Source organism: Ruditapes philippinarum, unplaced genomic scaffold (genome assembly GCF_026571515.1).
Source record: "Ruditapes philippinarum isolate M1 unplaced genomic scaffold, ASM2657151v2 ctg13015_1_1_1_1, whole genome shotgun sequence".
Taxonomy (NCBI): Eukaryota; Metazoa; Mollusca; class Bivalvia; order Venerida; family Veneridae; genus Ruditapes; species Ruditapes philippinarum.
In genome coordinates, this window is record NW_026856676.1 from 1 (window position 1) to 60,629 (window position 60,629).

The 60,629-nt window shown below is 33.0% G+C and overlaps 2 protein-coding genes and 1 long non-coding RNA gene across 3 annotated transcripts; 2 read left to right on the forward strand and 1 right to left on the reverse strand.

Moving 5' to 3' along the window:
• Positions 1-16: 16 nt before the first annotated feature.
• LOC132747299 (circadian locomoter output cycles protein kaput-like) lies at positions 17-36,020 on the reverse strand (the record flags this gene model as incomplete). Its single annotated transcript, XM_060736633.1, has 15 exons — positions 35,817-36,020; positions 31,164-31,235; positions 25,229-25,377; positions 24,433-24,524; positions 20,482-20,571; positions 9,730-9,850; positions 9,350-9,466; positions 8,582-8,756; positions 7,456-7,562; positions 6,009-6,156; positions 5,148-5,302; positions 4,043-4,395; positions 3,087-3,173; positions 1,092-1,272; positions 17-231 (listed from the first exon to the last, which is right to left on the reverse strand). Coding segments are annotated over exons 1-15 (2,115 nt in total), but the record flags the coding sequence as incomplete, so codon positions are not given.
• Positions 27,484-30,924, forward strand: LOC132747296 (uncharacterized). Its single transcript, XR_009628111.1, has 2 exons — positions 27,484-27,550; positions 30,460-30,924. It is a non-coding gene; the product is annotated as an uncharacterized LOC132747296 (long non-coding RNA).
• Positions 36,021-38,792: 2,772 nt separating the features above from the next.
• Positions 38,793-46,201, forward strand: LOC132747297 (uncharacterized). Its single transcript, XM_060736632.1, has 2 exons — positions 38,793-38,882; positions 44,805-46,201. The coding sequence occupies exon 2, from the start codon at positions 44,814-44,816 to the stop codon at positions 45,678-45,680; it is 867 nt and encodes a 288-aa protein (XP_060592615.1). The 5' UTR covers positions 38,793-38,882; positions 44,805-44,813; the 3' UTR covers positions 45,681-46,201.
• The last annotated feature ends 14,428 nt before the right edge of the window (positions 46,202-60,629 follow it).

A 60,629-nucleotide genomic window follows, 5' to 3' on the forward strand; every position in this document is an offset into this window, starting at 1 on the left:
AAAGATAAATTTCCGCATCTTGTGGAAGCATTGGAAATGGTAAAACGGGTGTTTGATTCACCATAACACTATGCATCCCCACCATGGGCACACCTTGAGAATGTTGCTCCACCTGCTGAGGGGGCTGGACTAATGATTGTTGTTGTTGATGTTGATGCTGCGCTGCAGGTAAGGAAGATGTCGCCTGAATCACTCTTGAGTGTTCCCCACCCATTATTCCTACCATGTTGTCTGCAAAAATAAACACAAAAATCAATATTGTACAAAAACAGAAATATGGGAATTTACAATTTTAAAAGGAACAGTTTTGAAAAATGAACATAAAAAATAAGATACATGTACATTGTTATCTTGGAGCAATGTTATTTCAGTTCACGGTCTCAAGAGATAAAGAAATTTTTGTGTCCGGAGGTATTTGTGTATGTGTTGCATGCATTAAATGTAGAAAAATATGTATGGTTTTGCTGAAAGAGAGGGCTTTTACTGTTTTGTTATTTTCGAGAGCAAACAACTCAAAAACTGTGATATGCAACACCTCATTTGATTTCAAATTTGTGTTTGTTATCTAATTCCCCATTATGACGCAAAATTTGCAGACATTATATGCAACAGTTGCTTTTTGTTCCATATCAATGCTTATGCGAAATTATTCAAAAATTAAATTTTAGAGTAATGCCCCCATTTTTCGAAGGAAAGTATATGTATTAATGAATTAATGCAGAATATCATTTAGAAAGAATTGTTTTGAACTTCTGCATAATGACTGAGAATGAAATAACAAATAATTTAAAATAAAATACAGTATTAGTATGCTTTATTTTAATTTATCTGCTCCTGACAAAGACCTAAAAGAGCAAAAATCTAACTTTACAGGGGCATATAACTCAAAAAGTAGGATGGTGAAAATTCGAGAAAACCCCTTTACATTATGTGTTTCAATTATCATTCTTTTCTTCCATGAAAAACTAAAGAAATTTCACTGCACTACTTGAATTTTTCTTTCTTTTCCTTTGTAAAATTTTGTAGTTCTACCTATTAACTATGTTTTTAAATGAAAAAGTAAGGCAATCAAACATGTTCATACACCTTACCTGTATTAGAATTGAGCACTGGGATATTCCCTTGAGCAAAAAGAAGTTGTTGATGAATTTTCCGCAGCTCTTCTTGTTGCCTAAGTATAGCATCCTGCACCTGACCAGCCTTTCTCTGTAACTGCTCGTGTAATTGTCTTTGCACAGGTGTCATGTAGATATTTGTTGGCGCTGGCATAGCCTAGGAAATATCATACACATAATGTTAAATAGTATTTCATTGGTCAGTTTCAAAACTGAGCCCAACAATAAACCAATCGGAAGTATTCTAGCATATACAATATACACCAGTTACTCATTGTCCCATTTCAAATATGACTAAAAAGTCTTACAGTCAGTATTGTATGATTAGTACGAACTACGAAGCATTACCTAAGAGTTAAAATTGATCATTTTCAATTCTGTCTCAGAGACAAACTCACTGTTACAATCCTAGATGTACCAAGCCCTGTGTCAAGTTACACAGCAGAATATGCAAAATGAAAACACGTTTTATTAATGATTTTGACAACTTTCTTCCTTAAATTAAGAAGTAAGTAGTATTCACATATTAACCCTAAGTGGACCAGTATTTACCATTGACATGCATTTGAAATAATTTTATTATATTCTATCTGAGGCAAATGACTTTAACCTTAAGCCTGCTATTACTAATATAGCCCATGCAGCCAGTGCAGACGAAGGTCAGCTGGCACATCCATGCCATCTGATCATGGTCTGCACTATTTGCTATTCAATAAGAAAGTATTTCAAAATTTTCCCTAAAAATGATGAATAGTCTTGTCCAAATGAATGATGGACAAGTCCATTTAAGATATTTAGCGTGGTACCGACAGAGGATTGACAAAGGCTGACCACAATACCTCACCCTGAAAACAAAGGATTAATTCATTCTTTCTTATCAGACAGGATTTTCTAGTGTAATTTCACCAGCGCTAGAAAATCTCATAACACACTCCCCACGAAAAATTGCTAGCTTTAAAATGACATCATTCCTGCACATTTTACGAATAAATTCCGTGCTCAGGATGACATCATTTGGCCACCATTAATTCGATATGGTAAATTCATATCTTCTTTCTGAAAAATAAGTGCTAAACAAAATGTTATTTTTCCATAATTTCTTTAAAACAAATATCATGATATATATATAATTATTATATAATCTATAAAAAGCTTTGAAATCCCTTTCCCTGATTGGCTAACAAGCAATTTTTTGTAAAAAATAACAGGTCAATATCAGAGTATATTCACTATTTTTTCTCCTAAAAATAGATTTTCTGGAAATCCCCCGAAAGACACATGCTATGACGTGACGTCAAACCAAGTTTGTTGTTATCATATAGAAAAAAAAACGTTGAGTGACACCTAAATAAGAGTCAAATTCGTCTATTTTAGTTACCGTCTTTACATTTTAAAGAACAATACAAATTAGCGTGCCAATGAGCTCATTTAAAAGAAAGGGCCAAATTATGGAAAAAGTAGACAAGCTGAAAAATAACAATTTCCGTCGTATGCAATTGCAGATTTGATAAGCTGTATAAAAGCTTTTTATAAATCATAAAATAAAACATATGTACTTTTTAGCTGTTGAATATGATATGATATTTAATGAAAAATTAATATTGACCTCGGCTATCGCCTCTGTCAATATTAATTTTTTCAGTACATATCACATCATATTCAACAGCTAATAAGTCCATATTTGTATAATATTATACAAGACAAGAATTTCGACACTGGCTGTCATTACAGACAGGAATATCTGACTCATGGGGAATTACTTACCAAAAACTATGCATAGCCCTGTAACGGCCATATATATTTTCCCTTGACAAAGATATTAGGTTCTGTACAAAATTATCGCAAGATGTTATCAATCGTAAGTTACATTTTATTATCAAGTATTAATTTTTGTCATAATAATGAACATATGGTTTGGAAAACAAGCAAAATACTTATGTAAATCCCATTCTATAAATTAAATGTACTTACCATGTTTATCGGAGATATGTTGAGTATAGATGGGCTTGATACCATTGTTGTTATGGAATGAGAATCAGGCGCCATGATAGAAGGTGTCTGTAAAAATGATATTAAGAAATAAAAGTTATCAATATAAAATCCAATGCAAGAGAAAAATTTCCTTATAATTCCCTGTTTCAATAATGAAAAAATTTCTATCGATAGTAATTAATATTACTTTTATATCATAATTTAACTCTTAAGCATCTAAATTTGTGCCATAGATTTACCCTGCCTTGACATTGGAACAGTCAATTCATTTTTTTAAAGGATTTCAATTTCAGAACGCAAAAACTGAGCTACCAGCAGTATATTTCCAGGTCAGACTACATGGCTGTGCAAGCTGGCCTGGCTTCATACTGGTGACAAAGGCCAATCACTGTAAGTTCCAGCTGGTAAAGGGATAATGTCAAAATAAGGATCATAAGTTGTCTAAAAGTATTTACAACATTTACATGAGGGCAAATTAACTACAACAGGAGCTGTCGGTGGGATAGCATGCTAGATTTTTCTCAGTGTTTGATAAGAAAAACAATAACCTGGATAATGTAGAACTTTCTTAGTTCAAGAAGGGCCATTATTCATTCAACAGTTATGGGCCTTGGACAGTTACCTCCTATTATGCTCTCCAAGAAATAAAAGTTATCAATATAAAATCCAATGCAAGAAAAAAATTTCCTTATAATTCCCTGTTTCAATAATGAAAAAATGTCTATCGGTATTAAGTTACCCACATATGTGTGAAGTTTCAACCCATTCTCTTCATTAGTTTTGAAGAAACAAACTTGCACACAAAACACCAACACTGACACCGCTGCCTGGGTGTGTACAATAGATCTCCCTATTATTGGCTAAAGACACTGAGATGGCTATGTTTTTAGTTTTAGTCATCAAACGCCCGAAATAAGAAATAATGAACATCTTACCTGTATTCTAGTTTGTTGGGCAGATACACTGGAGGTTGACGGACGTGGTAAAATTCTCATGTGCTGGGAGTCTGACTTCGGAGTTAGCTGGGACCGACCGTATAGGAGATGCTGTAAAGGAAGGGTTGAAAAAGATGTGGTGGATGATGTTGAGTGTGTGGCTGTCGACTGTATAGTTCGGGGACCGGGACTTGTCTGGGACTGTTGTTGTTGTTGTTGCTGCTGTTGCTGCTGCTGTTGTAGGTGACGGTGTAAGAATTGTTGTAACTGTTGTGATACAGTTCGAGATCGAACTTGCGATGTGGATGTTGGCTGGAAGTTTTCGCTGCCTTCTTTTTCTGTCACAGGACATACTGCAAAAAAAAATACACAATACTTTAACCTGCAGGAACCTAACAATTAGCCTTTGCCATAGCTATAGAGCTACTCAGTCTGCATATTCATACAGTTTGACCAGGTTCCACACTGTTGGTAGCTTATGTAATATTTTTGTTTTGTTATATGGCACACAAACATATTTTACTTCATATGACACCAGAACAGGAAAGATGACTTTGGCTAACAGGCTAACATTGGGTGTTACAAAAATCAATACAACACTAGCTTAGAGATGCATAAACACCAGGAATTCAAACCCATTTAGGCAACTCTTACGATCTTGTGGCTACAATTCTGACGTGTCAACCTGTAAAGGCAACCCCTCAGCCACAAGGGGTATGTATTATGATATTAAAATACCTAGCACATTAACTGGACTATACTGAATTCATAGTAGGGCAAATTCATTACACAAATTCAGTAAGCTCAGGGTTAATACACATTTACAATTATACATCAAAGCTTATGAAACTCGACATGCAGATGATTTATACCTAGACATTGGGAATGAAAAAGACACAGCATATTTCGTGAAATTCCAGACCATTTTATTTTAAATGCACCATTTTGAAGTCACCCACCATAAATATGAACTTAACATCTGACGATCTATGCACCAAGCTTTATATAAATCTGAAAATCAAACCTTGAACATAAACCATAGGTTTAAGTGTTCAGTAAAAATATTCATCTTACAATGTAGTAATCACTTCAAAGACAGACTTACTATTTGAGTCGGACCGACTAGCAGATGTAACAGAACCAACAGATGGACTTCGAGACATGCTAAATATAGATTGCATCGGCTCAATTTCAACGTTAGATATTTCTTCCTCAGCAATGCCTAGATCTTTTCTCTTTTGTCCTCTTACGTCTGAATAACTACAAAAAGAATAAATACATTTATGACAGTTGTACCATTCCATAGTTTTATTTATGCAAAAATGAAAAAAAATATATTAAACGTAATGTTTCAAATTTGGTTATACAAAATAAGTGTTCATATCTGAATAGAAAAACAATGGGGAAAACAAGAAAATTTGTTTATGAGCTTAATGTGGTTCAGTCACAGTTAAAACCATGGTTAAAATGTGTTCTGGCATGGCTAAGAATTGAACTCGTTTGAATAGGAATCTGGCCACATGGGTTCCAGCCCTTTCAGAACAAAGCAATTGTTTCATTAAACATGAAACTTAAACTTCAAACACATTCCTTAGTACATTGTACTGGTTGGTTCCAGGAATAGTTTCATATGTGTCTATATGCTAATAGTTTCCTACACAATCGAACTGTAATATATTCTGTATAAAGTGAATGATCCCTTACGTAATGTGTAAAGTTTAAAGTGAATACCTTAATTAATGGAAGAAACTGAACTTGCTACACATCTAGAACCAGTAAATTTTTCAAGTACACTAAAAGCTATCATTCAGATTTCTGTCAAAATTCTTATCTAGATATGGGAATATTTTTCATCTTGATATCCCTTAACTTGAAAATGGAAGCTCCCAAAATGTGACCATGTTAGCCAGACAATGCCATTTAAGAAATTTAACAGGTCTAACATTTACAATAACAAATAATCTACCTAACAACTGTATTGGTGCAGTTAATGAACTCTGGTTTCGAATTCCATTGATGATATGTAATATAAAATCGAGTCTTTAACCAGATCCACTGCTGGCCTTTGGTCAAGAATCTGTAGTAACATGAAGTTCCCTCCCCTGTCTTCATCACTGTAAAATGAAAATAAAAATATGAGGTTATCAAAAACTAGAACTATCACTTAAGGTGATTCATACCCCAAACTGCCGCTGTATATGAAAGACAAGTTGTCTAAAGCCAAATTAAAACTCCACCTGTATTGCATGATGTTTCATCTGTGTACAAATAATAATTACAATTAATTGCCTTGCCAAGAATATAATTATCAGCTAACCATTATTTCTTTATTTTTTTAAAAAAGAACCGGTTGAACCGGGTGATGCTCCCCGAGAAGGATTTAGACACAGGAAAGTTTAAAGAAATGAACAAAGGGCAAAAACTCCAAAATAAGGCAAGGCAGAGTTATGTTTTTTGCACTGCACTTATATTCAATAAGATCTATAAAGTTTCCTGATGATATCTCTTATAGCTTCAGAGTTATGTCCCGGGTAAACAAAGCGTAAAAATGAACAAAGGGCAATAATTCAAAAATTAGGAAAGGCAGAGTTACAGTTCTTGTGCACTGCACACCTACTCAATGAGATCTATCTATCTACAAAGTTTCATGTTGATACCTCTTATAGTTTTAGAGTTATGTCCCGGACAAAGTTCAAAGTGTAAAAATAAACAAAGGGGAATATATCAAAAATTAGGCAAGGCAGAGTTACGGTTCTTGTGCACTGCACACCTACTCAATTAGATCTATCTACCTACAAAGTTTCATGTTGATATCTCTTGTTATTTCAAAGTTATGTCCCAGACAAGTAAAGCTGACGGACGGACGTTCTCACAGGACAGTAATTATGTGACTAGTCTATTGTTCTCTCTATTGTTCTTTTTAGCCACACAAAAAAAAATAGCCACATTAAAGCATTAAGGACATCAAAGAGAAAGAACAGTTACCTATTGTCCCTCTAGACACATAATTACTGTCCTGTGATCGGGACGGACTTTGGATGTGATTAGACTTTGCCACTACATTGATGTCCACATTATTGGTAGCTCAATTTTTGTACATTTTATAATGAAAATCCCTTATACTTTAAATAGACAGGGCAAATTAATAACATAAATTAAGCAGGATAAAGGTTAAAACTATAACAACATTTGAGATCTTTGACAGATATGAATCCTAATTTTGTCCTAATTTTGTCTTAATTTTAAATTTTTAAAAGTGAAAAATAAAAACTCATAAACAAACTACTTAAGTTCACAAGAGACCTACAAAACCCATACTAACAATCAAATAAACACAAATCTGCAAGAATATATAGGTTAAAAACCCACAGCACAATACTCTCCTATTTCATCAGCAATTTTCAATTACTTACACTGCTCATGTGACACCGTCACTCCATCCAGATCATCGGGATGGTAATAATCGTAACCTGATGTTCCGAGAACTTCAAACGGCAGGTAGCCAATTATAGGGGGCGCTCTGTAAATGCACAGATCAATTTTAAGTTGGTATGAAAGAATCGTGAAAACATTTTTTTTTTTCAATGAAACGGTAAGAGTTGATGCATTAAGAATATTCAGTAAAGGAAAAAGTTTTAACGTCATTTTAAATACCGGTATTTAATAATAATTGTTATGTTCTGTTCTAAGAGGTATTGTCACAATGTGACAGAATTCTCTTAGCATAAATAAAACAAACTGTAATAATCAATATCTAGTCTTCATGCCTTCAGGATTTTCTTTTCTTGGAAAATTTCCCCTTTTCCTTTGTTTTCTTTTTTCTTTCTTTCTTTGCTCATTGCTCATCTTTTTTTTTTTTTTTTTTTTTTTTTTGTAGTGGAGGTTTCAGATATTGTGAAGTTAGCTTAAGTTACACTGACACTATTATTGATATAAACCTGATGTACTGACTCTCTAATTTGTGCAGGGAGACCTCAGTGGTCACTCAGTTCATTAAGACCTTTAGTCACAACTAGGGAACCCAGTTAAACCACCTTCCTTCCTTCTGTTTTGCTCAGGGAGACCTTAGGGATCACTAACTTCATTAAGACCTTCAGTCACGACTATGGACTCCAGTAAAACCACCTTCCTTCTGTAATCTGGACAGATAGCGTATACATCTCATAGTACACTGGGCGAGTCATCCAGATTTCCAGCACAAGCCACAATGTTCACACTTCTTACAGTCTACTTTCAACCTAAACCACTTTGATGATCATTTAGTAATATACAACTTTCGACACACTTTTTTTCTTTCTTTTCACTCACCACATACATGAACAAGAATTCAAACTTAAATCAAACTAAATGAAGGTCTTACTCTTTACCTGGCAAAATCATACATAGATCTCAACAGACCTAAAATAAATTCATAAAATAGAAAATTGGGACCCCAACAGGAAATTTACCATTTAGGTATTCAAAGTTTCTGGATGAAAACTGATGGGAAAAAGTCCATACACAGTTTACCAAACGTCTAGAGATAATTTAGATACCAACCTGTGGTCAAGAAATAAAAATTTCCACTCAAGGCTGTGTCTTGATGTAAATTCTTTATTGTCATCAACTATGGACATTTCCCGCACAAGCTGCGATGTTTTTAGTCGTACTGTACACAGGAAATACACCTGTTCCTTGTTCGGGCTCGGTAGTTGTAACATATCCTCATCTCCTACTGTGAAATATAAATGATATAAACATTTACAAAATGTCTGATTTTGCATGTATTACATCTAACTCCAATATCATTTTTTTCTCAAGATTTTTCTATAAACTCAAGTTAAATACTATAATTACACTCAAGTTAGCTTTTTTTTCCCCATGACTTTTCTATACACTCAAGTTACTCACTATAATTTGACTTAAGTTATCATGTTTTCATGGTTTTTCTATAAACTCAAGTTACATACATTTGTACTACCAGATTGCCAGCTTATTTTGTCCCAAATTTTCACATATTATTATCTTCGTTAACCAAAGCTGGTGTGCTCTTTCATGATTTTTAAGCAAAAATTATTACTGTTTTCATGATTTTTATAATCAAAGTAACTTGTATGCACTAATTTTCAAGATGAACCAATACCACCACTTAACTTAATGACCCGTAACCAAATTATTATTTAATGATATTTATAATACAAGGCAGGTATGCCAAATTAAGCCAAAGAGACACTATCTGAGCATGTAAAAATTAAGCTGATATATTCTAAATTTATTACAAGAATTTTATATCAAAACATTACAAAACTTATTTGGTCCAAAACTTACCCAAAGAGTTGGTGTACCGTGAACTTCCCCGAACAATCACCGGTTCATACCTAGGTGGGTCCCGAGGATCTATCGAGCCCCGCAGGAAATTACACTCAAAACACAACTGATTCTCTTCTGCAATTAATAAGAAATCTATAAAATACCTTCATCACAAAATTTCCATATTAATCACTAAGGGTCTCTGAATTTTCTGCATCTGTTTTCAGAATATGTGCATAAGAAAGTTTGCTACATGTTGTCTATATAATTATACCTTGTCAACAGAATGGTAACTGTTAGTAAGATTTATTAACAGGTTTTCAAATACGTTTGTATGATAAGAGAAACATCTGAATTGAGGTTTGCTAATTGAATCATATGGAAGCACATTTCTTTACCTTTTTCATAGTCTGGTATTCCATTCCCTGAAGCTACCCTGTAGTTGTAGAGTATATTGTGCAGGTTGGCTGATTCGTGTTTCCCAACAAAGTCAAAAATCGATTTATTCACCATGTCTGACTGTTAAACAGAAAATACAAACATTAATTAACCGTTTACTTCATGAGCATATTGTGAAAAATGGCTGTTTTCATTGAAAAGCCTCCTGTTACAAGTTCAAACTGCTATTTTAAACCATCAAAAATGCTTCAATACTGATGGAACTTGGCACAAATGTTGACTGGACCAGAGCCTCTGTAACAGCATGCTCAATCTTAAATTTCCAGTTACCATGGCAATGGGGAGACATCTCAAAATTGCCAAAAATCACAATTTTGCATTGTTTTTTTCCATCAAAACTGATTTCAAAGTGCTGCAACTTCTCAATGGATTGAGATAGAGTCAAAGGCTTTTCAGCGTTGGTTACTAGTTACCCTAAGATCGACCTGAGGCCATTTGCTCAAATCTTATTAGAGATGCTTAACTTTCAAGCTATCCAGAAAAAAAATATATTCTTGGTTTTATCTAGGAACCTCAAATTGGGACTGACCAAAAGCCGATAATGGTCACCTTTAGTTTTCCAGTGCAAGCAAACCAAAAATTTGCCACATGGATAAGCTAGACAATGTAAACATTAAACCATTTTCTAAACTAATGCCCAAAGTAATAAACCTCTCCCACCAGTTATAAAGGCTGTGCAGTCTGACTACGATGTTACTGTTGTCTGATCAACTTAAAATTTTTATCTTGATATACCCAAAAGTGATAAAGGCCAGCTCCAAAAAATGAAGCATGACAAGTCATTTTTGAGAAATTCAGCTGGGCAAGAGTTAATTCTATAAAGCATCATAATCATTTTTTGTCATATCAGAGCCAGATAATAAAATTCAAACTTTCTAAATCTTAGAGGGGGATCATTAAGATAGTATAATTGATAGGGTGCTTTCCCATGTAACAATACATTAGCAATCAAAGTAACCCCAAAAAAATGATGTTCCCACAAGTAATTGTTAAATAGGGAAATTAATGTATATATACATTCTATCAATATTTGATGAACATAAGCAAATAATTAAGAAATAACGCCAAATATACCCCTCTTTACAATAAATAGAATGTCTAGCTCCTATGATTAATGCACGTTGTTTCACAAGAAGATAGTGGGAAAAGAAGGGGGGGGGGTGTAGGGAGACAATTCACTAAATTTGATTTATGTTTTATGTGTTTTTTTTCTAGTTTTCTTTTAGTTGCTTCTTTGGTTTGTTATGGGAATTTTAAAGAAAAACAAGCAATTATCATAGTATTGCAAGCAATCCATAAGTCCCCTACCGGATGGAACCCCATCAACATTCTGAAGGGCCATTGGCCATTCACTAATGTTTTTATAGTAAATTTGTTGGAAAATTTCTTTAAAAGTGATCACAGGAAACAGTTTTGTTAAAAAGACAGACGGACTGAAGGACACTCTAAATTTAATATTTAAAACATCCGTTACCAAAATATAACAATTTAAAAAGCAAAATTCTTAAAGAGGAGATAACTCTGGAATTAAAGATGCAATTTCATAAAAATTTTCAGCTCTTTTTGACTCATCACAAATATTGTTATATTTGCCATGTTTTAAGCCTATTTGTTGCCAAGGCAACCAATATTTTTTCAAAATAAGAAGAACAAATAAGACATGCATAATCACAAGACTTCCATCTACCCATATGTCAAGTTTCATAAAAATATTTCCAGTACTTTTTAAGTTATCACTGGATTCAGTTTATGTGTAAAATTTGCCATATTTTCAGTCTATGTGTTGCCATAGCAACCAGAATTTACAAAGAAAAAGATGTGCATAATCTCCAGACTGCCATCTACACATATTACAAGTTTCATAAAAATACTTCTATTACTTTTTGCATTAACACTGGATCCAGTTTATGTGTAAAAATTGCCATATTTTCAGTCTATTTGTTGCCATAGCAACCAGAATTTTCAATATAGGAAGAAAAGAAAAAGACGTGCATAATCTCCAGACTACCATCTACCCATATTTTAAGTTTCATAATAATATTTCCAGTACTTTTTGCGTTATCACTGGATCCAGTTTATGTGTAAAATTTGCCATATTTTCAGCCTATTTGTTGCCATAGCAACCAGAATTTTCAACATAGGAAGAAAAGAAAAAGACGTGCATAATCTCCATACTGCCATCTATCCATATATCAAGTTTCATAAAAATATTATCAGTACTTTTCAAGTTATCGCGGGATCCAGTTTTGTGGATAGACGGACGGACGGACTGACAGACAGACGGACAGACGGACGGAGGGTAAACCTAAAGTCCCCTCCGGTAAACCGGTAGGGGACTAACAAGAGCTCAAAAGTATATGAGAAACAGTTGCTAATTATAATGTACACTTTCAGACGGAAAACCTTATCAAATTTTATTACAAATATTGCCAAACTGTGAAAGTATAAATATTTTCATAGTTATCATTCGCATATCCCATAATTTTGTTTCTAATGCTATGCTTTAAGCAATCCATACTGTGAGCTTACTCAATAATAACATATATTTTGTGTAGAAAATGTAACTTTTTCTGACTATGTTTTAGTATGACTTGCACTGTTATGATCATTTTATTATTGTATGATCACAGAGAAAAGAATAAATTATATACCAAAAAAACATTTTTTTAATATTTTAAAGGGAGACACAGGAAAAATTTTCAATCTTGGTTTTGATTATTTCATTCATTATAGTGTAAATGTCCTCAAAACAAATACACTGATACTGAGGCAGTCACAGGAATAAAACTTTTCTCTTTATAATGAATAAAATGTTGGTTTCCTAACTTCACCCACACGGGTCTGTGAGGTTAGAGGGTTCAGATTTCATAATAGTTGTCAAAGTGAACTCTGAAAACGTTAAAGAACATGTCAAATGAATGACTTAGATACAATATCCAAAACATCTGTTACTGTAACTTCCAGGTTTTATTCAAGTCACATGACTTGTTTTATACTACTCTGTGATTCAGTCGGCATCTAAATTTTGTGCAATATATATAGATATATTTACACTTTAAAACCCAAAATATATAGAATTTATACAAAAATTCATGCTGGGATTTTTGTCATTTTAGCTTGATTTGAGTACATAAGATTAATATTAATTTGCCTGAGTATCCCTTTCAAAAAATTATAGTCATTTACTATACTTTGCAGAACAAACACAAATATCAAGTAATTTTTTACAAAATTTACATTAACTCATTATGCTCAACAAAACTTTTTTTTTCATACTTTCAGATAATAAAATTTATACATGATGGTCATCGACAGACATAACAAAACACTGTAAGGAAAGTTGTTAATATACGTCAGCTGAAACCTTACATAATTTCTCACATATACGATCTTTATCATAATTGTTTCAAATGATTTTGTAGAACTTGAACTTGAACATGGGAATCAATATCAATTAACACTTTTTATGCAAAATTTATGTAATACACTTCTTCCTGCACTGCAGTAGAAACTGTGAATGGGGAATTTAAGATATTTCAGTTTGAAAACATTTAAACACTGTCTGAAATTAAGTCATAAATATTGTCTAAAATTGTCTAAGAAAGTCTAAAATTAGGCTGCCAGCAGTATTAAGTCTAGACTACACAGGTGTAAAGGTTGGCCTGGCTCTATACAGGTTGGTCTGGCTCTATTATCTATACAGGTTGACCTGGCTAAATACAGTATCCTGACTGAATACAGGTTGGCCTGGCTCTAAATAAATAAGTCTGCCTGTATACAGGTTGGTCTGCCTGTATACAGGATGGCCTGGCTCTATACAGGTTGGCATGGCTCTATACAGGTTGACCTGGTTCTTTACAGGATGGCCTCACTTTATACAAGTTGGCCTGGCTCTATACATGTTGACCTGGCTTTATACAGGTTGGCCTGGCTCTATGCAAGTTGACCTGGCTCTATACAGGTTGGTCTGGCTGTATACAGGATGACCTGGCTCTTAATACAAGTAGGCCTGGCTTTATACAGGTTGGCCTGGGGCTTTACAGGTTAGGCTCACTTTATACAAGTTGGCCTGGCTCTTTACAGGTTGGCCTGGCTCTTTACATGCTGGCCTAGCTATATACAAGTTGGCCTTGCTGTTGGTGTGGAATTATACAGGTTGGCCTGGCTCTTTACAAGTTGGCCTGGCTTTATACAAGCTGGCCTTGCTCTTTACAGGTTGGCCTGGCTCTTTACAAGCTGGCCTGGCTTTACACAAGTTGGCCTTGCTGTTGGTGTGGAATTATAAATGTTGGCCTGACTCTTTACATGTTGACCTGGCTCTATACAAGCTGGCCTTGCTCTTTACAGGTTGGCCTGGCTATTTACCAGCTAGCCTGGCTTTATACAAGTTGGCCTGGCTGTTGGCGTGGAATTATACAGGTTGAGCTCTGTCCTTTCTACAACAAGTTGCATGACTTCTAATACAGTGGATCTTCGAGGGCAAAGGGTCTAGTGTATGTCTCACTTAACCTCCATTCAAAAAGGGTTAAAAATAAGAATATATAATCAAGGCAGAAATGATGAGGACAGCTCTTAGCGTTTATTCAACACTAATCAATTGGTAAAGCAATACACGAAAATACTCTAAATAAACTTTAAATATCACAACTATTCCCTGTCCTTTATATGGCTAGTAATTTGGTATACTAGAATCTACGGGATTACTAACCTATTATATAAGATCAAAGCCTCACTACATCTTTGCTGTGCTTCAAAGTCATGACACTTGTTTATCTATTAGATTTAAGATCAGTACATTTTTTGAAAGTTACTCCTAAAAATAGTATCATAATGGATTTTTATTCAGGTCTCATAGAAAAATTGACAAGGTAATCAGCATGGTAAGGATTAAAAAAAACAAAACAACAGGATACTTTTTATATAATCTATTTAGTGGCCCTTAAACAGAGGCAATATTCTTAGAAATATACTTTTCTACAACCTAGCTCAATTCATAGTACTCATATCAAAAATAAATGAGGATTTTTTTCCATATCATCAAACATATAATATTTCCATTGCCAATTTGACATTTCAATACTTATTCACATGTTGACAATATGATGACACAAGATTACAGAAATCCCTCTGAGAACTTGACACAACTGTTTGTCGTACATTACGGTTACTTTTCAATCTGTAAATTACCTTCTGTTCATGACAGATTTATCACTTTTATACAAAACTTTCATCATGATAACTTCACTCCAGTATTTCCAAATTTCCAAAGGGTACATTTTATCTGTGAAGGTTTGTTTCCCTGTCTATTTTTTTATGCAGATTTTAACACATTTTTTGGGTCATGATCTTGGTCAGTTTACCTCACCAACTTTCTTTGATAACTAACCAGTAATAACCAATTAATCTTCTTCCGACTGACTGCTAATCCCACATGATTTCTGAATCAGCTGTGAGAGACAAATGACCATTAGACTAAATGTTGTTGCGGTTTTTAATGCTATTTTTTGTGAACCAACACAATTTTGGTCATATGGTGCCGAAACAGGAAAAATGATTTCGGCTAACCTTGGGTGTTACAGACTTAAAAGCTAAGAACCTCTCGGGTGTTATACAGACTTAGAGCAACACGAGGGGGTCAACAACCATCCTCAACACAATGTCTATAAGGTCAACTCTGTCAACCAGAGAATCTTTGCTTTCACAGCGCATGGCCAGCAGGATCCAATTCCCACGCCCTATATTGACCAAATCTCTATGTGCTGCTCTCCCTATAAGACGGCAGGCTGTGATAGACATCCAACTTGACCATTGCTGACATTTAAGGGCGGTCTTTCTATTTCTTAATTAATTAATCTATAAGCTTCCCTTGGTTCAAAAGATAAAGAGGGTACACAGAATTTTAAAATTCATACATAGCTACTTAGTGTACCTTTGACCTGAGGAAGCCTTAATCCGCACAGTGCATGTTTACATTCCTGCAAAAGTGGTTTCAATATTTGTTCGGTTAAAAAAATGGTTAGCAACAAAGTGAAAACAATGGACATGCCAAAGAAAGAAACAAAGCCCAAACAAATATATAAGCAGACAGACAGATGGACATGCCTATGAATGAATGACATGGCCAATCCTTTTATTTTTTGTTGTTGTTTGTTGTTATAAAGAGTTCCAGGGCCCTAATGATACTCTTTCCCATTACGAAATAAACTTCATTGTGTTTGTTTTGTTCCTTTGTTACGATAACAGTCAATATCTTGCACTCTTATTACTTTTGCAACACAGTCCCTCACAATCATTCTTCCCACTTTAATATTACAGGCCTTCCCTTAAATAAATGTAACTGAAAACCTATTTCAAAAACCGACTTTCACAGAAGCTTAGTTTTTTTTTCAATATTCACATACATTTGTCTCACTGATATAATTGTCTCTATAAATGTCATGGCGGAACAATTACGCCTGTGGATTTCACGATTCTGTAACTCATAACTGCATTGTACATCACCTCTGCTCATGTGACATGAACATAATGCAACATTTTTCGTAAAAAATTTGTTTCTGGAAACTTTCTATAATTAGCCTTTTTAGGGCCTTGACATTTACATATTTCCAGAGGGAAAGAAAACTGCCATTAATTAGGTTTCTGTTCTATGTAATTAATCGAGCCTTTAAATCTTTTCATAGTAAAATGTGTGTTCTAAAACTGACCTTTACTGAAGTATTGCATAATTACTATGTATTTATTAGCTATACAGAAAGTATTTAAGAATTGTAGGCATTTATTAATGAAATAAGATCAAAAAGAATTCATAGAGGGTTTTTTTTTCACATTGCGTTTCGCATTGTAAAAAAAGAACAACCACTATGAATTAAGCAAGAATTTAAGGAAGAAATGAGGAAAAAATGCTTGAATGAAATTATTAATTCATTTACTGCTTTGAAAAAACAGTATGGAAAAATTAATACTTAGTTTATAATCAGACAAAATAGTTGTAAATTGTAACTTTTGTTCAAATTGCAGACTATTTGAAAACATCTGAAATACACTTTATTGTTAACCAGTAACTTTCTGAATGTTTGTGTAACAGGCTAGCCAAGCTTTGAATTCAGAACAGTCTATTCAAAATTTAAAGGAACATTATGCCTAAAAAAAATTTTTTTTTTACTTCTTTAGAAAGGGCAAACATGAATTTCATAATGTTTAAATAATGGTTTAAGAGTAATGTTGGATGCTTAATACCTGAAAAAAGTAGTGATAACTAAATTTGAAATAATTCGTCACAAAAGTAGCAAAAGACATGGGTGGCAAAAAAGACTTGATTTGTGGCAAAAAAGACATTGTTGGGCAATGAAGATTTGATGGCAAAAAAGACATTGTGGGACAATGAAGATTTGATGGCAAAATGATGGCAAAAAGGACATTTTCGGTTCCAGCATTGAGTAATTACATTACGATATTTCATAATTTCTCAAATGATTGAACAATTAAAAACTCCTCAACTATTCACAATTTAAAGTCTATTCTGTTGTTATTGATGAACCAAATTATTCGATCCCCAGCTGATAACCATACATTTAATTATGATAAATAATATCTGTGAGAAGTGAGTTATTGACTTTATACTAAAATGTCGTGGAATTGCAGACAAGTAATCACCTTCAAATGTCAAACAGGAATAAAATTGCCTACTCATTTTTCTTTGCCTAATAGCCCTGAATGTATGAATTATTGTGGAAACAAGTACGCTATATTTCCAACTATACGTAATTTTACCATCTGTAAATGTGAAATACAGCATTTAATGATTATCCGAAGGAGTTAGTTATTATACAAAAAAAATAATATTAAAAAATGTATCAAATTTTTTTTTAAATTAATTTTTTTTTTTTAAATTGCAACATTTATAGTACAGATAATATTTAAAGTCAAGTGAGGTATGTTCCTAAAAAATTTTTTTTTAAAAAGTGAGGAATGTTCTTTAAAAAAAATAAAGAAAGAAAAGTGAGGTTAGTAAAGAAAAATGAGGTTAGTTAAGAACGTGACATTATGCCCATCTAAAGGTATATAGTGAGTGAACAGGTGAGAGTCAAAATAAATTTTCATTTTGCCATATTTCCTTTTGATTTAATGATCAATAAATAATCACCGGATTCAAACGAAATTTCAGTAAATATCATTTTGAATTTATCTGTAAGGTTCAATTCATTAAAAGTGTGAGGCAGTCTTTTTATATTGTAGGCATATTTTAAATTTTATCCTAAACATTTTCCAATATAATCTGTTTGTCAAACATCATTTAAACAGTGAATCTTTTGAAATATAAAGTCAATTCAGCTCAACTTGACAATGAAATATGAGCATAATGTCACTTTAAGTAATTTAAGACCTTTAAGTTACAGCACTAAGGTGACGGTAATTATGTTCCATATAACTGGTCATATCCATAACACAGGCTAATTTGTATAACAGGCCCGCTTCAAATTTCAAACATTCGATTCCATTGCCATAATTACACTTATTATTGTCTCCATCAGCCTTATAAAATAATATTCAATACAATTGAATATCGCCTATGTTTTGTCTGTGTGCTTGTTTGTTTGTGTATTTGTATTGGTTTGTTTGTTTGTAGGCTTGTTTGTTTTTTGGTCATACTGGTAAACAACACATTAAATAGAATTTGATCGCATTGTCATAAAGTAATGAATGTCAATTACATTTTACGATTTGTCAAACATGAAATATGCCAATTGAGTGCAAAATTATTACCATGATCAAATTGCAACCTAATGTCATGCTACGAAAAACAAATTGCCTGCAAACAAATAAGCAGTTGTTTTACCCTTATCCTCCTTAATTAGCGTAATGAATTTGTCCAGCTTAGAATTTGGAACAGTCCATTTGGTGATTAAGGGTTTTTGATATCAAAATACAAAAATTGAGCTACCAACAGTATAGAGCTGCTCACGTCAGGCCGCATGCATGTGCAGGCACCACCTGGTCTGACAAGCTAGCCTAGCTCCATACTGCAATGGCTTATCACTGAGTTCCTGAAGGCTATGCAATGCTAGAATATTTACTATTAATCCTATGCAAATAGTCAAATATCCTATTTGAATCATTGTTAAGAATTTTTAAACCTGTGAATTATTGTTAATGTCCATAAATGTTTTTATGATTGGTTAACTCTTACCATGCTAAATGGACTTGTCCATCTTTCAATCTGGGCAAAACCATTCATCATTTAAAGGGGAAATTTTAAAATGGATATTGAATAGGGAACAGTGCAGACCATGATCAAGTAGCACAAAAGTTTGTAACAGTTGCCACTGATAGGAAAATAGCTAAGCTAGATTTTATCATCTCAATTCAATATCTATCAGTGTGTATCTAGTTACTTGTACACAGAGGATATTGAATTAGTGTAGGTTTAATACTAAATTTATTGAACAAGTTGTACAAAAAGTCATATTCTGTGAGCCCCTGGTGAGCATAATATTGGTTTTTTCAACGAGTTCTATAAATTTAGTATTGAATCTACATGAATATAATATACTTATCACAATCAAATTGAAAATAAGAACGGTTTATTATTTATTGTCTAAAAGAGCAATTTTTTTTTCACTGCGAACCTATAGTGTAACTCTAACATTAGCACACTTTTTATGCTGTCTGTAACTAATTGTATATAACGGAAATGTTGTCACATCTAAGTGTTGTTACACAAGCGTAATATTGTTTTATAATATGGCTTTATTATACTCCTGCGCTATAGTTAATGTCATAAATGTAGAATATAAGCCAACATATATTGCCTCACTTGGACAGAGTCAGTATACCCTATCCAGTCATACTTGTATTATAAATATAATAATGATTTATCTTAAGTTGATGTCAGTCTTAGAACAACCTACGTACATGTATTTCCTTCGTTACTTCTTAAGACTCACCAATTGTAAGTACTTACAGTACAGTGGATTGGTATAAAAAAGGCACATTTTTCTGACTATTTCAAATGTTGATATAAAAAAAAAACAACATTGGAACATTAACATATTCTTATAAAATATTATTTGCAAAAAAAAAGAAGAAAAAAAGGTTGATACAAGTCTGGTTTATTATGAACATTTATATGAATAATCACAATATTTTGTTCTAGAACAATTTATCATCTGCTATATAAATATATGTCATATTGTATCATGTACAACATCCATGCATATTTCTTTTGTGGTTGACACTTAATATATTATCAACATAATTATTTTTTTGTTTTACAAACTTTACATTATAGACCAATCTCTTTAACTTCTTTTTCTATGAATAATAATGGTCAGACTGGTAGTTTCAAGAGATTCAAAAATGTAGGCGTAAATAGGGGAGTGACGGCAATATCAAATCACAAGGTCACATAGCAACTTTCCAGCTTCACTGGTTCAAAATGACCTTTTGTAACAGCATGGCCCTGTGGTTAACATGTCAGATTAGTAATCCAAGGATTGCCATTCACATGGGTTCAAAGCCTGTCAGCAACATAATCTGTTGTTACCAGACTCAATCAAACCAGGTCTGTAATTTCTTATTTTCACCTTTTTATACTACTGTTGTCATTTCCCTTGAGGGATCTCCTCTTTATCCATTGTTTTTTTGTTTTTTTCAATATAAGACCACTGAGGCTAAATAAGGTAAATACTTACAGGTAGATGTCCCAGGAGGGATGTTATACTCTCTGATGTGTATAGGATCACACCCTGCTGTGTGAACACCAACAGATAACTGTCACATGCCTGAAAATACAACGGTACTTGTTAGCATTGTCTCCATGCAGGCAGCCAACTTTTTAAGAATTTAACATTTTTTCACTTCAAAATTTTGGTCACATTTGGTACTTCAAATAGCCTTAAGCAACCCTAAGCTTGGTGATCAGATAAACTCATGATATTCATTGTACCATATCAGAGCCCCTCAAGAAGCCTAGGGGAGGGTGCATAAATTTGAAGTAAAAAGCAAATTTCTTATGTCAACAACAATACTCATAACGTTATTACATTTTTTGGCAAAAAGCAAATTTCATTAAAATATTGTAAAGAATCTCTTGATTCATGCAGAAAAAAACAAAACAAGAGGGTCATGGTGGCCCTGGATTGCTGTTCTGAGATTATGACACATTCCTAAACATTGAGGTCACAATTTTTATATTACAATATCAAAATCAGTTATGAGGTCACATTGGAATTTGAGTTTATCATTTTTTAACATAGGCTGCATTATTTTCAAAATATAAGTAGAGGTCTGCTTCGAAATGCTTTTTTGACAAATATTTAAGCTCTTGGTGTTGTAATATTGCGCAATGATTCTTTAAAACATTTTTTCATGAAAAAAATAAAAATATATAAAAAATATTTAGATCTACATAGTTCCTATATTAACAGTATAATTGAAGTACAGTCGAGACTGTCATATGTGACCTTCCAAGGGAGCATAAGAAAAAGGTCACATATGACAGGGAGTCCTTTTATACAGTCTCATAGAAAATTAAAATTTAAATACCATCTATCTGTCTATATACCATTGTGACTTAACATATATAGTAATAATACTGTAAAACTGTGTGAAGGAATAATATCTAACCAATTGCAAATACACATAGGTACTTTAAATATTTGATGTAAATAAAATAAGAATCCCTGTAAAGCAAATATAATCGCATGTATATCATATAAAATTTAATTTTATTTTTTGTATTAGATTTATATTGAGTCATTATGGTACAAAATAAACTTGAATTTGATGCATTAAAATCCATAAAATAAATATCATACTATTAAAAACATATCCATATCCAAAGGTTTTTCTAGTCTGGTATCAACATTTTTTTGTATTATTCATGCAGCCATAGAAAGGTAAATAATGCTGCCTAAAAAAATATTCTGTTGGCACTCCATAATTTTAAAACACAAGTCTTAATCCAGTTTATTCAGTCCATTATGTTTATTACACCTGTGACCTCAATTTGTTAACACACATCGATTGCATCATGCTTACCATATTTGGCAGTACTACTCCAGACACCACGTCACTTGATACCTGTATACACGTAATCCGTGTAATTAAGGCAGAGGTGTGTAGAGTTTGTTTGAAGAGTACTGACCACTGGATTATAATTGGACTTATTATTTTGTCTCTCTGGGTGTTTAAACAGGTATTATTTATCTGATTAACGGAAAATTAAAAGGTGTGAAAGTCGTTTAAATCAGACAAAGCAATGCATTGGGAACAGACAATTAGGGTGGCTTGTCACATATGACAATGAGTGGTATAATTCAGACCATTTATATAGGAAAATACATTGGGAGGACTGAAACAAGGTCGGATAAGACAGGGAGTTGTTGAAATCAGGGGGTCGCTAAGACAGTCTCGACTGTATATAGCTAAAACAATTAATGCATAATGTGATATGTTAAGGTGACAACAGACACTTTCCGTGGTACTCACATAAATGTAATTTAAACCAAGTTATTTTAGTAATAATTGTTATTTATTTAATCTTTATGCATTAAATGTCGCTGATCAGCATAAAAAATAACATATTTGAAAAAAATGCTTTTGTAAATGATTGATTTTGAATAAAAATCCTAAAATTTTAAATCGTCATATCAAAGTCATTTTTTATTTTTTTGTCATCAAACTTTTGGAAAATAACCTTACTTATATTATCTGGGGAACTGTGTCTCAAATTTTTTCTATCTTTTCTCAAAAAAATATTACGTAACGTCAAACATTTTATGCGACTTTTTTCACCATACATATTACGTAATTAAAGATAATTAAGTCGCTGATTGAGCAAACAAAAATCCCTGACACGGTTCCTTCCGTAAATGAATTTCCTTTCATGTGCTTTAAACCGCATGTTAATTGTTTGATTATTAAAAAAGTTATGCCGATTCAAAGTTAGTCCGACCCGCATCAAACGAAGTGTCATAAATCGGCTGTTCTCTCTCGGACCCCTACGTTTCACGCTAAATAATTGCATAATACACAAATATCGCACCAGAGAGGGTCACAAGTTGCGGTAACATACTCTAACAACATTTAATGACCCAGTGACATCTGACCAATTAAAAAGCTGCTGATTAATATCAGTTTATAGCCGAAATTTCTTCAATTCTTAATGTGATTTACTGTTCGTCTGGTATCTTTCGCACATGTCACGTGACTATCGGTAAAATTTGAGGCACTCAGTGGGGGGAAATGGAACGCATTTGCGCACCGCTAGCGGGGTATTTAATTGTTTCCTTTTTGAAGTTTATTATTATTATCATCAGCATTATTATTGTATTATACCAGTGTCACTCTGCCTGTTCCCGTGTATGAAATTCCGTTAAAATATAAAATAAAATAACAAAAAACTGAGCTTCTGACAGTCTTTTAAAGTCCATGGTAGATGTACAAATAAGAACAGGATATTATATATTTTTTCCACCAAATTGATAATGCTTCACATATTTTAATAGAAATAAAAGGTATTACTCGATCATTATGATATGGCCTTCTTGACTTCTATTATGAATATCATCTATGCACGGCATAGAGATCCAGTTTCTACCGGGATAGACAATAAATTTCATACTTTGTCCCAGATTTATTAGTACTGTGTCCGATTTACTGGCGAACAATTTATTTTCACTGAAAATATATTTTAATATCTTTTTTTTATTCATAGAGAAATAATCATCCTTAGACAATCTAAAATGGTTTAGAAATTTGTCAGGTACACCTTACCACAAGTCATATAGGCGTTCACATAAAAATGTTGTCTGTTTTTGTTGTTGTTTTACTCGACATTGATAGAAAACGAGGTTGAATGTAAAGTAAGCCCTTGAATCCGTACAAAAGTCTATCAACTCAATGTAATATGTATCAGATTAACGGGACAGACAAATTATTTTCACACATTATGGATATTTTAGCAACTACATTTTTATTCAACCCCGTGGTTGTGCGATTTGCCGCTATGCTTAATTATTTATGTTACGTACATTGGCCGACAATTTATTAATTTATAAAAAAGGCTAAATGTTGAGATATTCATAAAAGATGTACGGTAGTTGTACGATACATGTATTACGAGAAGTATGGACCTGTAATTCACGGATATATGGAACTACCAATTTCCCTCATTGATGCCTCAACAGGGGGCGGAGCGTTATCGATAATCGACAAGTTACGCGAGTAGCAGTTACAAATAGTATAGGTACCGTTTTAAAACGTTTAAAAACACATTTTTTGGACTAACTCAGTAACTGCTTCCAAAATTAAATCACGAATGTGTTCAGAAAAGGTTGATAAATCTACTTAGCAAAAAATCTCATTTTAGGTATTTTCAGTGATAATTGACTCCGTTGTCACCTTAACCAAATGAATTTAAAGAAAAAAATCAAAAAAATCTGAAGATTTATGTTTTAGTTAAAATTTAATTAGCATTTCTTATTAATATTGGTTGAATTGCAATCCAGTGATCTTAGCGCTAAAGAACACCCAATCCGTATTGTCAAGGTCTAAATTGTGAATATCTGAGAGCATAATAAAAGTGCAGGAAACTATGTTGCTTTGTGGATAAGATGTCAGCAGGAAAAAAATGTTTATACCTCCAGCATTAAATGCATGAACTCATCATTGGTCAAAAAAGATGGTTTCCAATCTTCCTTTATTTCATGTACATGCGCTTGATTCGTTGTTTCTAAAAAAAGGGAAATCATAACAGAACTGTAAAACAACACAACTTTAATACAACATAACTATACAGTTCAAAAAGTTATTAATAAGTTTAGGCAGAAAGAGACGGTCTCTATCACCATGGAAAGTTTTAATTCCTCAATACATCTAAAGTAAATCTATAGTCAAGGGTTATTAAGTATCATAAAGGGAGATAATTCAAATCAATGCAAAGTCATGGTTCTTTGGCAATGCCTTTCCTCCAATTAGTCTCTGTCACTGTGTGAGGCTTCAATGAGATATCACTGAGAGTTTGGAAGTCATGCCACAGACAAGCATTTTTACCTGTAATAGGAATATAACTAAGAAACACTAGAGTTATGGTTCTTGACAACGCAATTCCTGTAATTGGTCTATATCACTGTGAATTTTTTATCAAACCCTTAAATTCTTTTCAAGTTATCCTCTGGATGGATGAACATATTGAATAGGCAGAGACTGTACTTATGCTCTAACTTCGGCTTCAGTGAGCATAAAAATATGGCCGTCAATGTAAGCATTTACTTATGTAATAAATCACAAAGTTCTGCTGAACTTCTGCATGTGTGAAGTAATAATATAAAGAAAAAGCCTGTAAGTTAGGTTAAAGAAATATGGACCGATTTACAGTTGTATGTACAGAAGTTGCTATTTGCTTTACATATCAATAACAAAACAAGCATCACATACCCTGATGGTCCTTCAAAAAAGCTATAGTAGATTTAAGGACAGTGGATTTGTCCATCTTCTTGTTTGTTGTTGACACCATTGTACATAGTTCATTGACCAGTAGATTAAACTGATCCCTTCGCTTTTTCTCACTAAGATTGCGGTTAATCCTAACAAGGAAAAAAACAGCTTTAAAAAGTTCAACACTTTAATTTTAATTGTTTGCACAATGCAAGACAATATCCTTATCATGAAAATTTTTGGAATTAGTTGATAAATATGACGCTACCATAATATAGTACTGAAATGTTGACAAAAAAAAAAACAAGAGCGATCAGTAATCACATGTGTCGCCTCATGATGGCCAATTTCATGTTGGGACAAATTTTGTGTCAGACGGACAGACAGACGGACAGTGCACAACTAGACTTGGTACTGATCATTCCTGTAAAGTTTGGATAAAATTGCACCAGTAGTTTATGAGGAGTAGTCCGGACAAGTTTTTGCGTATCTGGCAACACACAGAAAAAAAACACATTTTAATCAAAGGGCCATAACTCAGCCAAAAATCATTCAACCGGATAACCCGTGCAATATGCGCAAGGACTTGAGCTCCAGATCAATCCTGTAAAGTTTCATTGAAATTGCATTAGTTGTATAAGAGAAGTAGTCCGGACAAACTTTAAAAATAAAAATTATTAAAGGGCCATAACTCAAACAAAAATCATTGAACCGGAAAATGCTGACAATATGCACAACTAGACTTGGTACTGATCATTTCTGTAAAGTTTGGATGATATTGCACCTGTAGTTTATGAGGAGTAGTCCGGACAAGCTTTTGTGTATCTGGCAACACACAGAAAAAGAAACCTTTTTATCAAAGGGCCATAACCCGGCCAAAAATCATTCAACCGGATAACCCGTGCAATATGCGCAAGGACTTGAGCTACAGATCAATCCTGTAAAGTTTCATTGAAATTGCATTAGTGGTATAAGAGAAGTAGTCCGGACAAACTTTAAAATTAAAAATTATTAAAGGGCCATAACTCTGACAAAAATCATTGAACCGGAAAATGCTGACAATATGCACAACTAGACTTGGTACTAATCATTCCTGTAAAGTTTGGATGAAATTGCATTAGTAGTTTATGAGGAGTAGTCCGGACAAGTTTTGTGACGGACGGACGGACAGACGGACGGACAGACGGACGGACAGACGACGGAGAAGTGATCTCCGTAGAGGCGACACAAAAATGTTCTTCTCATAGTCCAAGTAATATTAAGGGTCACACTTGTTTTTAGCACTTTAAGACAACAGAATGACCCCATTTAAATTATCCTCAACTTATCATTAATTATAACTAATATTTTTATCTTTATAGAAAAATGACATGAAATTTACAGCATATTTTGAGTTTAATTGTTTATTAACATTTTCCCTGCTGGACCTTGACCTTTGACCTTCTAACCTCAAAATGAATAAGGGTAATTTACAAGTCATGACCAACCTACACACATAATCTTAGGATTGTATTTAATGTAAGCCTAGGGTTTTCTAGTTTGGTCTGAACAGCTTTGACTGGCTTTGAGACAGTGACCTTGAACTTTGACCTTCTTACCTCTTAGTCAAGAGGGGTCTACAGGGTATTGGCAATGTCCCTATCAAGTTACATAAACGTGTTTGATCATACAAGTGACAGGTGTGGTAAATCACATACACTATGGATGTAACTCATGTTCAGACTTAAGGTCCTATCACAAATTTAACATAATATCATTATATGGTATAATATAATAACCTTAAAACAATATAATAAGTTATATTACATATTATCATGTTATTCTACAATAATCAATAACCAACATGAACATATGCGCCGTGTCATGACAAAACCAACATAATGGGTTTGCGACCAGCATGGATCCATGCATCTGCGCACCATGCTGTTCGCTTTTAAACCTTTTAACAAGTAGAGAAACTGATAGCGAACAGCATGGATCCTGATCAGACTGCGCGGATGCTAGTGATGTCACGATGATCGAGTAGAATCCAATAATCGTCGCTGGCCGCTTATGTTAGCGACAATCGATTTCTTTACTGTAAAATCGATGTTGCTACTTACATTTCTTTGGGTTAAAAAGAAAATCAGAAAAGGGACGTTACTCTCATCGTAAAAGTCCGGACAAGGAAATTTTCAACTTCCCAGGGAAGAACACGCTCATCAGTTTGGCGTTGTCTTTGGTTTTAAAAAACATTCTGACGGTTCCGCCCAGTCCAAGCACAACCTTCACATGACGACACCGTCATTTGCCGATTATACATGAAGTCGTATGCAAACAAAGGTGAATATTTTCTTCCATTTTTTCGGATATAACCTGTTAGTGGACATGTGGTTCATGTACAAGTTTTTATTGTAGGAAATTATGTTCAATGCTATATAAATGATAATGTATAACTTGTAATGTATCCAGGTAAGGTTAATTAAAAATGAATACTTTATTTCTTCCATTTTCCGGATATAACCTGTTACTGAACATGTAGTTCTTGTACCAGTTTTTATCGTAGGCAATTGTCAACATGATAACATGCTTTGTAAATTATAATGTTTAACGTGTTATGTATCAATGTAAGGTTGATTTAAAATGAAACAAGAGCCACCGCCGGGCGGGTGCAACGCTCGACTTTTTACTTTTTCTAAACGCAAACATAGAAAGGTTTGTACATATATTAACGTTTCCTTTATATAAATTTAGTTGGTCTGTCTTGTCACATTAGTTTTCTTTATATATTTTGTATATATATGAATAGAAACATTAAGCATATTTCTAAAAATAGCAACAGTACGCAATTTCTTAAAATAGCAACATGACGCAATTTCTCAATATAGAAAAAATGACGCAATTTCTAAAAATACAAAAAATGACATAATTTCTAAAAAATAAAAAAGTGATGCAATTTCTAAAATAGCAACAATGATGCAATTTTTCAAAAAATAGAAAAATTGACACAATTTTCTAAAAATAGAAAAAAGGAAGCATTTCTAAAAAAAGAAAAAAATGACGCAATTTCTAAAAAATACTAAAAATAGAAATTATGACGCAATATCTAAAAATAGAAATTATGACGCAATTTCTAAAAGTAGAAAAAAATGACGCAATTTCTAAAAATAGCACCAATGACGCAATTTCTAAAAATAGAAATTATAACGCAATTTCTAAAAATAGAAATTATGACGCAATTTCTAAAAATAGAAAAAAATGACGCAATTTCTAAAAATAGCACCAATGGACGCAATTTCTAAAAATAGAAATTTATGACGCAATTTCTAAAAATAGAAATTATTACGCAATTTCTAAATATAGAAAAAATGACACAATCTCTAAATTTAGAAACAATGACACATTTTCTAAAAAAATAGCAACAATGATACAATTTCTAAAAAATAGCACCAATGATGCAATTTCTAAAAATAGAAAATTATGACGCAATTTCTAAAAATAGAAAAAATGACGCAATTTCTAAAAAATAGAAATTATGACGCAATTTCTAAAAATAGAAAAATAGACGCAATTTCTTATAATAGAAAAAAATGACGCAATTTTCAAAAATAGAAATTATGACGCAATTTCTAAAAAATAGAAATTATGACGCAATTTCTAAAAATAGAAAAAATGACACAATCTCTTAAATTAGAAACAATGACGCATTTTCTAAAATAGCAACAATGACGCAATTTCTAAAATAGCACCAATGATGCAGTTTCTAAAAATAGAAAAAATGATGCAATCACTAAAAATACTAAAAATAGAAATTATGACGCAATTTCTAAAAAAATAGAAAAAATGACGCAATATCTAAAAATAGCACCAATGACGCAATTTTTCTAAAAATAGAAATTATGACACAATTTCTAAAAATAGAAAAAATGACACAATCTTTAAAATTAGAAACAATGACGCAATTTCTCTAAATAGCAACAATGACGCAATTTCTAAAAATAGAAAATTATGACACAATTTCTAAAAAATAGAAAAATGATGCAATCTCTAAAAATACTAAAAATAAAAATTATGACGCAATATCTAAAAATAGAAAAAAATGAATGCAATTTCCTAAAAATAGAAATTATGACGCAATTTCTAAAAATAGAAAAAATGATGCAATCTCTAAAAATAGAAACAATGACGCATTTCTATAAAGAAAACAATGACCCAATTTCTGTAAAATAGAAACAATGACGCAATTCTATAAATAGAAACAATGACGCAATTCTATAAATAGAAACAATGACACAATTTTAGTTATTGTTGTTGTTGTTGTAAATATATATATATAGACACACACACACCAATAAATATTTAAATATGGTCATTTAATGCACAAATCTGAGAAAATTCAGTAATTTAACCTTCAAGGTCAAGGTCATTTAAGAGCCCAAGCAAAGTTGGGTTTGATAAACAACAAGGTCTGGTCCTTAAGAATGTTCTTCTTATAATATGAAGTTGATCCCTTCAATAATAGCAAAGTTACAGTCAGTCCGCCAAAACAATGAAAAATTTCAATAATTTGACCTTCAAAGACAATGTCATTAATGTGTGAAGGTCAAGGTCTTTCAGTATATCTTTAACAGTAATCTTTGAAGATTATTATGTTCAAGTTTCAGGACAATCCATTCAAAAATAACAAAACTTACAGCCAATAAAAGCCAAAAAAAATGAAAATTTCAATAATTTTGACCTTCAAAGTCAAGGTCATTTATGAGTGAAGGTCAAGGTCTGGCTGGTTATTTTTAAGGGATATCCTTAAAGATTATTATGTTTCAAGTTTGAAGACAATCCATTCAAAAATAACAAAGTTACAGCCAATAACAAGCATGAACAAGCAAAAATTGGACTTTTAACCTTGAAGGTCAAGGTCATTTATGGATGAAGGTCAAGGTTAGTGTGGTCTACTGAAAGGTCTTGTCCCAAGGGTTGTTGTGGCCAAGTATGAAGACAATACACAAAGAAATAAAAAAGTTATGATCCAGGTACAAGTTTTCGGACGGCAACGGCAACGGCAACGCCGACCTGACTGTAGCAATACCTCTATTTTTTTTTCAAAAAAAAAAGTCGAGCTAAAAATGAATATTTTTGAAAACTAAGCCACAGTCCAAAATATGATTTAAAAAAAAAAAGAAAATAAAAGAATTTAAGTAGTGGTTTTTAAATGGAAAGTATCAACTGAGAAAATTATGTTTGTGTTTTTTTAGGTAATACAAGAAATTTACAGCAGCATTTCGACAAACATCACCGTAACACTGATGAAACTAGTCATACTGTATCTAGTTCAAAATAAGATAAACAAGATCAACAAGGAAAGGTGGCGTTCAATGAATGCAGCCCCCACCCGAACCAGTACCAAGAGCCAGCGACAAGGAGCCCAGACCTACCTTAGTCCAGAGAAAGTGAAAGCAATAATTTTTTTTAAAATGAACATGGATTCTTACTGTTAGATTTGTGCTTCTTCAAGCTTAGTGATAGTTAAAGTTTATTGTGAATTTAAATGGTTAAAAAGAGCTAAATTGCTATTGTTAAGGAGATTATGCTTTGTCTAAACGTTTCATTTAACTTTTTTTTTAGGTTTTACAAACAATTGATATGTAAATCTAGTCTGTGGTTTGTAATATATGATCATATATTATAAGCAAATGAAAGAATAGATATTTGAAAAGATGTGTACTAGTGTATTTCTAATTATAGCCAACTGGTAGATGAACCAGCATATTTACAAATAGTTTTCGATTATTTACCGATTTTAATCGATTAATTATGTTTGATTCAATTCGATTATCGATTATGTTTTTGGTCCGATTCTCCATCACTAGCGGATGCGCAGGCTGGTCTGGATCCATGCTGGTCGCAAACCCATTATGTTGGTTTTATCATGAAGCGGCTCATATAAGTATCAACTTACTTATCTTTTCCACCCCCAGCACGTTTGTGACTTCGTCCATCATCATCAAAGTCTTCGCCAATGGCACTATCACTAAAATCACAAAAAGAAAAGACCTCAGTACACAATCATTTCCCTCAGCCACATATCAATATAGTATTGTACATGTATACTGTTGGTTTCTGACAAAAACAATTGAATTAAAATAACTGTTGATGATATATCTACTCATTTATACAGAATGATGCTTTCATCTCATTAAATAAATTATGTAAGCTGTTGCCTATAATGCTTAGCCAACTTGTAAAAGGCAAAAAAAGGTAGAAGCATTAATTTGGTGGAAATGAAACAAGCCATTTCATTTAAGTACAATAAAATCTGTTGATTTTGCATCTTAAGTACCATGTATTTACTATAATAAGAAATTTTTATTGGTTAAGAACCATTTAGATTCAAACAACAATGGCCAAATAAAAATGGTTAACTGCTTTTTAAAATTTGTCCAATATGATTTCAGTATTTCAAATGAATCGTAACACATTTACAGTATACTTTGAGTTTGGTAAATCAGAAAACTGTTTTTCAGTCTAGTAAATTGGCTGTTTATAAAAATAATTTTAAATACTAAGCTGTTTAAAATTTGTAAGTAGGTATTTACAAAATTCAATTGGTCTCACAGCTGTGCTGCCACTGACCAATTAAATTTAATAATTACATACAAATAAACTTTAACCCTATAATGAGTATATATGTTAATAAGTTTACTTCCAGTGAAAGTCACTATAATCATTTTAAAATAACACGTAATTTTTCAATAAAATTTCTACCTATTAAAAATCTATGAAGTTTCAACAAATTCCTTTTAACTTTGACATATATTTTGTTGTTTTATTTTAAATGTAAAGAACAATATGTCATTTCTCATGTGACTTCTTATCAGCAAGATGTGCTTTGACAAATTGAACATGAAAGTTTGTTTGTTTGATAGGGGTTTACATCACACCAACACAGAATATTATAAGCCATATGGTGACATTCCAGCTTTACTGGTGCAGGAAGAACCGCAGGTACCCTTCCTTGCGTTATTTCAGGCACGAACAGGCACCTGAGTAGAACCACTTATGTTCCATAAGCTAGCTGGAGAGCTTCCTTATATGAAAGAATCCAAAGCAGGGCTTTTTTACCTTCTATAATGGGAGCCTATAAAAGGCCCCTTCACATCCAAAATTTCACTTATTTTCATAAAACAGAGGGAAAAAGTTCACATCCCTGTCAGGATTCAAAGCCACTTTGAGGGGCAAGTACTTTCAGGGCTCTCGTTAGCATTTTGAGACTGGGGCCAGAGTTGATGCAGGGGGGGTGGGTTGGTTTACATGATTTTCAAATATTTTTCATTCAAGGGGGAATTTCAACAGAAGAAAATTAAATCATTAAAAACAAGCTAAAGGAAGATTCAAGATTCAGTTAACAAATTTATCAACAATGAGCTGCTGTCAGGAAATATTTTGGTTATTTCAAATGAAGTTAAATGCATCTTTGATGCTTTGTATAAGATTCAACTTAAAAACGGGATCCCTGATCTATGGCCATTAAATAATATATTTGAGGGGACATTTTTTTGTTTTTAGGGGAAAAATAAATAATATTTAATAACCAGGCTACAATATTATGAATATATCAATACATGTCATGACGGAATGTCAGACGTTTCACTCCCAAGACATTTCACTATTGAGACGTTTCACTCCCAAGACGGTTCACACCTAGACGTTTCACTCCCAATTTGTCAATTGTATGGACGTTTCACTCCCATTTTTTTAGATATTTTTTAGGAAAGTTAACAAATTTATTTCCATTTTTAATAGCCATATCAGGATTGATTATTTATATTGATGTATGTTTTTCTGTTGTAGATAAGCAATTAAAGTTCTGTAATATACATTTTTTTATTTTTGTTGCATTGAAAAATGGTTTAATAGGTGATGTTGGTTACTCAAAATAAAACACACAATAATTTATTGTTAAAAAGGAATTCATACTAAGTAACTAATTTACTTATATAAACTATAATATAAACTCTTGAGAATAATATTGTCATTAGTACTTTAATAAAAAATAAGTCACATGGAAATAATGTCATTAACTTGATATCAATTATTTTTATCAAAAAAATTATTGTTAAAATAATAAAAAATATCAATTATATAGTAATAATATTATAAAATTAAAATATTTGTTATTTCATGTATCTTAAACGATGATATGCAAAAGATTTGTATAAAATTAATTATTCTTTTGAATTTTTCTTTATTAATTTATTAAAAAGTAGCCATTAAACAAACGTAGGTAATTGTGGTGTTAACAGTAATCTCATCACCCAATTAGTTGTATAAACACTGAGACCAACAACTAACAGTTTGACATCACTATTAAATCAGTTGTATAAACACTGCACTTTAGCATCAACAGTTTACTAATCAGTTGTTTATTGGACCATAAAAATTGTTTATAGATGACATCCAATTAAAACAAAAGTCTTGGAAACAGAAACTTCTCCATTATAAGTTTTGTTTATATAACAAATTAAAATAATATTTAATCTGATATACACTGAAAGACTTTTCTAACGCAACACTTTTTAAATTCGTATTTCACAAAAACACTTCAATATATCTTACTTATATTTTACCAGAACCGATTTGACTACCTTTTGCAAATATTTTCAACGAAATCATTCATCCATGACGGATTATCGGTTCCGCACGTTCTATCGGTATGAAATCAACTTTTTGCACGAGGAAAACGATTTTGGCAAACCTTTTAGATTTTATTTCAATATAACTATAGTATTGAGTCAATAACATTGAAAAAACATAGATATCCGGTAAAACATTAAATGGTTCGTATGCAAATACAAGAGCGCGCACGTGCAATCGGCATGCTTCAGGCAGGTCATTCAGCCAGACAGGTAAGTTTGTGATATATTTTTAAATACTAACAATGCCAAGTTAATACTGCTTTATTTATGATATTTCTGATATGATACATAATTTGCTCAAAACTTAATATTTACTTTCTTATAATTAGAAGGGAATAACACATCACTCTTGTTTGTTTATTTTCAGGTGGCGCGAGTTTTTGGCAGAAATGTGTCTGTCATAGCCAGACTTCTGTTAAAGTACCAACGCATCGGTCGAGTTTTTTCTTTTGGTTGCCATGGCAACCAGAGTTCTGCATGGAATTAAATTCTTTGAACAATTTTTAAAGGTGACCACCAAAGGAACATTCCTCTGAAGTTTGGATGAAATTGGCTCAGTGGTTTATGAGGAGATGTCATTTAAAGCAAAAGTTTACGGACGGACGACGGATGGACGGACGACGGACGAAAAGCGATCACAAAAGCTCACCCTGTCACTTTGTGACAGGTGAGCTAAAAATAAAGAAGAAGAACATGAACCACAATGTATGTAAATTTTAATATGTTTTCATGCAACTTCTCTGATATTTAATATCATCATTCTTTAATATCATCAGTTTTATTATGATTTAAGATGGCTCATGTTATGAAAGACAATTTTTCTTTTATATTGAATTTTAGTCACAAAATAATGATTTTACGTCACAAATATTGAAAAAGTCCCAATGCTTTTATTTTAATTTTATCTAAAGGCATTTCTGATTGCAATGGCCATTAAGTTAAATTACTTATCTATATAGGTACTGCTTGACAAAGGTTTAAACCTTCTACATATACGTACATAATACAGGGTCTAAAATTTCATTATTTTGTCTATAAAATATAATTTACTGTTTAAAAAGTATTTATGATAACAAAATAATGCATTCTTACCTGTTCCACATGTACGATAATAAATATAGAAACAGGGATAACAATTATGATACACAAACTTAAGTACGGAGTAAATAGTCATTAACAAAAAGTGTAATTAATTTTTATTAAATACAAAGTCTATTTATTTTAGTATATCATCAGTCTTAGAAAAATTTTGGTATAAAAAGGGAGTGAAACGTCTTCAAGACGTTTCACTCCCATTTGGGAGTGAACCGTCTTGGTGTGAACCGTCTTGGTGTGAACCGTCTCAATAGTGAAACGTCTGTCTACCGTCATGACGGTCTTATCTTTTGGACATAGGGGATTTCTAAATTTGGGCTTTACTGCGGTAATTTGCATGTAAATAAGGATCTGTTCATAGTCAGTTTTAATAGAAAATATATATTGCATTGATTCCATGTGAAAATCCAACTAATTTTGACACCGAGAACAGACATGCCAATCATTTTCGTATCCGGATATTGCATACATTGTCTTTAACAATATAACAACAACAAATAATACTTTTTTAAATCTTAAATATATTGATATGATATTAGTAGTTTATTACATGAATAACAAGATTAAACAGATTTTAGGTCAAACCAAATGCGACTAGCACCTTTAAGTCTTACCACTCCAGATTGACGAAGTGATGTATATCTTGGTCTTAAAAAGAAATAATAAACTACACTATGTAAGGAATAAATAAGTAGAAAAGAGGAAGAAAACAGCAATGCCATAATATTTGACTTCTACGATAAATATTTACAGCATGATGTATGGACTATGGTGTAAATTTTAACGATTTTAGGTCACTTTGATAATGTTTTTTCAAGTACCTGTCCGTAACGACTGAGGAGCGAGGAAGCGCTATGCGCTTACTGTAGTTCATTTCAAATTATTTATCCACCTGATCCGTCATGCATTTTAACAAAATGTAAGTTTTTCACAAAGTAGGACATTTTTCACAGGTAAAAATTTTGTCAACCATATTTATAATGTTAACCAATTGCAGCTCATATAACACCTATGCTTTCGGCACTGAGCAACGTGACATTTGATTGGTTGAAATAAAATTAACATATTCTGCTAAATCCCATTCATGTACCGTACTTCAAAACACGGACAATGTCGACTCTCGTCAAGGACTCGGCCCGGTCAATTTTCGTACTATTTGTTCTAAAGTTAATCAGTGTCTTCCATATGAAAAAATATATTCGCAAGGGAGGATACCTTTCGCTGGTACTTTGATAGCCGATGTTGTGGCAACAAGTAGTTAACCATTTTATAGCAAAATGTAACATACACGGTATTATATTTGGATTTAACTCAATAGTTTAACTCAATTTTTAGTGTTGAAAAATCTCTGGTGCCTTTTATGAAAAAAATGTTTCAATAAACTTGCATTTTAAAGATAATAATCCTTTTAGGGGAGATCACTGTAAAGTTGACCGAAAAGTCAAACCTAAAACCTATGCCCTCGATAGGGAACAGCGATCATGACATTGTGCTCCTCGACACTTCGATCCAAACATACCATCCACGCCCAGCAAGACGGAAAATATTACTATGGAAAAAGGCGGACCTTAATGCCATCAAAGAAGACACCCGTACTCTAGCAACCGAATTCCAGAACACCCCATACACAGACATTGAATCGATGTGGCATGCTTTTAAAACAAAGATCACAGAAATTATAACCAAGAGAGTACCATCTAAACTCACTTGTTCTAAATATACAAATCCATGGATGAATTCCACCATTAAAAGAACCATTCGACGGAAACAAAAAGCCTTTAAGAAAGCTAGGAAATCAAACTCCAAACGAGACAGAGATCGTTACAAGCGACTGCAAAAAGAAGTCCAGTGGCACACAAGACGAGCAAACCGGCAGTATATGCAAGACATCATCAGTGACAGTAGTCCAGACAACAAGAAGAAGTTCTACTCCTACATCAAGAGCAAGGGTCAGGAAATGGTTGGTGTAGCTCCCCTGAAGAACATTGCTGGTTTCATTCGGAGTGACAGCAAGAGCAAGGCCAGTATACTGAACCAGCAGTTCAGCTCTGTCTTCACCCGAGAACCCACAGAGAACTTACCTGACAAGGGACCAAGTAGCCACCCCAGCATGTCATCTATTACAGTTAGGGAACCAGGAGTACGGAAATTACTCCAAAATCTTAACTGCCATAAAGCTGCAGCCCTGATGAGATTCCGACCAGGTTCCTCCATTTAGCTGCTGATGAACTGGCACCAATACTTACCCGCCTTTTCCAGTTCTCCCTTGACTCTTCTGAAGTACCTCAGGACTGGAGAGATGCAAATGTAGTACCCATCTACAAAAAGGGAGATACACACATCCCGGCCAACTATAGGCCCGTCTATCGATCACCTGCAAGATCCTGGAACACATTGTCCACAGTAATATAATGTCACACTTTGACACCAACCATATACTGAGAGACAACCAGCATGGTTTCAGGAAACGTCGCTCATGCGAAACTCAACTTTTAACAACAGTTGACACCATCGCCAAGTATCTCTCAGCGGGTACCCAAGTAGACGCCATTCTACTGACTTCGAGAAGGCGTTCGACAAAGTCCCTCATTCCAGACTCCTCTACAAGCTAGATTTCTATGGCGTGAGAGGTCCCTTAAACCAGTGGATCAAATCCTTCCTGAGCAACCGCAAGCAACAGGTAGTCCTTGAAGGCACCAAGTCTGATCAAGATGATGTTATATCTGGCGTTCCCCAGGGAACCGTTCTAGGTCCACTTTTGTTCCTGGCCTACATAAATGACATGCCTGACTGCACATCATCTGACATCCGACTCTTTGCGGACGACAGCCTCATGTTCAGAGTCATCAAGAGTACAAATGACAAGACAAGGCTGCAACAGGATCTTGAAGCTTTGGAACAATGGGAACGAACCTGGCTTATGCGCTTCAATGCTTCCAAGTGCTATGTATTACACATATCATCAAACAGAAAGATAGATCACCAACACCAGTATATACTTCATGGCCAAGTCCTGCAATCAGTGGACCACAGCAAATACCTTGGTGTAACTGTCTCCAACAACCTCTCATGGGACAAGCACATACAGAATGTAGCTGCCAAAGGAAACAGAACACTGGGATTTGTGAGGAGAAACTTGAAGGATTGTACACCACAACTGAAAGCAGCAAGTTACTGCACTTTTGTACGCCCAGGTCTTGAATATGCAGCAACGGTTTGGGATCCTCATCTTCAGACACACATAGATTCACTTGAGCAGATCCAGAAAAGGGCAGCCAGGTTTGTCAAAAATGACTATAAATCCAGAACACCTGGATGTATGACAGAAATGCTGAGGAGCCTGGATTGGAATACCCTCCAACAGAGAAGGAAGGAAGCAAGGTTAGGCATGCTCTACCGCATTCAACATGACCTAGTAGACATCCCCAAGGACAAGTACCTACCACTGAGTAACCAATCCAAGAAGAACACCAGTGACAGTAGAACACGTATACGTTTCTACCAAGAACGCACCACTGGCAGGATGTATACAAATACCTTCTTCCCCAGGACAATTGTTGATTGGAATGGCCTGGCATCAACTGTCACCGCCGCGGAAACATTGGATGCTTTCCGCGCGCGCCTGCCGGCCTCCGTCTAAATTCACTTCACAACGTCTCTGTAAATAAAGTTTTTATCAGTTTTTACAACTTTTATCGCTGAGCGGAAGAGTGTTCCATCTCACCATGTACATAGTTTTCGCAGAGCCTCATTACGTTCCGTTTGGATCCCGGCTCTTATACTGGAAGAAGAAGAAGAAGTTGCGATTGACAAACAAGGACAATAAAAAAGACATGTAACTTTTTGTTATTTTTCAGTGTATATATATTGATATCTAAGATAACGAGGTAAATATATATTTGATCTTTTAGTTTGATAACTGTCCACAACATCAACATCTATAACTCAACCGACTTCGTTTTCAATTTAGTACACTGTACTTTCGCTTTTGTCTTGATATACATGTATATTACATTTTTGCTTTATACTAGTAATAGTAATGTAAAGTATTATTTTGTCTTCAAATGTACTATTTGTGGATTATATTCAGTATTAAATGTGATAAACGTTTCATTTGTATACACACATTTAATAATATCTATATACATGTTCAGTATACCGTCATGACTGGATTGAGATATATGCTATAGAATTAAACTAAAATGGAATGTGCACATATCGTATTACATGTATGCTTAATTTATGCCGACATGTGACACAGATAAGCGTAAAAAAAATACATGTTTAAAATGGAACATTTTTATGATAATTTTTAAAAAAATGATTTAAGTTACGTAGGGAAAGTTTAATATTGTTTTGTTTTGATTTTTGTTGTTTTTGTCATATGTATAAAAAAAAATGCGCTCCGCACAATTTATTTATGATATAACATTAATTTTGAATGTATGCGCATATAAAGTATAATTATATGTTAAATTATGCCTACATGTGATAAAATAAATACTGCATATTCATAATATTAGTACATGTTAAGTTTGCCTTCATTTGTTAACAAGTTAATTTTAATATATCTTTAAGTTGATAAAAAAGATGCTGTCTGTGTATTAGTATATTTAATTAAGCCTGCATGCTTTCAAAGGTTCATGTTTATGGGGAAAAATTTTAATACATAATTGAGTAAGTGAAATAAATACTGCAAATGTAAAGGATTAGTATATGTTTAATTTGTCGACAGCTTTAACAAGTTTATGTTTATAGGAAATATTTTAATGCATTATTATGTAATATTTTTCTGAATTATTTTTGGAACTGTTACGTTGGAGTGGATCTTAAAATGTAACTTTTCAACGGAATGTTTCATATATAACCGTTTTTTAAATGGAAATTTGTCTCATACATCTGATTTGTGTTATAGCAGTAATTTTGAAAACACATTTATATTACATATCAGTGTAATATTTTAATCGGAATATTAATTTTTAAGTGAATATTGAACAGTTTGTGAATGTATTACAATTATGCAATTTGTTTATTTTAAAACGAATTTTAGTTATCACTTTGGTGCGAAGTTTGGAAAGGTCGAAAATTGGTCCAATATTGTATATTTTCTTTAAATGCTTTTTTTTTCAAGAACTTTTTACAAGCTCATTTTTTTTCAATATTAATTAAGTACACACACTGCTTCTGATACCTTGATTAGAAATTAGTAAAACGTGTAGTAAAAGTTGCTTCGTCGTCTCATATGATTTTTAATAATATAACAAAGAACCATATGTTGTCCTATTTCCACATTTTCCACTATGTTATAATCATGCAACTTATGCTTATCATTCTCTCTTTTTGTTCTGTCTGTTTTCCCGTTCTATCTTTTCACTCAATTGAAGCGTACTGCGAGTGTCATACTAAATTATTTCTGATTATGGATATTTACTTCTTGACGACCGTCTTAAGAAATTTATTGAATGAGCAAGGAATAACATAATGATCGTAGATGAAATGAAGCCCGTCGTCATGAAGGTTTTCAGACTCAGATCTAGATGGCGTTTGACTTTATATGTCATGGTTTTCTTTTATTTGTTTTTTTTTTCGATATTCTTTTTGGTTTCATTGCTGAAATATATCTGGAATTCCATTGGCACGGTGCCTTACAGGCATACATACAGCAAACCGTTATCCGATAAACAAATGTCAAATGTGTTGTTTTCCTAATTCGGCATATATACGGTTTTATTTTCTACAACGGGACTGCTTGTTTTTCAAATTACATAAGTCGGTTTATCTGGAGACGTTCAACCAAATACAGGACCTGTGTCACCAAGGTCAAGTTTTATCTCTTCCATATCCTCAACAGACACAATAGATTTATCTATGTACGTGTTATTCATGCATTGCAATGTACAAAGTATAAAAAACAAATTTGACAACATATTTGCTGAATTCAAGGACTTATTCTTTCGTTTTCTGAAACCTGGCTGAACTATTCTATTGATTTCTCAACTCTCTCTCACTCTCTTAATTCCTTTCAAGATCCAGAAAGAAGAGACAGACTTGGTGACAGCCATGGTGGTTTACTCTTAAAATTATGTAAAACATTATATTCATTAAAAACGTCGACATGATCTAGATATCCCTGGTGTCGAGTCTATCTGGATTGAACTTGTTACAACTACGAGACATATACTTTTTGGAGTATTCTACAGACCTCCCTATACAACAGCTTACACACACAGTTGTATTGAGGACTCGATACATCTTGCTGTGGATACAGGCATGAAGGTTATCATCATAACTGGTGATTTCAATAAACATGCAGAATCCAGTCTTAGCAACAAAAATGAAAGCCCTGTGTCAACAATTCTCTCTTTCTCAATGCAAACAAGACCCAACTCACTTTACAGAGCATTCATCTTTTCTCATTGATCTTACATCTAATCCTTCTCTAATTATTTACTCATGAGTAAGTGACCCTTGTTTTGATCAAACAATACATTAACATTGCCCTGTATATGGTTTTCTTACTTTTAAGAAACCTAAGATGGCGTCTTTTAAACGACATATCTGGCTTTCTGACAAAGGTAATTATCAGCTACCTAGAGAGAACTTTACAGCTGTCAACTGGGAAGAACTGAAAGACATAAACATTGATACATATGCCAATAATGTTTCTGATGTCATCTTAAGATGTTCGAACTCTTGTATTCCAACTAAACAAATAATAATTCATCCAAGTGACTAACAAGTGGATAACATCACACTTAAAACTCCAAATAAGACGTAGACGCAGAGCATACAGAAAAGCGAAACGAACAAACAATGCAGCTGACTGGACAAAATCTAAATCTCTGCGTAATCAAATAATTTCAGATATTAGAAATGCTAAAGATGGTCACATCCAATAACTTGCTGCAAACCTTCAAACTTCATCTAGATCAACTATGTCTTGCTGGTCTTGCTGGTCTTGTCTAAAATCTTTTATAAAACCATCAAATGGCTATTCAACAATACCGCCGTTGCAAGACGGTGACAATCTTTTTGAAGATGAACAGTGTAAAGCTGATATTTTTAACAATTATTTTCGTGATCGTGATCAAACCATTTTAGACGAAAACCCTACACAGATTATTGAGGACGAAGAGCTTTCACCTCATAAATTAAATTCAATTGTTACGTCATCGACCGAAGTAGATTCAATACTACAAACGCTTACTTTAGGTAAAAGCATCGGGGCCCCGATGGAATTCACAACAGGATTTTAAAAGAACTTTCCAAAGAATTGTCTATTCCTTTTTCAGATCTATTCACTCAGTCTCTTCGTATTTTTAGATATCCTCAAACGTGGAAAGAAGCCAAGTTCACTCCAATTTTCAAATCCGGTGATTGATCTTTACCTGGGAATTACCGTCCTGTATCTCTTTTATGTACAACAGGGAAGGTCTTTGAAAGAATTGTTTTTATGAATATTTATAACCATCTTTTATCACATAACCTTTTAAAACCTTTTCAGTCAGGTTTTGTCCCCGGTGCTTCAACCGTAAATCAGCTTACTTACTTGTATAATTTCTTTACTGAGGCATTTGACTCTGGAAAAGAGGTCCGAGCAGTATTTTGCGACATCAGCAAAGCTTTTGATAGGGTTTGGCATAAAGGCCTCTTATATAAATTGAGAAGATTCGGTATTAAAGGAAATCTTATAGGTTGGTTCTCCTCTTATCTGTCGAACAGAAAACAAAGGGTCGTTGTTCCAGGTGCTCATCAAGGTGGAATTTTATCAGAGCAGGTGTATCTCAAGGGTCCATCTTGGGTCCCCTTATTTTCTCATTTTTATCAATGATATTGTTGCCGACATTAAAGCTAATATACGCCTGTTCGCTGATGATACCAGTCTTTATATTACAGTAAAAGGTCAAGTAAGTGCAACCGAAACTTTGAACGCTGACTTACAATATCAAGATGGCCACAAAGTGGCTAGTGAAATTCAACACTAAGAAAACAGTATCTCTAATCATGTCTCGTAAACCAAACCCCCACACCATTCTCGCGTATTTATGAACAATGTTGAAATTCGGAGATATCTAGCCACAAACATTTAGGTCTTATTTTTAGCAAATAATTTGAAATAGAATACTCATATTGATTATGTACTTGGAAAGGCTTATCACCGTATAAATATAATGCGGAAGCTTAAGGTTACTCTTGACCGACAATCGATACAAATTATATACATTTCATTTATTCGGCCAATATTAGAATATGGTGATAATTGTACACTCGAGCAAAAAAATGCACTTGAAAATGTCCAGTATGAGGCTACCCGTATTATTACAGTTGCAACTAAACTAGTCTCTTTGCAAAAGCTTCTAGATGAAATTGGTTAGGACACTTCAGAATCCAGACGTCAGAAACATAAGCTACTCCTTTTCTACAAGATGAAGTCTAACCTAACGCCATCTTATCTTTCAGATTTATGTCCGCCATTAGTTGATAACGAAAATTATCTCCTCTGTAACCGTGAATATCTTAGAACATCAAGAGCTAGAGCAACGCTGTACTATAACTTATTTCTCCCTGCAACAAGAGCTTTTAATTAATGAACTTCCTTTATCTCTTAGAAATGCACCAACAGTTTCAACTTTTAAGAAAGAATTGTTTAAACAAACAAAAACTGTACCGCAATACTTCTACTTTGGAAAACATAAAAATCAAAGTATTCAGACCCGTATTCGTACAAATTGTAGCTTACTTGCAGATGACCTATTTTCCAAAAAAATATCATCCCATCACCTCTTTGTATCTGTGGATTACGCGAAACAGCCTCTCACTTCCTCTTGCATTGTAGATCAGACCGTCCTTGATAAATGTTATCAATACTTATTGTATTGTTTCTCTTAAATCATTATTTCAGGAAACACATCTTTATGAGCTGGAGAGAATGAATGTATATTCAATGCTGTTCACACTTATATTGAAAAGTCTAAACGTTTTGACTGATCTGAAAATGTCCATCATCTTTATGAATGTGTCATTCTGCAGTCCGTCCAATTCTATAGCTTCACACTTCTTTATATTTTTAAATTTTCTCATATTTTCTTCTTTAATCGGATTTCTTTCCTAATTTAAACTTCTTAACACTTCTGCATGTTTTTCCCTCGATTTTTTTGTTTGTTTTGTTCTAATTTTGTTTTATTTTCCTATAATAATATTAACATATTTTATCTTGGATGTACCATTCTATCAAATCATCTGTATCGCCAAAATCTGTACCGATGTCTAGCTAGAAGTGGGGAGAATTACAATAAGCTTTGAGCTTCCAGTTCAATTCACTTTATCATGATTTTGTATAAATTTTGTGTTTGGTGTGTAATATTGTAACTTGATAAAAAAATAAACATGTTTCAACCAAATATTTTTTCTCTCGTGTATTGGAATAGAAAATGACCAGTCAGCATTTAACATGCCTAATATTTACATAATCAAATAAAGAGTGTTTGTAAAAGCTATAAGCACAGGGGTGAGATATAAGGTATAGGCCATAACAATTCTTTTTCCGGGTAGGCTGCAACTGGTCTCGTATGTAAGTTAAAGGGATATAATGAAGTATTTTCTGATAAACATATGTGAAGCGAGGAGTTTAGGCTGCCATATCGTCTGTACGCGTTACCGTGATTCCCCACCGTGTATCAGAGAAATAAAAAAATGTCTTTATTGTTTAAATATTTGATATTTGAACCTATCAGAGATGTTTGTCTGTCATCAATTACCACGGGTATACATGTATAAGAGTAGGCTTGTTTTTTTTTTATCTGTTTCAGATACCTAAAATGGACTTGAGGTACCCTATTAATAAATATGGGAAGATTCTCGTTTGGATTTGCTCTCAGACGAGTCCACTTGGTTTTAATGATCTTTCAGCAGAAGAGAAAAAAGGAAGTAAGATACTGATGACAGAAGAAGCCACTGGTTGCAAACGAGACATTGATTTGAAACAAATCAGAAATTTTTTCGACAAGGAAGGAAACTTTGATACACAAATTGAAGTTAAACAGCAAATAAGAGCATCATTTGAAGAGTTCAAATCTGAGCTGAAAAAACTAGACAAAGAACAGCCAAAACCCAAACGTGAGCTGGAAAACCTAGGCCAAGAAGCGCCGCTTGAGTACCAATGTTTTGTTTTTGTCTTTTTGACATACAGTAAGCCTCAACATGTAGGGGAATACAGTGAAGAGTTGCTGCATTTCGACCACAGATCTATGGCAGAAGGGCTTGTCCCACAGGCAAAACTCATCGATGAAGTGAAAAATCTAGATGTAACAAAAGGGAAGCCAAAAATCTTTCTTATCCAAGCGGATGATTTAAGTCTTCTCAAAGATAAGGTGACATATTTAGCCATACCGGACTATGAGACACCAAAAGTCATTAAAATACCAACAGATGCTGATCAGCTCATCATAAAATCCACTATTCCTCAGAGAATTGCCAACAAACATGATGCTGCTACTCCATCGTTTTTGATTCAAGCATTTTTGGAAGCAATGAAAAATAAAAAAGAAAAGGAAGATCTTTTCACGTTGACGACAACTATTAACAGACACGTTGCACGCCGTATTACTGAATCTGAAGACAAGAGGGCAGCTGATATGCATGTTCCTTTGGTTACATCTACACTCACAAAATTATTGTTTCTATGAGCTAATACTGCCCCCGAACATGTCATAAGCTGGTATCCGACCATAGTCCAAATATTATGGACGTAGATATTAGACGGCAAGTTTACAAAGCTGGCTGACTAAATTCAAACAAACTTTTGCTTTGAAATACCCTTGTTTTGGAGCGAATTAATCAACTTATTAGCTTCTTTGAGTATATCATAACAATTTACATGAAGAAAATCATGAATAAATGACATCAACTCAGCACCATAACTCTGTGGGGTAAAAAGATAACTTCATTTCTTTCACATGTGAATTAAACAATAGTTTACTCCATCATCTGACCATTTTGTTCTCTACAACCCTCCTTATTGTTATTTTTTTTTCGTGTTTTTTTTTTTTATTTTTCGTGTTTTTTTATCCGTATACATGTATACATTTGTCATTTTTGGATTAATTCTTTCCGTAAAAAATCTTAGTATTTTTTCACAAATGTTTCCTAGGGGTTATTTTATATACATGTACAGGTTATATATAAAATGCTTATTCAATATAAAACGTTTCATCAATATATAAACTAGAGATGTAATAAATTTTAAACAGAAACAATTTTTCAGTAAATTTGTAATACATTTTATACAGATTTTTTTTTTCAGTACAATTTTATAACTTATAACAAACAAATCACTTGATTGGGGCTTCTTTGTAATGTATGTTAGGATTTAACTGGGATGGAAACATGTTTGTGCACAAATTAACAAACTCGTAGATTTCTATACTAAGTCGATAAACAGGAAGTGAATGAGTGACAGACCTGAAACCGAATCTACAATATGGGACCATGTGTCAATGCTGTATGCCAAATATAAAGAGGCTGTGATAAGTACAATGTAGTTGCTGAGAAAACTGTTACGAAAATGTTCTACCATTGCCCATTAATGTCGAAAATTTAACTAAATCGATAAACAGGAAGTGGATAAGCGACAGACCTGAAATCGAATCCCACGATATAGGACCATGTGTCAATGCTGTATGCCAAATATCAAGAGGCTGTGATAAGTAGTTGCTGAGAAAACTGCGTTGACCATTAATGTCGAAAATTTAACTTAGTCGATAAACAGGAAGTGAATGAGCTATAGACCTGAAATCGAATCCCACAGTATGGAACCACGTGTCAATGCTGAATGCCAAATATCAAGAGGCTGTGATAAGTAGTTGCTGAGAAAACTGTTATGAAAAGTTTTTCCACGCCCTCCCACCGTCGTCCGCCCGCCGCCCGACATTCACCATACTATAACCCGAGTTTGCACCAGTGCAAACCGGCCAAAAATATACAATAACCTGTGTTGGTATTTTATACATATGCCCTCACTCCTTATTTTATCAGTAATCAAATTTCCTTGAAGGTTTTTTTTTCATTTAGTCAGTCAGTGAAGCAAAAAAAATGTTAACTTTTCGGTCATTGAGTTAAGTCTTAATACAAAATCGCACGAGCTGAAATGGGTATTGTGGTTATACGTTGGCAACGACTACATCATAATAGGAATTTCAAATGTCATACATGTAACGGAAGCAAATTAAGTGACAAATGCGAGCTCAGAAAATCTAAATTGCCATTGATAAGCTTAAAATAATACCAAAGGGAAGCAATTTAAAGCACTGTGGCGCCGAACTATAATAAAAATAATTATTATTATATCTTTATTGAAAGAAGGTATAGCACATGAAGATATTCCATCGTCCTTCCGTCCGTTCTCTTTTGTGTCGCACGTAACTAAAAAAGTATTTGACCTAGAGTCATAAAACTTTACAGGAATGTTGATCAGCATGTGAAGTTGTGCACCTGGTTATTTTTGTCTGGATTTATATAGTGTTTTTAGAGCTATTGCCCTTGACTTAGTAAAAATTTGCAATTTTCAACTTGTGTCGCATGTAACTCAAAAAGAATTTGACCTAGAGTCATAATACTTTACAGGAATGATGATCAGCATGTGTAGTTGTGCACTTGGGTATTTTCGTCTGGATTTATTTAGTATTTTTAGAGTTATTGCCCTTGACTTAGAAATTTTTTGCAATTTTCAACTTGTGTCGCATGTAACTCAAAAAGGATTTCATTAAACCTTACGGGAAGGTTGCTCAGCATATGTAGTTGTGCACCTGGGGTTTCGCTTGAGGATTTATCCAGTATTTGTAGAGTTATTTCCCTTGACTTAGTAAAAACTGTTTCATTATGTTGTGTTATTTGTTCCTTGAGTGCTTGAGTTACAATCAACCAACTTTACAGGAATAATGATCAAAATCACTAAAGTACAGGAATTATGATCAACATCACTGTGAAGCTATGCACCTGGGACTTTGCATGTGGATTTTCAGTTTTGTTAGAGTTATTGCCCTTGACTTACAGTAGTATAAATTTGCAATTTTCAACTTGTTCATGCAACATTCAAAAAGTATTTGACTTGTAGGCCTGAAAGATTTCAAGAATGTTGGTCAGCATGTGTACTTATGCACCTTGGGGTTTGCTTGTGGATTTATTCAGTATTTGTAAAGTTCTTGCCCCTTACTTAGTAAAAGATTTTTTGTTTTCAACTTGTGGCACATGTAGTCCAAAAATTATTTGACCTAGAGTCATAAGATTGACAGAACAGTGGCGTGTGGGGGCACCCGTGTCCTATGGACACATTTCTAGTAAAATATAGATTTACTAAAATATCAATAACACAATAAACCGTCCCAGTATCTGATGTTTTCTTCATCGACCAGGAAAAAATCCCACCGTACTCCGTCCCAACCGTTTTAATTAGAACATGAAATGACGTTTAAAAAATTTCTTTCCAGACAATTTTATATCTATTGCACTTTTTTTCAGCCGAAGGCCGTCTGATTTCACCTTGACTTCCGCTAAAATTAACAGTAAAGAAATGAAAATAGGCAGAATTTTCATTGGTCATTTTAACACTAATAGCCTCACGGGGGAGAATCACGCCGTTCGTTACCCAAACAAACAAGATGGCGGATGCAGTCAAAAAGTAGGTTTTTCCCTTTTTTCTCTGAAATTCGTGATGTTCTGATGTTAAAGTACATATAACAACCTTCTACACAATTTTCCTTGCACACAGGATGTTATTTCATGATGTTTCGTCCCGTACTTTATCTGAAATGCGCGTCACCAGATTCGAAGCGAGAGAATTTTCCACCGGTTTGATCGTGGTAACGTACGGCTTTTTCTCTCAAATTCACTGTTTCTTTTACATATATGTATATTAACTGAAACCACTGACTTAAAAAAGTTGTAATATGTTGTCAAGTAAGCAATCATGCCAATTCTGGCTAGATTTACTGCTGTAAATATTAATATCGGGGCATTTTCCGGAAATGATAACGTATGGCGCACAAAATATCAATGATAACGTACGGCGCATTTTTTTCTGATTAATTGATTTTCTTTATAATAGAAAAGTTATGTTTACAAGACATAAGTGGATGTGTAGAACCAAATTAAGAAACTGAAATAAATAATAATAGTGTCCAGCTTTATTTGTCATCCAACGAAAGCGTTGTATTTCTTAAAATTTTTGTGTGTAAATTTTCATAGAATAGAAGAACAAAAGTCGATGATATATCAAAGTCCGTTCATAGCAGCCTTTTATTTTTCATAGTACTTCATAGAACCGCGTTTGTGCAAATGGACAGGTATAGTGATGAAATAAAGTTAATACTAATGAAGCCAAATAAAGCTTGACACTAAGTATGTTTGTATTCATCCGTAGCTGTTCTACAGAAATAAGAAATATTCTCCGGTCGCTATCGCCCCCGTCGAAATAGAACAACACGGATGAACACTTACATATACTTCGTAAACAATAGTTTAAGAGTAGCGTAATAATTTTTAAAATCGTTCTTTCATAAAGATAATGACGTCATTTAAGCACATGAGCGGTCTGGCATTAAAGGTTTCAGACGGGTTTCCGGCATGGATAAAAACATCGAAATCCAAATACGATTTGAAACTTCATAATTAACACTAGAAATTAATAAGCAAATTCCAATGTCACTCTTTTATTGCTGATACCTGCAATACTTTTTTTTTAAAGAAATTATTGTTTTTGTTGGGGCGTTTGTTGAAAAAAACGCCAGAATATGATAGGCAAATTCTTGCATGTAATTGTTTTGATCAACTTATGATGTTCCTTTTATGAAATCCGCAATTGATGCGAAGGGACGTTCATTTTTTTAGGATATATGTATAAACAACGGTAATTGCGTTTCTGTGTTAAAAATCGATTTATATACAACAATTTTGCATTAATAGTTCATGTAATGTATGCTTTTTGTATGTATGTACATGTATACGTGTGTATGTATATGTGAATACAAGAGACCTATAAGTTACTGGTTTAAAGATCAATTTTGAAAATGTTCATTATGTAACTCGACCCCCCTTTTAGGCCTCAGTGAAAAAATGTCCTTTCTTGGACCCCAAACACATGTTTTCGTTTGAGAAACGTTGCTAAAAAAAGTGAGCACTTTTTCGGCGCCGCCCCCATCCAAAAGATACATCAGGGGTTGCCAGAAGGGGGATGTGCCCCCTTCTGTTTGGGGGGTTTGAAGAGGGGCGGTAGTCCCCCTCATCGCCAAGAAAATTGTGGACTTGCGAGAGGCTAAAAATGACCCCAGGTCGATCATAAGGTAACGTGTAACCAACGCTGAAAAGCCTTTGACTCTATCTCAATCCCTTGAGAAGTTGCAGCACTTTGAAATAAATTTTGATGAAAAAACTCAAGGCAAAATAGTGATTTATGGCAATTTTGAGATGTCCCCATGTTGCCATGGTAACAGGAAATTTTAGACTGAGCATGTCGTTACAAAGGCAATGGTCCAGTCAACATTTGTGCCAAGTTTGATTAGTATTGAAACATTTTTCAAAGTTTCATAGCAGTTTGAACTTGTAACAGGAGGCTTTTCAATGAAAACGGCCATTTTTCACAATATGCTCATGAGGGAAAGGGTTACATGTTTATATGAACTGTTCGTTATTATGCATGTTTTATGTCCTCATCGGCTTTAAAGCCAAATGGAATAAAATAAAATGTCTACTGTCTACTATAATAAAAAAAACTGTGAGGCTATGTCGCGTAATTATATCTGACGCCATAGTGGCACAACGTCACGCTAAATGGTAGCGTTTCAATATTAACCGCCCGTCTAATAAACAGAATTTTTTTTATTTACTAAATTCAATTAAGTTTTTCGCATAACATTATTTTCTAACTCATTCAATAAACTCATTATAGAACCTACATTCATTCATTTTTCTCTGTTATGTATTTTTCTTTCAATGAGCGACCATATTGAATAAACACAGGCTCATCTCATCTGGGTGTAAGCTAGTCGCAATCAATTTTCGTTTTGTAAATGTTGACGGGTTCAAATATTAAGATTTCCTTATCAGAAATTTGTTAGGAATGATTTTAGACTTTTTCTTTGGAAAAGAAAATATATCAAGCCGTCCGTACCTTTTTAACATTTTTGCTCTGCTGAATGCGTTTCTTCTTTCCAATTAGGGGATAAGACCATAATTATCGCACAACACTGGCGAAATTTAATGTAAAGACAACAACACACAAATGTTTCCTTAAAGTGGAGACTTTTCTTCCCATTCTGCATTTTATACAAAATATTCTCAAACTATACACGTGTGTTTTAATTGGTATATTAACAACGAATATATATTATGCCACCAACTAGAAAGATATTTATTTCCGATCGTACAGCATTGTTCAATTAATTATTTCTGACCGGACCAACATTTTTTTCAGATATCTATCATTTCCTACATAAAAATAATTCAGCTGATTGGACAAATGGAAATCCACCAAGTAGTAAAATGCGCCGTACGTTATCATTGATATTTTGTGCGCCATACGTTATCATTTCCGGAAAATGCCCCGATTTTAATATTTACAGCAGTAAATCTAGCCAGAATTGGCATTATTGCTTACTTGACAACATATAACAACTTTTTTAAGTCAGTGGTTTCAGTTAATATACATATATGTAAAAGAAACAGTGAATTTGAGAGAAAAAGCCGTACGTTACCACGATCAAACCGGTGGAAATTTCTCTCGCTTCGAATCTGGTGACGCGCATTTCAGATAAAGTACGGGACGAAACATCATGAAATAAAATACTGTGTGCCAGGAAAATTGTGTAGAAGGTTGTTATATGTACCTTTACATTAGAACATCACTAATTTCAGAGAAAAAAGGGAAAACCTACTTTTTGGCTGCATCCGCCATCTTGTTTGTTTGGGTAACGAACGGCGTGATTCTCCCCCTTGTAGCCTGTTCGATTAATACTTTAGAAGAGCTTCCGTTATAGGTAGAGGTCTTTTCGATCGCGCGATGGCAAGAAGTGTTGGAAAAAGATATGTCAGCATAAATATAAAACACAATAATGATATTTTCAGCTTTTCAATTAATATGACAGATCGCCTTTTTGATACTTTTGCGTTCGATTGGGTTTCTCTTAGATGTAAGCTGTTCTGGTCATTGTATTCTCTTCTCGAACCGGGCATTATACGATTGAAACGAACTTTCGACTAATTTACAGTTGCAAAATTCTTCGTGGAATTAGTGTACTGTATCTACTTAATCTTTGTTTTATTATCAATTCCTATTCAAATCAAATTCCAATTTGATTAAAATGAAATAATGTGAGTAATTTATTGTTTTAATCTAAGATGACAATAAATGGGGAATAACACTGCGGGTAAAAATGAACTGTAATAAAACTATTGAGGACGAATAAAATGTTCTGTTTGCGGTTAGCATGGTAAGTAGTAGCTTATCCTGTGCAAGTTAACATGTTTGACTTCGGCCAAGTATCTTTTTAAGATACTTCTTGTTTCTTTTGCAATCACATTCAGATTTCGTTAAACAGGTTACGCTATTCAAATGTGTCTATAATATTATATGTAACTATAGCAATCGCCTTTTAGTAAAAATATCTATTAACATTTCCACCTGATCTCTTGTTACGGTTATGTTATTTGAAACTGTATAATAATAATTTTAATGGACATCATGCAAATTTTAAGAATTTTCCCACACTCATTGTAGGAGGGGGGATGGGCTCATGAGCATCTCCAATCCTAGACTTGGCTTGCATGTCGAGCCCGTCGGAAATTTGATATCCATACATTTATTTTATATCACTCTACTAAACAAGTAAATCCCCTAACCCATGTGAGCAACTTTTCAGTCTTCAAACACAATAGTAAGAATACACAGAACGGATACGGTAACTTAATTAACATGTAACTAAATAGTTATTTAATGCAGGTAGTTGTTGACAAGTTTTTTCCCCATACACCAAGTGAAAGACAACCTAAAATAAGTAAAGCCATAGATATAAAAGTAAGCAATACAATATTTATACACTTTTACTATTGTTGTTGTAGAAATGTCAACACGTTGACATAAAGTCAGACCGTTGACATTAAGTCACAGGTGTTCGGCGTGTTGATTGGTCACTATTGTCCCCCCCCACCCTCCTTTTACCCACGCTACAACCCTCCTCCCTTTTCACAACAATGTAAACTGGTAGTATTTTCTTTTGGAATATGTTTAATGTTTGATATATAACTTTAATAAATGCGATTTCCTTCATTTCTCCACAAAAATAAAAAGAAAGTAAAGAAAAAAGATAGATTATTTCAATTTCGGTATATTGTATATAAATACTACTTTCGCTTTTGTCTTGATATACAAGAATTAGTCTTATAAATATAACGTTGTTTTGGGATATTTTTACTTCTTGCAAAACCGGGCTTTACCAAAAACATAAACTATAGCAAGTTCGTTGCGTAGACGTCTAATATAATGGACAAGATGTAGGATGAATATTATATTTTTTAATTTTAGTATAAATAGATAAATTACAAAACCTCGCACCGGACTGCCTGTGAGTTTTTGGCAAATATATAAAAGCATTACGGCCTAAAATTAAATATTGTTTGTTTCCCCTTCCCGATACCTACCCACAAAATCACAGCAACACTAAACAATTTTATTGCCTTGCAAAAACATTTTTTCATGGAAGCAGAGTATGTCAATGAGAATCACATCTTCATATCTGTCTCATGATTTTAAAGCTATACATGCCTCCAGATGAAACAAAAGTATTTTAATAAAATCAAACTCGAGAAAAATGTACTTAGATTTTAAATTAAGAAAATGTAAAAAGTTTTAAGATTCAAGTAATATTTTACATATTATGTGCGACAAATGACTGATTTTTCAGTATTTTCAAGTATATTTCATAGTTTGATCACTTTTGGTAATTTTCATGGTTTGTAAGTGCCATTGATAATGTGTAAATTGCTTCTCTATGGTTACTTCGCAATATAACAAATTCAAGTACATTTTCAAATTTTTCATGAAAATCAGGCATGAATCTGAAGGCTGCTGCTTTAATTGTAAATAACAAACTGGGGAAATGTTTAATAAAATTTAAAAATATGGTTCTAACCTTAAATCAGATAAAAAAAAAATCTATACCTACCTAGTAACACCCAAAAACTACTGGGCAAATAGGGTTGCGTGAGATGAGGAGCAAACAAAGATCATTCAAAGCTGGCCTTAGCCATGCATAAGAAAAATTTTTGTTAAGTCATATATAAAAGAACACAGATATGGATGTGTGGGCTTTAAATGAGTTGAAAGGTATTTAGTTTTATCCCCGGATTTTATTAATATATACTTTTTTATACTTGGCAAAAAACTACGAAATAATTTTATATGGAAGACGTTGGTAAGTGTGAGATACATTCATGATCCAATATTACATTATATGTAGCAGATAATAAATGTTTGAGAACAAGATTATTATACATTACTAACAAAATCATTAAGAAATTCGATCGACATTTTTTTTTTTTTCAGGAAAATATATCGTGTATTATCGAAAAGATGTATTCCTACTGTTTTATCTATATTTGAAACAATTCTTGAATATTTGCCTTTTGTAGGCCGATTCACACTTAACATACACTTGATTTTTAATAGCCATTTAGCATAAGTCCTGTTTCTAAGTAATTTCTGGAATCCAGCAACTCTTAAAATGACTAAAACATGTATTGACCTTTTATATAGTTTAAATGAATGTATGAAGTGTTTTTGCTGCTTGTAGGCAGGTGGAACAATATTAAAATTGCAGTGAAAAGGAAACAATTATTCCCTACAAACTTAGAATAGCCTATAGGGCAAACTAAATAAAAGTAGTATTGAGACATTTTTTTAAAAGTCATAACCATAAATTGAGATCAAATAAAGTATAAATGCATATCGCTAAATAATGGATTTTATGCCCCTTTTAAAAATATGAATTGGTGTTCTGAGTAATCGTTATAAATAAGAATTTCATGTAATTAGAACATATTGGATTAATATTTTTTAGTGAATTATTATATTTACATAAGTACTATCGTTGATAACGTTTGTAGTTAAAAGGGATAATGTCGAAAAAAAAATTTCGAACTCTGATATAAAAAAATCCTCGGGAAGTGTGACAATGGTTAATGTGTGAAACTGTTACCCATCAGTAAAAATCATTGCAAACAAGGGGAACATTGTTGCAATATCGTCTGTCCACAGAAGCTTTTGACAGCAAGATGTGGGCATTATAGATATGCATATAGGCAGATATGCTCTGGGAATATCTGGGATATACAATCATCTCATGAATTTTTATCTGAACCTTTGACTCCTAATGTGTGACCCTTGACCTTAGCCACAGGGACCTAAATTTTGCTTGCGACCACTCCGCCTCACAAAAATGAACATTTGTGCAACCAAGTTAAATTGTAAATCCCTCTTTTCATGATAGAAGTTTTGCTCTGGACAAGCATTTTTCAATGGCCTCTAAGTGGCATACCTCCTGTGACTTTGAGCCCAGAGGCCTGGTTCAATGAGGCGACATTGGCTCTCATAGTGGTTTGGAACATTTGTTATGAATTTTCGTTAGAAATCCCTCCATAATGTGTAGGAGTTATTGCCCTCTGGACAAAATCTCTACATTTTATCATCTTAAGTGACCTTGGCAATCATCTTTAGTGACCTGACCTTGCATAATATTAATCGTAAATAACATGTTTCACACCAGTAGTCTATGATAATGACCATTTGTGTTTCAATCCCTCAATAAATTGATGACCTAAATGGTCCAATAACACCGCATTTTCATATTTTTATCTGAACTTTGACTCCTGTGTGACCTTTGACCACAGGGAACTTAAATTTTGCTTGTGCCACTCACTCTCACATAGTGAACATTTTGCCAAGTTATATTAAAATCTTTTGCATGTAAAATTTTTTTGTTCCGGAAGCTTTTTTTATAACCTCTAAGTGTGTCCTTTACTAGAACCCTTTGTTCTCCCCGGGCCGGGCTTTCTTTAAACTTTGTATTAAGTTTTCTTAGAATCCTCCATATGGTGGGGAAGTTATGCTTGGAAAAAATCTTTTTTATCATCTTTAGAAACCCTTGGCACATTTTTGACCTTTAATTTTGCATATATTAATCTTAATAAATGTTTACACTAGTAGTCTGAAAATGACCATTTGTTTCAACCCCTCTATAATGAGTAATGGCCCAATACACGGTCTATTTTTTTACTGAATTTTGCCCCCATGTTGCCCTTGACCTCTAACTTTGCACGCAATACTCTGCCTCACAATGGAACATTTGTGCCAATTAATTAAAATCCATCTATGCGTTTTAAAAGTTTTGCCCCGGACAAGCATTTTTCAATGCCCTCTACGTTTTTACCTCGCCTTTTGACTTGCTGGTTTATGCGCACGAACGGTTTCTCATAGTGCGGGAACATTTTATGATGTTTTTTTAAAAAACCCCATGGGTGTAAAGCGTTAAAAAAAAGCAAAATATTTTGAGTTTCACTTAGGGGGTCAAATAAAATGTCTTTGAAAACGTTTACCGTTTTTATTAAATAAAATTTTGTTCGATAGATTCAATATTTAATTAATGCTCGTTGAAAAAAACAATTTATGCTCCCCAGAGGCTAAAATAATATGTTTTATTCAACTTTTTCAATAAATTTAGTATTAAACCCACACTCTTCAATATGCACTTTAAAAAAACCTTTCATGAAAGTTTTTGAAATCCTTTAAGAAATAAGCAGGGGGTTTTTGATCGAAAATGTTACAGCAGATGCCCCTTTTTAAACCAAACAATAACCGGGTCATGAGTTAGATAATATAAAAGTAGTAAAATATCAAAAGTAAATTTTGTTTTTTTCTTTGTTAAAAAATTAAATTTTTTTTTATTTTTTAATTTTTTGAAAAATCAGAAAATTTGTTTCTAAAATAAATTTCTGTTACATTTACACGGGTATAAAATGTATATTATAGGATTTTTCTTTTATCTGTTTCAGATCTAAAAAGGACTTTTGTACAAAAATAATGAAAAAAGGGAGGAGTCTCGTTTGGATTTGCTTTGACAAGGCACTTGGTTTTTAAATCTCATAAAAAGGGGAAGTGATTGAAAAGAAAAAACTGGTACAAAAAAATTATCTAAAACCCAATAGAAAAATTTTTCGAGAAGAAAGGGGAAAATTTTTATCAAAATTAAGTTAACTGCATATAAAGGCATCGGGGTTGTAATTCAAATCTGAACTGAAAAACTAGACACAGAAAACAAAACCCCAAAAGTTGAAAAAAATAGGCAATAAAAGTAAATTTTTGTTTTTTTTTTGACATTAGTAAGTCACAATTTAAAAGAGGGAAACAATGATGAATGCGCATTTCAAAGTCAAACAAATGGACTTGTCCTCAGGCAAAAAACGTTTTCTCTAAATGTAACAAAAGGGAAGCCAAAAAACTTTCTTATCCAAGCAGATTATTTTGGTCTTTTAAAGATAAGGTGAATTTAAAACTGACAAAAATTTGGAACCAAAAAGTTTTGTCCACAATTTTACACTTATCATAAAATCACTATTCCCCCGGAATTGCCAACAAAAAATGATGCTCTACACTATCGTTTTTTAGTCAAACTTTTTGGGAAAAAAATGCAAAAAAAATCAAAAGGGGGCGCTCTGTGGGATTTTCTGTCTTTTAACTAAAACGTATGTATATATCTGTAATTTTGTTTACAGTTTTTGGCTCTTTTTCTCCTTTAAAAATCGAATTATTTTGAAAATTTTGTGATCGTTTACTAAATTATCAAGTTGTGTATTTGCCCCGGGTTTATAATTTTTCAGGTGCGTAAGAAAATTATAAAACTTTGTGGTTCGTAAACTAAAACATTTTTTTAATTCCCCTTTTTAAAACAGAAAAAATGAGAAAACAAAACAAGATTGAACAGAAAAATTCCCTTGTCAAAAATAAATTTAATAACTGTTAAAATGCAAAATTTTAAGGGTTCATGCTATTTCAGAAAAGTAATGATTTTTATTTATGATTTAATTTGTTTTAAAATTTTTATTATCTTTGTTCAAATTTTGTTTTTATCGTTAATATTATTATTGGGAAAAATTGTTTTAGTCTTCCTAAATTAAAAAAATTTAAAGCTAAAAACCATTTCGTTTTAAATTGTTTCCCTTTAGCGATTTTTACCTCAATTTTTTAACTATGTTTGGGTGCATGGTTCCCCCATTACGGCATAAAAAATTGGGCATCTTTTTTAATGATACTATATATTCATTTTTAGCGTAACACCATAGAGCATAATATGAATAAAAATGTTTATCTATATTTTCAAATAAACGGTTTTTTAGCAATTATCAATATTTTTAATATTAAATTTTTAACAGTTATGTACATAAAGGGCTAAATTTGAAATATGTTTCTGAAAATTTTAAATAATGGGGGGACAAACAAAAATGTTTGTACCCAGGATAATTTTTAAAATAAAAATTATTTTAAACTTTTTATATTTATGAAGTGAAAATTCTTTTTTTTTCCATTTTTTGCAGGACGCCCCTCGGCGCGTTCAGAGCAAAGCATCTCACTTTCTGCCACACTCCCCCAAATGTGTCCTAAACCGATTAACAGCCCAAGAAATAGTTCATGTTTTGATCCTTCAAAACCCCCCAAAACTTTGTCTGGATATTTAATGTCTTCCATTTTTTAGCCTTTCCAATTTCAAATTAATTTATAAAAAAGTTAAAATATAAACCGTATTTTATTGATAAAAGTTTGCCCGTAGTATTATTGCGCATTATGCAAATTACTGCGAAAGATTTTCCGCTGTCGGAAAAAATGGCAGCAAATTATATACAATAAAGGTGTAACCCCTGAGTCCAAAACTATTAGTAGGAAATAAATATTTTTTAATTTTACAAAAATTATTTTTTAACAAATCAAAAAATTTTCGTGCTCTAGGATAACTGCGATTAAAATGAAAATATTTTGTACTCATAAAACCCGGGTTTATGAATATTTTAGCTTATTAATAATTAGATTAGTACAATAGTTAGTATAAATATCATTTTTTAAAAAAGCATTTGGGGTTTTTCTTTTCGCTTTTTTCTTCTATAAATCATTTTTACTTCCCATTCTTGTGGTTTTTTTACATTTATTTTAGGTCATATATGTTAACCTTTTGTCTTCTAAAAATAGTTTTTGCTTCACCTGTTCTGTTTTTTGGACAGGCCTTTGGGAATAAAACATTTTACATGTAATTTTAAAAAACCGCTTCTCTTTTTTTTCTTTTCCTTGAAAATGGAATTTTTGTGTGAAAAATTTAAAAGGCAACTAAAAACTGTAGTGCTTTAAATGACATTTAAAATTAAAAAAAAAACGATGGCTCTGGCCCCTACATCTTTTTCCTTGAAATAAAAAAAAAACTAAAAAAACCTTTTTCGAATTTTTCCTTTTTTTTTCATTTATCCAAGAGAAATAAACTCTTTTTTTTTTTTTCCCCTTTTTAAAACCCGGGCTTTCTTCTCTCTTTTGTTTTATGTTTAAAGTTTATTTCCCGGGTTTTTATTTTAGAAATTTTTGTGACATTTTTTTTTTCTTTTTTAAATATCATTTCTTGTAAATCGATAAGGACACTGTTTACAATTTTGACCAGAGTTTTTAGGCTAAATTTCATTCTGTTTTAAAGTGCTTGAAAGTAAAAAAATCGTTTAAAATTCAGTTTGGGACAAAAATAAATTTGCTCTAAAAAAATTGAACTTTGGAAAAAATTTTCTCTGTTAATATTTGGGTTTTTTTTTTTTGTTTAAAAGAGCCTTTTCTCTCTTGCTTCCCGTCGTTTCAGGCTGCAGACTTTGTTTAAAATTAAGTCTGTTCTTTTTTTTTTCTGCAACCATTTTTTTTTTAAAATATCCCCATTTTGGCGAGCGGGTTTGGCTTTTGTCTATCGGTTTTCTAAAACCACAACAATAAATATTTTTTTTTTCAAAATTTTTATCTATGAATTCCTGATTTTGGGGACTTTTACTTGATAAAGTTTTTAAAAAACTTGTAAAATTTTTCCAGCATTCGTTTTTCATATTTATTGGGCTGATCCGAAAACCGGAACCCCCTCGCCCCTTTTCCCTCAGTTTTCGGTTTTTTCGGGGGTTTTTCAAAAAATAATAGGGCTGCATTTTCCTGTTCAATTTTTTAATTTACGTGCAAATTTTACAAGATGATAATTTGGAACATATCCACTATCACGTGAAAAAAACAAAAAAATATGTTTAAAAAAAAACGAGTCTGTGAACATTTCAATGACAAGGGGTACGCGACCGGTGACGCTAAAGCCCCAATAGATGACGTTTAATCAAAGGGGTCAATCTTTTTTTTCTTTTTCAAAAAATACTGACTATTGTATATTTTCCTATTAAGTTTTTTTTATATACTATAATTATCTTACGCAGCGACTGCGTTTTGATTTTTTTATTCGTTTTTAATTGTACTATGGGAAATTTTTATGATAGAGTTGCATCAAAAAATTTTTTATGACAGCCCCATTTATCCCGGG

Excerpts from the sequence above, each read along its gene's own strand:
- LOC132747297 (XM_060736632.1), top strand. The coding sequence starts at position 44,814 with ATGGACTTGAGGTACCCTATTAATAAATATGGGAAGATTCTCGTTTGG.